Raw genomic sequence first — 71,695 nt, 5'->3', positions numbered from 1 at the left:
AAGATATGTTTATTGATTTGAGAGAGTAACATCCATGTGCCTTCAGTATGTGCCCCAGCCTCTACATATGTACCCGGAGTGAGGATTGAACCAGCACCCTTCGGTGTATGGGAGGGTGCTCCAACCACTGAGCCACCAGGCCTCCTGCCCTGCTCTGACCACCGGCTTTAATTTCCATTGTCACAGGGCAAACCACACACTCTGATCTGCAAGACACTTCTTTGCTTTGTTAATCCTCACCCGGGGGGCTTTTCCCCTGGGTTTTTAGAGAGGGCGGAGAGGGGGCCCTTTGCTGGTGCAGTGTGCTCACAGGGCCGGGTGGAGCCGGGGGTTGCTGGTGCAGTGTGCTCACAGGGCCGGGTGGAGCCGGGGGTTGCTGGTGCAGTGTGCTCACAGGGCCGGGTGGAGCCGGGGGTTGTTGGTGCAGTGTGCTCACAGGGGCCGGGTGGAGCCGGGGTTCTGGTGCAGTGTCTCACAGGTCAGGGTTGAGCCGGGGGTTGTGGTTGCAGTTGTTGCTCCCAACAGGGCAGGGTGGAGCCGGGGGGTGCTGTGCAGTGTGCTCACGGGCCGGGCGGGGAGCCGGGTGGCGCGGGGGTTGCTGGTGCAGTTTGCTCAAGGGGCCGGGTGAGCGGGGGTTGCTTGTGCCAGTGGCTCACCGGGGCCCGGGGTTTGAGCCGAGGGTGTTGTTGCAGTGTGCTCACAGGGCCGGGGGGTGGAGCCGGGGGTGCTGTGCAGTGTGCTCACAGGGCCGGGTGGAGGCCGGGGGTTGTCTGGTGCAGTGTGCTCAAGGTGCTCACAGGGCCGGGTGAGCCGGGGGTTGCTGGTGCAGTGTGCTCACAGGGCCGGGCGGAGCCGGGTGGAGCCGGGGGTTGCTGGTGCAGTGTGCTCACAGGGCCGGGTGGAGCCGGGGGTTGCTGGTGCAGTGTGCTCACAGGGCCGGGTGGAGCCGCGGGTGTTGGTGCAGTGTGCTCACAGGGCCGGGTGGAGCCGGGGGTTGCTGGTGCAGTGTGCTCACAGGGCCGGGTGGAGCCGGGGGGTTGCTGGTGCAGTGTGCTCACAGGGCCGGGTGGAGCCGGGGGTTGCTGGTGCAGTGTGCTCACAGGGCCGGGTGGAGCCGGGGGTTGCTGGTGCAGTGTGCTCACAGGGCCGGGTGGAGCCGGGGGTTGCTGGTGCAGTGTGCTCACAGGGCCGGGTGGAGCCGGGGGTTGCTGGTGCAGTGTGCTCACAGGGCCGGGTGGAGCCACCTCAGGCCGCCCACAGGCAGGGCTGAGGCAGAAGCCGGGGGAGGTTACCGTCGGCAGGAGGAAGCCCTGCCATTTGCGACGTCGCAGACGGACCTCCAGACACAGACAAACCCCACACGATGCCTCTGGCTAGAACATGGATCTGAAGAACCAAACAAACCGGCAAGCAAAGCAGCAACAGACTCAGAGCCCGGGAAGCTCACTGTGGGCGGCCAGATGGCGGTGGGGGTGGAGGACCAGGGGGAAAGGTGCCGGGATTAAGTGCGAATTGGGGGCTTTTACGTGGGTCCAGCAGGTCCCTCATTGGGGCGGAGGAGGAGGGAGGACCAGACAGAGACTGTGGCCTGTGACCGCCTGGGCCCAGCCCGCCTTCCGTCTCACTCCCTTCTTCGCGTTCCCAGCCGGCGGGTCTGCTCACGTCTGTGAGGGAAAGAAGGGGTCCCGGCACCGCCCTGGCAGGGGCCGCCGTCCATTCCGGGGACTGTTTCCTGCACAGTAACCACATAGTAAACACTGAGCATCTCAGTATCAACCAACTAAAAATAGGAACCAATTCTGCTATGTGGAATGGAGAATTATAAGACCCTACTGGCCTGGTGCACGGATTCATGCACATTGAAAGGAAAATAATTAGAAGAAATATTTTAATATTGCTAATCACCCTTTCTCTATAATAGAAGTGTCAACAAAATTCACAATCGACAATGACAGATCGAAACACACGCATGTGACTGGTGCCAGCGAGAGCTTTATATGTATTGCTCATGTGCGAATCAACTTAGCCTTTTATAGATATAGATGATACTTGCCTTCAAAGAGCTTCCAATCGAATAGAAGACATATAACCAAAAGAAAACAAACAAGTACACAACAACAATAACAAAATAAAAGCAAACCAGCTAGGGCAGAGGTCGGAAAACTCATTAGTCAACAGAGCCAAATATCAACAGTACAACGATTGAAGTTTCTTTTGAGAGCCACATTTTTTAAATGTAAACTTCTTCTAGTTTAGTTGAGCTAGTTTGGCTCAAATAAACTCACAAAGTTCGTTCCAGGTTTGAATGATTTTTTTCGTTAACATTATTGGACGTAGTCACGCAGGATTCCAAAGAGGCTCCCTCAGGACCATCCAACAGCCCTGCACCCAGTGCCAGGATCCAGCAGAGGGCCTGGGGCCCGCCGTTCTCCGCCCATCGGGCGGACGGGGTGGGTTGTCTCTTGGATCCAGGACCTTCCCTGGCTTTGGCAGAGGGTCTGACTTTATTTGAGCTGTGTTTTAAAATCCTTAAGGTAAGGCTTGACAGAACCCAGGCTCAGGCAGAACTGGAGGGAAAAAGGGTGGCTGGTTTTGATTTTGGCTTTTCAATTGGAATTGCTTTCTGAGAGTCTAAGTGAAAAAAACCTATGCCTTATAAATGAGCTGAAGCCATTCAGCTCCAAAAGAAAGGGGCACATCCTCCCTCCAGTTTGATTCTGGGGTGTTCTTCGGTGACAAAGAATCTTTGTGGAGGTGTCAGTTCAGGAGCCCCACAGGGGAGTCCCAGCTCTGCAGTCATTAACTCACTGACTCACCCAGGGGACCCATAAGCCTTGGTCTGCCTGGGCCCAAGCCTTCCCTGTGGTGCAGACAGCGGGAGAGAAAGGAGGCTATGCTTGACCCACTGCATAGCCTGCCCAGAAAACTTGCTCAGACTACAGATATAAAAAAATCACCGTGCCGAAGCCGGTGTGGCTCAGTGGTAGAGCGTCGGTCTGCGGACTGAAGGGTCCCGGGTTCGATTCCGGTCAAGGGCATGTACCTGGGTTTTGGACACATCCCCAGTCGGGGGTGTGCAAGAGGCAGCTGGTCGATGTTTCTCTGTCATTGACGTTTCTAGCTCTCTATCTCTCTCCCTTCCTCTCTGTAAAAAAATTAATAAAATATATTTTAAAAAGAAAAAAGAAAAAAAAAATCACTGTGGGAAACTGCTGCCACGGCCCGAAGCTCCCAAACCCACCCTTTGACACTCCTGACAGGAAGCCTGGACTTGCAGGTGCTTCACAGAAATGGGACGATTTGACCAGAAAAATACCAACTTAGCAATGACCAAAATGCAGTTGACTTTGGGTACCTACATTAATATTTTGCCTGCAGAAATTAGAAAAATGCCGGCTCTGAAATTAAACTGAATGACTATATGGGAAGCATATCTTGATTTGGAAATTAGAAGCTTCGAAGGAGAAGCATAGAAAAAAAATATTCTTAAAAAAAAAAAAGCATGGAAATTAATAAGGAACGCTAGAGACTGTCTCAGAACTAGTATTCTGAAGCTAAAATGCCTCCCCACCCCCCTGCTTTCTGAGCTTCCTTGTCCAGACTCGCCTTTCCCCTCCCTTCTTCCTGCCCTTCCGCCTCCTCTGCTCCTGCTCACTGAGGGAGAAGGGCAGAGGGGTCCAGCAGCTCCCTCTGGGAAAAGCTGGGCTCGGCAGAGAGGAGCCAGCAATTGTTCCCGACTTCACCCGGGACCCTGATGGGCTCACAATCGCAACTGTCAGAGCCCACAGCCCCGCTCTTCCGGCCTGTCCCAGGGAACGCCACTGGCTCCCGCGGGCAAGGCCACAGGGACAGGCAGGCCTGTGGGAGCTGCAGAGGAGCCTTCTGCTGAAGAGCCAGGTCACCGTGAGGAAGACGGAAAGAAAGCCTGACGGGCGATTGACTAAGAGAAACAGGAGCGAGCACAGGGCTGCTCAGGGCGATGAGCGGGTACTCCCCTTCTCCTTCCTAACTCTTCAGGAGAAACTGAAATCACGGTAACAGGGAAGTCACTGAGGGCCTTGTGGATACTGGGGCCCTTATCGTTACTAACCTGCCCCTGTCAGTCTCCCGCTGCCTCGGAGGAAGGCTTCTGTACATGGGGTGGGGCACCTAAGCCACCACGGCTGTTTTAAAGCCAGAACTGTCCCCTTTCAAAGAGGGCACATTAAGGGCAACATATTTTACTAGTCAATTCGGTCCCAATTCACCTGACAGGGCTTTTTATTTTTTTAAATTTTTTTTAAATTTTTTTTTTTATAAAAAAATATTTTTATTGATTTTTCAGAGAGGAAGAGAAAGGGATAGAGAGCTAGAAACATCGATGAGAGAGAATCATCGATCAGCTGCCTCCTGCACACCCCCCACTGGGGATGTGCCCGCAACCAAGGAACATGCCCTTGCCCGGAATCGAACCCGGGACCCTTCAGTCCCCAAGCCGATGCTCTATCCACTGAGCCAAACCAGTCCCGGCCTGACAGGGCTTTGTAAATCAGCGATGGCCACTCCACAGTGACGGGGGAGAGGTCTGGCAGGTACTGTAGGTGCAGGGCCACCGCAGACGAGCCTGCTCTCCCGTTCCCAGGGGAGGAGTGGAGAACGGGCCTCTGAGGTCCATGTCTTCTCCAGGCACACAGCCCTCAGCAGTCAGACACAGCGGCAGCTATAAGCTCCCTGGAAACCTGACCTCTGTGGTGGCATTTTTCCCCGGAGAAAAATGTCCTCGAATAGAAAGAAACATTCCAGGGAGGCGACAAGATGGCGACCGAACAGACGGACTTGTTCTGACCCAGGTCCCAGAACAGATAAAGGCAGTGTCTGGGTTGCTCAGGGAATGTTGATTGGCAGCTAAGGGGCAGTGGAATTCTCAAGGAAGGTAAGGAAAGATCCGCTGGACAGGATTTCCTGGCCAAGCAGCCAGCACTGCGGCCGCCGCGGCGAGCTCTCCAGGGAAGGCTGCGCCATCTTACCAGGAAAGGGGGAGCTTCTCTGAGGCCTGGGAAGCCCACTGCAGAGGAGACCATCGAGCAGCTGAGACTCCCCAGTCGGCGCAAACGCGCGGATTCAAGGGAGTTCTTCAATCACCCACGGAAAGGTCAGAGTTTGCGGGGACAGCGTGAGGGATCCGGGCCCCGCTGCGCCGGCAGCAACTGCAGCTGCTGCGCCCGCGCCAAGCGGCGCCGAAAAGGCTCGGCTGCAGCGAGTGTCCTGCCTGGGAGACCCAGTGCCGGGTCTGGGTCTGGTGTAATCTACCCCAGAAGCGGGACTCTTTTAGAACGCCAAGGGACACGGCACAGATTGTTAAGAATCGGGGCAGTCCGACCTGCGCAGACAGGCGGATTCCACAGAAAGGTTGGTTTTTGCAGGGATAACTCGGGGTGTCTGTGTCGCGAAAGCAAAAGTGAAAACAGCAGCAGCTGCAGCCGCAACAGCGGCGGCCACTGGGGCGGCAGAGGGAAAAAAAGAAAGAAAGAAAAAAGCGCGCGCTGGGACCCCGGAAATCTGCGTCCACAGAAGCCCCCACTGTTGGGGCCGGCGTGATTCGAGAGAGTGGACGGGGGTCCCCAAGGTTGCTACTAGTGGGGTTCTCTAGGGAGCAACCCATTCTGATCCCACACGGAGGGAGAACATAGGAGTTGGAAAGCAGTCTGTTTGTAAGTGCGCGCAGACTCACCCATCGCGCACTGGGGCTGGTTCCCCTGCAACACTTTGCTTCTGATTACAAAGGAGAGATCACCCAGATTGGCTGACCCTAAGAGACAGCAGGGGGAAACTGCTTTTTTGGAAACTGAGAAGCAGAACAGGGAGAAATCATCCAGGATTCAGCTCCGAGGCAAAAAAAAAATAAATATATATATATATATATATATATATATATATATATATATATATATGTATATAAAATAAAAAAACTGGTATTGAGGGCCACAGAAAAAGAAGGCTAAAGCAACCAAAAAGAAGGGACATCAATCCACATACACTGCCACCTAGGGTCTGTAGTACAATCTGACTGTGTTTATTATTAGTTTTATTTGATCAAAAACCAAGAAACTAAGGAATCGCCACTGAGGTGCAGCAGAACGCAGGGAACTGCAATACGGGCTGGACTAAGAAAGGGGCGTGTCAAATAGAATAACAGAAGTGAATGGCCTTCACAACTGGATATTTTTTATTTTTTATTTTTATTTTTTGCTATTTTTTTTTCATTTTTTGCATCTTTTACTTAAGAAATTTTTTTTCCTTTTTTCCTCACTATCAATAGATTTTAACTTTTTAATTATTACATTTTTAGGTTCAATAAGCATTTTTAACACTGCTATTTTAATTTTTTTAAGTGCCATTTTATTTTCTCCTTATTTTACAGTTGGAATTAGCGTTCTTCATTTTATTTTCATTTCTCCTTTAACATTGTTTAACCCTAACTCAACACGACCTTTACACCATCATTCTCTTTCTACCCCTCCCCCTTTTTGCTATCCTGTTTATCTTCACCCTTTCCTGCTTTAGATTTCTTTACTCTCTCTGTATCCCCACTGCTAAAATTTCTACCCTACTTATATATCTAATCTCCAATCCCTAGTGTCAAGTGCATACACACCCCTCTCTGAGCTATATTAACTGGCAAAAAAAAAAAAAAAAAATGTTTTCCTCATGGTTCTTTCGATGCTGTTTGGGGGAATGATGATTATATTGTATTTTTAAGCTTTTTAAGTGAGAATATTTTGCTTAATCTTTTGTTGTTGCTGTTGCTCAGTATTTTCTTATTTGATTGGTTTTTGTTAGTTGTTATTTTATTACTTCTGTTTTCCCTTACTGTGCTGGAAATTAGGGGATGTTGTATATTGTATTATTCTCCAGGTACTGCTGACACCATTTGTTGGGGTTAGTGGTTGTTCAATTGAAATTATCTCCCCATATATATAGTTTGTTCCCCTTTTCTCTCTCTCTCCTCTCTCTCTCTCTCTCTCTCTCTCTCTCTCTCTCTCTCTCTCTCTCTCTCTCTCTTTCCTCCCTGTTTCCCAAATTCATTTTGACACACTTTTTCCTATCTTTTTCTTTTTCTCCCTTCCTCCTTTTTACTCTTTCTCTTTCTCCTCTATTCCCTAATTTGCCTTTCCCTAGTGGTTACCTTTATTGGAAGTTATTAATATTGCAAACACATTTCTGTTCGGTGCCTTGTGTATTGTACCTGGTTGTGTTGTATTTTGTGCCTTTAAATCAATGCAGGAGAGATAAATCAACCAGGAGAGAGACATCCTGAAGAGAGACCATGGGGAGACAAAGAAACAGCCCACAAATGAAAGAAAAGCAGGCATCACCAGAAAAGGAAGTAAACGAGTTAGAGGCAAGCAACCTACCAGAGCAAGAATCCAGAGTAACGATCTTAAGATGGCTAAAAAGAATGGAAGACAAATTTGACAATATAAGTAAGACCCAAGAGGAAATGAAAAACAACCAAGAGGAAATGAAGATGACTCAAGATGAAATGAAAAATGACATCGCTACTAAGAACTCAATAGAAAGCATCAAGAGCAGACTAGAAGAAGCAGAGGATCGCATCAGTGAGCTAGAAGACAAGATGGAAAAAAATACCCAATTAGAGCAGCTCCTAGAAAAAAAAAATTAAAAAGCAGGAGGAGAGCCTACGGGAGCTTTGGGACAATGCAAAACAAAACAATATTCGAATAATAGGGGTTCCGGAAGGAAAGAAAACCGAGGTAGACATGGAAAACGTATTTCAAGAAATAATGACAGAAAACTTTCCTGAGATAGAGAAGAAAAAACCCACACAAATCCAAGATGCTCGCAGAGTCCCAAGCAAAATGGATCCCAGAAGATCGACGCCAAGACATATTATAATTAAACTGGCAAACACCAATGACAAAGTAAGAATCTTAAAAGCAGCCAGAGAGAGACAGAAAGTTACATGTAAAGGAACCCCCATCAGACTAACAACTGATTTCTCAACAGAAACTTATCAGGCCAGAAGGAAATGGGATGAAATATACAAAGTCATGCAAAGAAAGGGTCTGAATCCAAGAATACTGTACCCAGCAAGGCTATCAATCAAAATTGAAGGGGAAATCAGGAGCTTCACAGACAAAAAAAGACTAAAGGAATTTATCTCCACCAAACCAGCAATGCAAGAAATGCTAAAGGGTCTACTATAAAAATAAAGAAATAGGAAGTGAAGAAGGAACACGGGTATAGAATAAAACTGGCGTCAAATGAGTACCTATCATTAATAACATTAAATGTAAATGGTTTTAATGCTCCAATCAAAAGATATCGGGTAACAGATTGGATAAGAAAACAAGACCCATGCATCTGTTGTCTACAAGAAACCCACCTCAGAAAAAGAGATGCACACAGACTGAGGGTGAAGGGATGGAAAAAGGTTTTCCAGGCAAATGTAAATGAAAAGAAAGCTGGGGTAGCAATACTTATATCTGACAAATTAGATCTCAGAGTGAAGGACATAACAAGAGATAATGAAGGCCACTTCATAATACTAAAGGGAGCAATCCAACAAGAAGAAATAACCCTGGTAAATATATATGCACCCAATACGGGAGCACCCAAATACATAAAAAAACTGCTGGAGGACATTAAGGGAGAGATTAATAGCAATACAATCATAGTAGGAGATTTTAATACCCCACTGTCACCCTTTGACAAATCATCTAAACAAAAAATTAGCAAAGAAATATCAATCCTAAATGACTCACTAGACCAGATGGAATTAATTGACATCTTCAGAACATTCCACCCCAAAGCCACAAAATATACATTCTTCTCAAATGAACATGGGACATTCTCAAAGATAGACCACATTTTGGGACATAGGCAAAGTCTCTTCAAATTCAAGAAGATAGAAATCATATCAAGCATCTTCTCAGACCATAATGGCATAAAACTGGAAATTAACTAGAATAAAAATAATCCAAAGAAATCAAACACATGGAGACTAAACAGCATGCTATTAAACAAGGACTGGGTTACCAGAGAAATCAAGGAAGAAATTAAAAACATCCTGGAAACAAATGACAATGAAAACACAACAATCCAAAATCTATGGGACACAGCAAAAGCAGTTTTGAGAGGGAAGTTTATATGCTTACAAGCCTATTGCAAAAATCTAGAAAAAAAGGGTAACAAATTATCTAACTCTACAACTCAAAGAGTTAGAAAAAGAGCAACAAGAAAAGCCCAGTGTAAGCAGAAGGAAGGAAATAACAAAAATCAGAGCACAGATAAACGACATAGAGATCAAAGAAACAATATATAAGATCAACAAAACCAAGAGCTGGTTCTTTGAAAGGATAAACAAGATAGATGAACCTCTAGCCAGGCTAAACAAGAAACAAAGAGAGAGGACCCAAATAAACAAAATCAGAAATGAAAGAGGTGAAATAACAACAGACCCCACCAAAATACAACGGATTGTTACAAAATACTATGAACAACTCTACTCCAACAAACTGAACAACCTGGAAGAAATGGACATATTCCTAGAAAAATACAAACTTCCAAAACTCAATCAGGAAGAATCTAAAAATCTCAATAAACCAGTGACTTGGGAAGAAATTGAAACAGTCATCAAAAAGCTTCCAGCAAACAAAAGCCCAGGGCCAGATGGCTTCACAGGAGAGTTTTACCAAACATTCAAGGAAGAACTAAAAACTATCCTCCTCAGACTATTCCAAAAAATCCAAGAGGAAGGAACACTTCCAAACTCCTTCTATGAATCCAGCATCACCCTAATACCAAAACCAGATAAAGACAACTCAATGAAAGAGAATTACAGGCCAATATCCCTCATGAACATAGATGCCAAAATCCTCAACAAAATTCTAGCAAATCGACTCCAGAAGAACATCACAAAGATCATACACCACGACCAAGTAGGATTTATTCCAGGAATGCAAGGATGGTACAATATCCGCAAATCAATAAACGTGATACATCACATAAACAAATTGAGAGATAAAAATCATATAGTCATATCAATTGATGCAGAAAAAGCATTCTAAAAAATCCAACACCCTTTTCTGATAAAAACTCTCAACAAGGTGGGAGTACAAGGATCATACCTCAACATAATAAAAGCTATATATGATAAACCCACAGCCAACATTATACTCAATGGGCAAAAACTAAAACCATTCCCTCTAAGAACAGGAACAAGACAGGGATGCCCACTCTCACCACTCCTGTTTGACATAGTACTGGAAGTACTAGCCATTGCAATTAGACAAGAGGAGGAAATAAAAGGCATCCAAATTGGAAAAGAAGAAGTAAAGTTATCCTTATTTGCAGATGACATGATATTGTATATAAAAAACCTAAAAGACTCCATTAAAAAACTAATTGACTTAATAAATGAATTTGGCAATGTAGCAGGATACAAAATTAATGCCAAGAAATCCATGGCATTTCTATACACCAACAGTGAAACTGCAGAAACAGAGACTAAAAAAGCAATTCCATTTACCATCGCACCAAAAAAATTAAGATACCTAGGAATAAATTTAACTAAGGAAGTAAAGGACCTATATGCGGAAAACTACACGACACTGAAAAAAGAGATAGAGGAAGATGTAAGGAGATGGAAGAACATACCATGTTCATGGATTGGTAGAATCAACATCATCAAAATGTCCATAATTCCTAAAGCAATCTATAGGTTCAATGCACTCCCCATTAAAATACCAACGACATATTTCACTGACCTAGAAAGAGCTCTCCAAAAGTTCATTTGGAACAATAAAAGACCCCGAATAGCCACAGCAATACTGAGAAAGAAGAGTAAAGTAGGAGGGATCTCAATACCAGACTTCAAACTATATTACAAAGCCACTGTTCTCAAAACAGCCTGGTACTGGCACAAGAACAGACATATAGATCAATGGAATTGAATCGAGAACCCAGATATCAACCCAAATCACTATGCTCAATTAATATTTGACAAAGGAGGCACGAATATACAATGGAGTCAAGACAGTTTCTTCAATAAATGGTGTGGGAAAATTGGACAGACACATGCAAAGGAATGAAACTAGATCACCAACTTACACCATTCACAAAAATAAACTCAAAATGGATACAGGACTTAAACATCAGACGGGAAACCATAAAAATACTAGAAGCATCCACAGGCAACAAAATCTCAGATGTATTCCAAAAGAACTTCTTCACTGATACTACCCCTAGGGCAATGGAAGCTAAAGAGAAAATAAACAAATGGGACTACATCAAAATAAAAAGCTTTTTTACAGCAAAAGAAACCAACAACAAAACAACAAGAAAGCCCACTGTGTGGGAGAACATATTTGCAAATGATACCACTGATAAAGGTTTAATCTCCAACATCTACAAACAGTTTATACAACTAAATAAAAGGAAGATGAATAATCCAATTAAAAAATGGGCAATGGACCTAAATAGAACATTTTCAAAAGAAGACAGAAGGAAGGCCAAAAGGCACATGAAAACATGCTCAAAGTCACTAATTGTCCGAGAGATGCAAATCAAAACAACAATGCAGTACCATCTCACACCTGTCAGAATGGCCAACATCAACAAATCAACAAACGACAAGTGTTGGCAAGGTTGGGGAGAAAAAGGAACCCTCGTGCACTGCTGGTGGGAATGCAGACTGGTGCAACCACTGTGAACAGTGTGGAGTTTCCTCAAAAAACTGAAAATGGAACTCCCATTTGACCCAGTAATCCCACTTCTAGGAATATATCCCAAGAAACTAGAAACACCAATCAGAAAGGATATTTGCACCCCTATGTTCATAGCAGCACAATCTACAATAGCCAGAATATGGAAACAGCCTAGGTGCCCATCAGCAGATGATTGGATCCAAAAACTATGGTACATCTACACAATGGAGTACTATGCTGCCATAAAAAAGAAGGAATTCTCATCATTTGTAGCAACCTGGATGGAATTGGAGAACATCATGCTGGGTGAAATAAGCCAATCAATGAAAGAGAAACACCACATGACCTCACTCATTTGTGGATAATAAAGAACATTATAAACTGATGAACCAAAAGATAGATATAGAGACAGTATTATCAACAAGCAGACTGTCAAATTACAGCAGGGAGTGGAGGAAGATCTGGGGGAGATAATAGATCAACCGAAGGACTTTTATACATGCATATATGTACAACCAATGGACATAAAACTCTGGGGAGGGAGGGGATGTGTGGGAGGGAGAGGGGGGCAAAAAAAAAATCAATAAAATATATTTTAAAAAAAGAAAGAAAGAAAGAAAGAAAGAAAGAAAGAAAGAAAGAAAGAAAGAAAGAAAAAAGGTTCCAAATGGGTTACTTAGTCCTTTTGCCACCATTTGCCAGTCTTGAGGAATCAAAGCACCGTCCTGCCTTCCTCTGCAGTCTCTGCAGGCAGGGATGGCTCAGTGTCAGAGCCGCTGAATCCTTTCCTCTCCGACCTCCCGGTCTGCTCACCACGCCCCGTAACTGGCTTCCAACGCCGAACTCCAGGGCCTCGGAGCTGCAAACACCTGGAGCTCTGATCAGGGCCGTTTTATTTATTTATTTATTTATTTTTTAAATATATATTTTATTGATTTTTTATAGGGAGGAAGGGAGAGAGATGAGAGTTAGAAACATAGATGAGAGAAACATCGATCAGCTGCCTCTTACACATTCCTTACTGGGGATGTGCCCACAACCAAGGTATATGCCCTTGACCGGAATTGAACCCGGGACCCTTCAGTCCGCAGGCTGTTGCTCTATCCACTGAGCCACACCGGTTTTGGCTGGTCAGGGCCGTTTTAAATTTCAGAGCCGCCCAAACAAGTCACCTTTAACTTATCTCATTTCTTTTTTTTTTTTAATCAATCTTTATTGTTCATATTATTACAAAGGTTCCTCATTTCTTCCCCTCTCCACCAGGTTCCCACCCCACCCTCTGCCCCCTCCCCATCCCCCATTGTCCTCATCCATAGGTGCACAGTTTATGTTCAGTCTCTTCCCACACACCCCTCTCCCCTTTTCCCCAAGAATCGTCAGTTCACTCCCCTTCCATACCTCTGATTCTATTATATTCAACAGTTAATACTGTTCATCAGATTTTTTTTTTAATTTCCTTGGTTTTTAGATTCACTTGTTGATAGTTACATATTTGTTGTTCATAATTTTTATCTTTATTTACTTTCTCTTCTGAAAGAACCCCCTTCAGCAATTCATATAATTCTGTTTTGGTGGTGATGAACTCCTTTAGCTTTTTTTTTATTGCTCTTTATCTGACCTTCGATTCTGAGTGATAGCTTTGCTGGGTAGATTATCTTTGGCTGTAGGTTCTTACTATTCATCACCTTGAATATTTCTTGCCATTTCCGTCTAGCCTGCATGGTTTCTGTTGAGAAGTCAGCTGACAATCGTATAGGTGCTCCTTTATAGGTAACTACCTGCTTTGCTCTTGCTGCTTTTAATATTCTCTGTCTTTTGCTCTTGGAATTTTAATTATGATGTGTCTTGGTGTGGTCCTCTTTGGATTCCTTTTGTTTGGAGTTCTGTGCACTGCCTGGACTTGTAAGTCTAATTCTTTCACCAGGTGGGGGAAGTTTTCTGTCACTATTTCTTTCAGTATGTTTTCGATATCTTGCTCTCTCTCATCTTCTGGGACCCCCATCATTCTGATGTTGGTTCGCTTGAAGTTGTCTCAGAGGTTTCTTACATTATCTTCAATTTTCTGAATTCTCTTGCCTTCTAGCTTCTGCAGAGGAATGTCTTCTGGCTCTTTATGTCCCAAATCTTTGACTTGATTCTTGTGATCTTCCATTCTGTTTTTAGGACTCTGTATAATATTTTTTATTTCAGACAATGTATTCTTCATTTCTTGTTGATCCCTTATCATTTCTTGTTGATTCCTTATTAATTCTAGTTGATCCCTTTTCATATCCTCATAGGTCTTATTAACCTTTTCTAGGAAATTCTTGAAAAACCTTATAAGTGTAGATTTGAACTCTATATCCATTAGCTTTTTGTCCTCCATTTCTTTCATTTGTGATCTATTTTGTTGTCGCATTTCGCAGCTTCCTTGATGGGGCGGGGTTTCAGGGTGGAGCCTACAGCCTTGGCTTCTGTCAGCCCTGCCTTATACAGCTCCTGAGTCTCAGGGTCCTTCAGTACTCGCTGCAAGCGCCTCTGAGAGAAAGGTGCCCTCGATTTTCGCCTGCTACCAAACAGTCTAGGCTCTCCCCCAATGAGCCCGGAACTGGGGTTCAGTTCAGTTGGAAGTGGAGTTGGAGGTGGCGTTCAGAGCAGCCTGGAGCCCATCTCCTTCCCTCCAGGGCAATCCCGCAGCACAGCCAACCGTCCCTTATCTGCACGCAATGTGCACGCCTCCGGGACCTCCTTTTGCTGCTCCCCGGGGTTCCGCCTTACATCCCAGCTCCCTCTGTTTGAGCCCTGGTCCCCGGGGTCTGGCCTAGAACTGGGGTTCAGAGCAGTCGGAACTGGGGCCCAGCACAGTCGGAGCTTTTATCTCCTTCCAACTAGGGAACGCCAGCCAGGCACTCAGTCGCCCCTCCTCTCCAGCTCCGTCCTCTCTGCGCGCCTCATGTCTCCGTACCTTAGGCTTTCACAGCTCCTCCGCTCTTCCTTCTGGTTTTCTCCTTGCTTCTCGTTGTAGAATTTCCAGTCAGTTGACTTTCCTCTAGTCTGTAGTTCTGGGTAATGTCCATTTTATATTTTAGTTGTATTTTATTGAAATTGTTGTGTGTGAATGCGGCTAGGTGTTTACCTGTGCAGCCATCTTGGATTCTCTTGAATTTAAGCTTTTGATCGAACGTCTAGTGCTTGAAGGTGTTTCTTGAAAGTGAAAGTGTGTTTAAAATGTGTCAATCTAAGGAATGCTGGTCACTTATTTTATTTTGATTATAATTGGAAATTGAGGCTTCTAAGAGTTAAAAGTTCAAATTAAGTTAGGAGAAATTATATGGTTGTGATAATAGAATGCATGAGGTATGGAGATTCATTTCAAGGAAAAAATCCTTGTGCTTTCTCTGCAAGAAGTAATAGTTCAAATTATGTTAAGCCACCGACTACGGAGGAGGTAGACAGCCATCCCAAGACATCAACAAGGCCTGTGTGCTCATAAATTGATGCTGCTCAAACCTTGTTCTTATATCACCTAATTGTTATTGACTGAATTAATGTAAAACAATATCTATCTCCCTAGACCCCTTTCCCTATTAGACATAAAAATTTAACTTGGATACCTGCTAATCTTTCCCACCTACTGGACAGTGATATTCTGATTATCAGTACGATAATGAAGTTAATGTTTTGTTGGCCACACTGGAGGTCTTCTCCTACCAATATAAGCTTTGGTGCACTTTTTAGGCTAATCTATTATGAAGGACCTACCTCGGACAAACCTCTCTAAGGACACCTCCCTAATAATTCCCCTGGTAGAATTATATACAGATCTAATCTAGATGAGTGTTTTAGATGAATATTGTCTAAATATAGGAATAGATTAAATTAAGTGCCCAGAAGAAAAATTAGAGCTTCTGGATAATAGATGTTTGTTCTCCCTCAGATCCTTCTTTCTACTTTTGTTCCTTGTATGTAAATGTTATATTAGATGAAAAAAAAAAAAAACCCATAAAAAACAACTTAAGACAAACAGCAAAGAAGACTCAATCATGGTGACTTAAAATTTATAAATGATCCAGAATACTTTTTAACAAAGATATATAGGATGTGACTGCCTCCCACTTACCTGCCTTTTATTTTAAATAATAATAATTCGACCTTGAATGACATCTAAAGTTATGGTCTTATCCCATCCCCAGTGGTCCAACCTATTCAGCAAGACAAATGCTGACACAGAGACATCCTAGGAAAGAGCCTCCCGAGCACTGGGGGACCCCGGACTCCATTATCCACCAACACACCCACCACCAATCATCCTTGGGATTGACTTATGACCAAAAGGGGGCTGTGTGGACGAAAGGGGCCACATGCCGACCTGACAAGCTCAGGGAAGGCCTGCATGACTGTACTGCAAGCTGAGAGACCTAAAGTCACCACAAAGGGTGGTCTGAAATGACACTTTAAAAGCAGTTGTGGTGGGTAGTCACCTCCCAAACGGGTATCCTCCCCGACCAGGGCAATCTTTACCTTAGCTGAGCCCATTGCCTTTCTGCATCTTCTGCGATAACATACCCATGAAATGTCAGGGCAACTTGTAATTCCTCATCACCCCAACCTCTGGGGCACAACCAAATGCGCCTGGGTGCCAGGACAGAGACTGCAAATTCCTTCACAGTCACTGTTGACCATTAGCTATCCCGCACCCACCTGCGTAAAAGAAGCATGTGTCTGTCATTTCCTTTTTTTTTTTTTTTTTTTTGAATTTTTAAAAATATTGTTTATTTCAGAAATAGAAATGTCAATGAGAATCATTGGTGCCCCCTCCCCCCCCCCCGTCATTTCCTTTTTATCCAATCCCAGAGTTCTCCCCACCCTCTCTGCTTTCTCCTGCCGCCCTAATTTATCACCAATGGATTTCATGTAACCCTTCTCTCTTCTCTTTTGATTGTAATGTAAAAATAGGTGAAAACAAAACAAAAAGGCAATTCTCTGGAGCATGATCCCAATCCACTGAGATTCTGCTTCCTGCAGTTGACAACAGTGTGGCTCAAATAAACTCACAAAAATTCCTCCCACGTTTGAATGTTTCTATGGTAACAGTAACAAAGAACCATTAAAGGCTGCGGGCCTCACCCCAACCATGCCTCTGCTTTGGTCTGTCCCAGAGCTTTGCCTGGGGGTCAGCAGCTGCCGGCTTGTGGCTTGGCGCCCGTGTGGCAGAGACATGGAGGCATTCGACTCCAAAGACTTCTCCTCAGAGGACGACGCACACGGCGTGCCCTCGGGTGGAGTGGAGTGAAGATGATGTAAACATGAAGGACGATGAAGTGGATGGTGAAGAGCAAACACAGAAAACCAAAGGGAACGAAGAGAGGCTCGGAGCATGCCTGCCCTCCCGTTAGAAGAGGGAGAGGAGGAACCAGCGGGGAACCTGGAGGAACCGCAATAAGGAGGAAGGCACAGCTGCAGAGCAAGAAGAAGGCAGCAGGTCGGAGGATCCAGGGAAAAGGAGGATGAACTGTGGGCCAGCTTCCTCAACGATGTGGGGCCAAAATGAGAAGTGCCCTCGAGCCCTAGCCAGTTTGGCTCAGAGCATAGAGAGTCAGTCTGTAATTCCTCATACCGGAGCTCACCTGGAAATGCAGCCCATTCTCCCCTGCAGGGAGCTGCCTATGTATACTAATAAAAGAGTAATATGCTAATTAGGGCAGTCCTTCCAGTTCAATTCTGGTCAAGGGCACATGGCCACGTTTTGGGCTCCAACCCCAGTGGAGGGTGCAGGAGGCAGCCAATCAGTGATTCTCTCTCATCATTGATATTTCTATCTCTCTCTCCCTCTCCCCTCCTCTCTGACATCAAAAAAGAAAAAGGAAAAAAAAAAGTGCCCTCAAGCCCACAAGTTAAAAAAAGAGAAGAGACTGAAGAGACTCGTTCAAACAAACTGTAGGTCAAAGCAGAAGAGCTAGAGAAACCTAGAGAGAGAGAGAAAGTTAACCTCACCAAGGTGTTTGATTTTGCTGGTGAAGAAGTCAGGGTGACTAAGGAAGTGGATCCTGCATCTAAAGAGGCCAAATCCTTCTTCAAACAAAATGAGAAAGGAAAACCTCAGACTGATGTCCCTTCCACTCTGGTGCCACTCCCTGCTGGGTCAGGATTAAAAAGATGCAGCGGAATGAGCAGCCTTTTGGGAAGATTGGAGCCAAGAAGCAGAAGATGCACCTCGAGAAGTCCACGTTAAACTGGGAGAGCTTCCGGGAGGAAGAGGCACAGGTGAGAGCAGCGACCACAGGGGGAAGAAAGGGCACATTGGACGGAGAGCCCTTCTAGGCCGAGCCGGTCACAGGCAGTTTGAATTGAGCGAGATCTCAGGCTGAGCAAAATGAAACCCTGAAGGTGTGGGGATTTCTGTAGATGACCCGCTGCTCTCCTGTGCTGCCGGCAGGATCAGAAATTAGCGGCTTCCTCCTGTTCACAAGGTGAGCTTGCTGTGGGTCAGTGAAATGTCTCTGGCGTTTCTCCTCGACTGTGTCCCAGCAAGACCTTTTTTCTACATTGAATTTTTGTCTTTGTATCTTCATCTCACATGGTTTCATTCATTTTTACTTTTAAAAGTTTGTTCTTAAATAAAAGTTGGTCACACACACACACACACACACACACACACAAAAGAACTCTTGAGCAGGACAGTGATGTGATTGTGTGATTGGTAGGGGCAGAAATAAGATATTGGGGACCAACTATAATTGTAAGAAATATGAATCCTGCTCTGTTAACTGTAATTGTTAGTTCTGATTGAAGAAGGCACATGCTAACCTGGTGAAACCTGGGAGCTCACCTGGAAATGCAGCCCATTCTCCCCTTCAGGGAGCTGCCTATGTAAACTAATAAAAGAGTAATATGCTAATTAGGGCAGATGTCTTCTGGACAACCTTCCATATGTCCTTCCAGACAAAGCGGCAGAGGCTGCAAGGGCCATGATGCAGCTGCAAAGGGCCCAGGCTCAAGCTGGCAGTGGCAGCAGCAGCAGGGCAATGGGGGGGCTCCTTCCCCTGATCCACAGGTCCCCTCCCGCAGAGGGAGTCCAGACTGCAGCTTAGGCCAGGGCCGAGGCAGAGCCAGTTAGTGTGATCAGGCCAACAGGGGAGCAAGATAGGGGCAATCAGGCCAGCAGGGGGGCAAGATAGGGGCAATCAGGCTAGCAGGGGGGCAAGTTAGTGGCGATCAGGCTGGCAGGCAGAGGCAGTTAGCTTAAACTGGCAGTTGGACATCCTTCAAGGGGTCCCAGAGTGGAGAGGGTGCAGGCTGGGCTGAGAGACACTCCCTCTGTGCACAAATTTCATGCACAAGCCCTCTAGTCTATATAGAAAGGCTAATATGCTACGTGTCTGTCCCAGTAATGACAAGAGCAATGCCCTGCTTCCTCTCCCTAGCACTAGCCTCCTCCTTTCCAGTCCAGGAAAACACCACTTGCTTCATAGCCAGGTGGAAACATTTCACACTGTAACCAAATGTCTGTGAAACATTTCCCCATGCCTCATCTCATCTGATCCTCACAGAAATCCTGTGTAGGTAGATAGGAGACTTGGTGGAATCCTATTTTCTTTTCATTAGCTGGAAAACAGATTTAGAAAGCTTAGAAATGTGACCCAACTAAAAAAAGTACAAGAAATGGTGGACCTTGAAAATGACTTCCAGTTTTCTCACTGCACAGAATATAGTCAGACACTGCTGCAGTTAAATATTTTACCCTTTGTTTCTCCTTGCATGATCTACAATAATAATCTGCTTCGTGTTGATATTTACTGCTGTGTTGCTGACAATTACCTGAAAGAGAAGTTGGGGTGCTTCAGTGGGCTGGGAAAAGTGTAGCTGCATCAGAAAGCAGGTCTAATGAAGCAGTTCATTCTCTGTCTATAAAAGGCCAAGTTGACTCGCATACACGCTATACATATAAAACTCTCGCTGGTGCCAACCGCAAGTGTATGTTTTGATCTGTCATTCATTATTGTGAATTTGGTTGACACTCCTATTATAGAAAAAGGGCGAATAGCAATATTAATATATTTCTTCTAATTAATTTCCTTTCAATGTGCACAAATTCATGCACCGGGCCACTAGGTAACATTATAAACAACATTGGAAAGATTAACAACCTTGTTACAGAAACCAGAGCTACCAGCTCTTTGAAGACACCCATCCCTTTGCATATCTCTAGGCCCTTTGAAGACCCCCAGTCTTTGCAAAGCTGTAGACCTACATATAAACTGCCCATCTGGCATACCCTCTGCCTACTTTTCCCCATGTAATCTTTGTCCTTTGATCATAAGCAGCTTGTTTGGGGGGCGGGGGCAGAGCAGATTTCTGTGGGTGACCTGCTGCTCTCCCATGCTGCCGGCAGGATTAGCAAAAACACTCACAGGTGATTCAACCTGCGTCTGCTGAACTGGCTCAGGCAGTGACAGGAGTGCGAACCGACCGGCGGGTCCGCTGGCAGAAGTATGCTGGTGCTAATATGCAGAGAGGGGAAGAGGCGGGAAGTCCGGAATCTCACCAGCAGGGAGAAAACAGATTACTTTTGTTTGCTGTTTAGAAGGGAGGGAAAATTGGGCTTGAATCTAGATTAAGGGGAAGAATAGCAGAGAGGAAGACTTTAAAAAATATAAGGGAGCCCACAGATGTGGTTCAGTGGTTAAGCATTGACCAATGAACTAGAAAGTCAGGGTTTTATTCCATGTCAGGGCACATGCCCAGATTTCGGGTTCAATCCCCAGTTGGGGGTGTGCAGGAGGCAACCAACCAATTGATGATTCTCTCCCATCATCTCTCTCTCTCTCTCTCTCTCTCTCTCTCTCTCTCTCTCTCTCTCTCCCCCTCTCCGTTTCTCTCTCTCTCTCTCTCTCTCTCTCTGAAATCAATAAAAACATATTTTTTAAAAATAAGAATGTAAGGGAAATGTAGTAGCTGATAGAATATTTTATTTAAAGAGAAGTCTGTGAGGGCTAGGTTAACTTTATAGCTAAAGTGTGATGTCATTCTCTAAGACGGTAACAGAGTCTGGCTTGGGGAGGAGGAGAGCTGATAAAGCTTCTATGGATGGCTTTGATCTGACTGTGGACTTATAAATAAGAGGAAAGATTTGGAATGCTGCTATAGGAGCTAAGTGTCCTTTAAGAACAGTGGTTCTTACCCTTGGCTGCACGTGAGGATCTTCTTGGAAGCCTTAAAACAAAAAATGCTGGACCCCCACCCCAAATGTTAGAGGCAGAAATAGAATATTGGGGACTAGCTATAGTTATAAGAAATATTAATCATACTTATTTTTGTTCTGATTAGTTGTTTTGTTCTGATTAAAGAAAACACATTCTAACCTGCCTGGGAGTTGTATGCCCGCCCACTTCCCCCTTCCCCCTCCCCGGGGGCCTGGGAGTCAGCCTTGAACCTGGGAGTCAATCCTAGCATTTAGTCCATTCTCATCTGAGAACTGCCTGTTATCACGGAATGATTAACAAACAACAGAGTCCCAGCTCACACTGCCCGCTTCCCCACGCCTATAAAACACACTCTGCACTCATTTTTATTCCCTTTGCCTACTTCCTCACATGACCTTTCTCCTTCCACCCCACACAAGCAGCTGGCTTCTGGTGGGTGCGGGCAGTTTTCCCGGAGGACCTGCCGCTCTCCATACTCAGCAGGATCGGGATAAACACTCATTTATGATTCAGCCCTGTCTCTGCCGCACTGGCTGGAGTAGTGGCGGGCAGCCGGACCCTGGCTCCGTCTGTTTTCACCAGGATGCTCATTTCATCCTCTGGGACGTGCCCTGGCACCAGGGTTTCTAAAGTGCCCGTGTTGGTGCTAATGAGCAGCGCTGCCCGAGAGGCAGAGTGCAAAGCTCGCAGCACCACGGGGCTCAGCGGGGGGCAGGGCCTGCTGTCCAGCGCTCAGTCTGGTCACGGCTCTCCAGCACCCACACCGCTGGGCAGGAGCAGTGCCATCTGCCTGCCCTGTTCCCTGAGGTTGGGGAGGCGCTGGACTGAAGAGGTGAGAGACGCAGAGGCTGGGGAAAAGGAACTGAGTTTGCCACCACAGGCTCTACCTGAGAGATTAAGAGGCTCAGATGAAAGTCGATAATTAGAGCAACACCAAGTAAAAAAATCTTAGTGCGATCTGCCAGCCACTAACGAAGTGATTTATACAAGCTCTCATTTACGCTTACCGCAGCACTAGGCCCTATTATTCCCACTTTGTAAGCACAGGGCCTGCAGTTCCGAATGAAGAGAGCTTCCCCGTTTGTGGCATTAACCAGCGGCAGAACTAGGGTCTGAACCCAGACCTGACTGATCCTTCACACGGTGTGGAGCAGCTGGATACTCACTCTCCGCCTCAGTGTTAACTTTTTCTTTGTTTGCTTTCTTCTGTGAGTCTACCTGAGTCCTAGCCTGCATTCTCTGTGAGTCTACCTGAGCCCTAGCCTGCATTTCTCGTGGCCCTCATGCTCATTGTTAGAGGAATTCTGCTTGAGGCATAAGTTTTTGGAAGAACAGCTCCTTGCCAGAAGGTACCTCTTGGAAGAGGTGAGGAAGTATGTACAAAATAAATGACTGTTTATCAAAGATTTGAAGGACTTAGATCAGCAGAGGTCAATGGATAGGGAACAAAGAGATGCAGAGATTTCAGACTCCTCCTGTGACCCCTGTTGGTGCCTAGATGTCTGCAATTGTCAGTCACCTTTACCCCTCCCATCCTCCCTCACCTTGACATAAAAGAAGCCTGAAGTCTGGACCCTAGGAAGATGGATTGGAGGGAATGCTATGTCCTTCATCTCAATTGGACACATCTTCAATCAACCCCCCTTCCTCACTTCACACTCTGATGTTCGGAATACTGGCCTTCGCACCTGTGGCAGTTGGCCAAGAGCAAGTAGGAGGAGGTGGGAGGATGGGAGCTTCTGGGAATCTCTGGGTTCTGAATGGACGCCGAGGGAAGGCAATGAGAGGTCTCCAAGGGAGAAGGCAGCCGAGGGAACAGGCCCTGTCCAGTGCCAGCGTCACAAGCACACTGGATGCGAGGGGGAAAGCAGATTGGCCGGCACCTTGGCAGTTCCAGTGTGTCATGAAGTGTAAACTCCACGTGGTAAAAAGAAACTGAGAGACACTAAAGGTTTATTGGGGGTAGCTGACATGATAAAGACTAATCTTTAAAATTCATCAAGCAGCCCAGCTGATGTGGCTCAGTGGGTGAGTGACCCAGGAACCAAGAAGTTGGTGGTTCAATTCCCAGTCAGGACACAAGCCCATGTTGCGGGCTCCATCCCCAGAAGGGGGCGTGCAGGAGATACCCAATGGATGTTGACATTATTCTCTCTTCCTCTCTCTAAAAATATTAGTAAAAACCTATTTTTTTTAAAATAAAAAAATCTATGCTAATAAGAGCCTCGGTGGCCCTTGTGCATGACATTATCACAGTATGGCCACCACAAGATGGCCACACACAGCGGAGGAGGGCCTGGCAGCTGCTCTGCACAGGGAGGCCTGGACGTCCCGCGGCTCCAAGCAGCGTGCAGAAGGCTGCCCCGCACAGAGGAGGCGCATCCCCGCAGAGGAGGCGGGTCGTGGCAGGGGAGGGCAGTGGAGGGCAGTCAGGCCGGCAGGGGAGGGCAGTGGAGGGCAGTCAGGCCGGCAGGGGAAGGCAGTTGGGGGCAATCAGGCTGACAGGCAGAAGCAATTAGGGGCAATCCGGCAGGCAAGCAGTTAGGAGCCAGCGGTCCTGGATTGTGAGAGGGATGTCCGACTGCAGGTTTAGGCCTGATCCTACATGCCCTGAGGTGTCCCAGATTTGAGAGGGTGCAGGCTGGGCTGAGGGACACCCCCTACTCTCCCCCACGCCCCTAATTTCGTGCACCGGGCCACTAGTATGAAATAAAATTCATCACGCAGATGAAGAGTTAGGAAAGTCACTAAGGAGCCTCTGCACTGCACTTTTCCCCTTGTTCACTGTCTTGTTCTGGTAATCCAACCATGGTGTCAGGACTGAAGAGACTGCCTACCTTTTAGCTATCAACTGCCTTTCCAGGGCGCATACCTAAGATTACAGTTCTATTTTCCAGGACCAATAAAAGGCTCTACAAATTGACTGGGGGCAGGAGACCAGAACTAGGCACTTTTTTAAATATATATATATATAATGGTTGCTATCCCTGTAGAGAAGGTTATTCAGAAATATAACCTTGTTGCAAAGTCCTGGGCCAAATGAGGCGAGGCACACACTGAGCCATGGCAATCCCAGTGTCCTGATTGTGTGATCCGTCAGCAACTGCCCGGCTCACTCGCGGGGACAGCAGCAGCTCTTTGTTGCTCTAAGTTGACTAAAGTAAATTTATGCCTAAAAAGTTAGTTTCCAGATGTCAGTGTCTTCCCAGCCACACATTATTTTTTATAATTAATTTATTTTTTAATCCTCACCCAAGGATTTTTAAATAAAAAGGATTTTTATTTTTCCATTGATTTTTAGAGAGAGGGAAAGAGAGAGGGTAAGACAGAGAGAAACATCAATGTGAGAAACATCGATTGGTTGCCTCCTGCATGCACCCTGACCAGGGCCTGGGTCGAGAAGGAGCCTGCAACCGAGGTACATGGCCTTGACTGGAATTGAACTTGGGACCCTTTGGTCATTGAACCAAATCAGCTTGGACACACATGTTGTTTTTATTATTTTATTTGTAATGCTGTGCATTTAGATTTTTTTTTCTTTTCTTTTTGTTTTAAGTACATTTTTATTGATTTCAGAAAGGAAGGGAGAGGGAGAAAGAGAAACATCAATGATGAAAATCATTGATCGGCTGCCTTCTGCATGCCTCCTACTGGGGATTGAGCCCACAACCTGGGCATGTGCCCTTAACTGGAAGTGAACCTGGGACCCTTCAGTCAGCAGGCTAACGCTCTAGCCACTGAGCCAAACCAGCCAGGGCCACACATTATTTTTAAATTAATAAGTTAAAATTGCTGGTGAGCAGTAATTTTAGTAAAACTGAAGAGGAAAAATGAAAAGCTAGAATTCTCTGGGTGGTTACCAGAAGCCAAACAATGCTGGGACTTTATGAGGCCAAAAGCCACCTGGTGAACTGAGCTAGCTGGTTGTGGTGCCTTAGGAATGGAGAAATGTTATCTGTCAAAGGAATATCAATTCTGCAAATTAACCTGGTAGCTTGGGGGATATGTGTTTAACCCATTTTAACTCTCCCTGCTTGTAATATTGCTTTCCTACTTTTCAACTTGTTTAACTACAGAAGTGGAATCAATATATTTTTATTGATTTCAGAGAGGAAGGGAGGAAGGGAGAGGGAGATAGAAACTTCAATGATGATAACCACTGATTGGCTGCCTCCTGCGCGTTTCCTACTGGGGATCAAGCCCGCAACCCGGCATGTACTCTGACTATTAGTCAAACAGAGGCCTCCTGGCTGGTAGGTCAGTGTGCAACAGCCGAACAACTCCAGCCAGGCAGAATGGAACATTCATTCCAACAAAACGTGCCTGGTGAGGCCTCCCAGTGATTAAAAACATTGCTCAGTTCGCATTAGCTTCAGTTTAGTACTTGTACCTCTCTAAGAAGACCTGTACACAGCCTTCAGCAGGCAATTTTTTACCTATGAAACCAAAGAGAAATGGTATTTGGCTCCTTGGGCTTATTAGCCTTTAATCTCAGTGACTACCAGATGTTGCTAAAGCACATTTGGGAAAGAGCTTTACCTGCTTAAACTTGTTTTGGAAATCAGATATTATAATGCAAGTCATGAAAGAGGGAAATGCTGACCTATGAAGCTCAGCCAGGGGTAAATCCTTTTATTGAGGACTAGATGCCTGGTGCACAAAATTCGTGCACGGGCAGGGGAGAGGGGGTCCCTCAGCCGACCCTCTCCAATTTGGGACCCCTTGGGGGATGTCCAGTTGCCAGTTTAGGCCCCACTGCCTCTGCTTTGGCACCCACTACCATGGCTTTGTCCGGAAGGAAATTGGACATCCGGAAGATGTCTGGTCACCTGGTCTTATTAGCATATTACTCTTTTGTTAGTATAGATCCTAGAGGCCTGCTGGCACCAGCCTTGTCTGGCCTGGGACTTGGGGATAGCTCCTGTGTTGAGTGCCTGCCCCCTGGTGGTCAGTGCGTGTTATAGCACCGGTCATTCTACTGTTTGGTCAATTTGTATATTAGGCTTTTATTACATAGGATGGTATAGGCAAATCTTTTTTCTTAATGAACATATTTGCTTATTCAGTTTGAAAAAAAAAAGCTATTATGTTTCCTTAAAAAAGTTTTATAGAAAGTGAAAGGTGTGAAATCCATGTTAGCATGTTAAAAACATTTGAGGCCCTAGCTGGTTGGGCTCAGTGGATAGAGTGTCAGTTTGTGGACTGAAGGGTCCCAGGTTTAATTCCAGTCAAGGACACATACCCGAGTTGTGGGGCTTTGTCTCCAGGAGAGGACACGTAGGAGGAGCCGATCAATGATTCTCTCTCATTATTGATGTTTCTCTCTCCCTCTCCCTTCCTCTCTGCAATCAATAATATATATATTTAGAAATAAATAAATAAAAATAAAAAAGTAAAAAGATATATATTTAAGAAAATGAAGAGGAAAATGTATGAAATAAATGTTATGTATCCTGTGATCTAGAATGTGAAAAAATTTTTTGAGTTTTAAGAGTATCATAGCCCTAGCCTGTTTGGCTCAGTGAATAGAGTGTCAGCCTGCTGATTGAAGGGTCCCAGGTTCGATTCTGGTCAAGGGCACATGTGCGGGTTACAGACTTGACCCCTGTCTCTCATCTATGATGTTTCTCTCTCCCTCTCCCTTCCTCTCTGAAATAAATAAAAAATATATTTTTAAATAGTATCTTCGCTATAAATATATCCAACTTCAAATTACTTGGAATTCTAGATTCTAAATATTTTCAATTGAAGTTAAAATAAAATCAAGTGATTTAAAATTAATGTAATTTTTTTTTCTGGTTATTTTTGGTAAATAGGATGTGAGACTGGCAAATAATGCTTGCTAGGAGGACCCATTATTGTAACTGAATTCCAAGTAGCATTTTTTAAAAATATATTTTATTGATTTTACACAGAGAGGAATTGAGAGGGACAGAGAGTTAGAAACGTCGATGAGAGAGAAACATCGACCAGCTGCCTCTTGCACACCCCCCCACTGGGGATGTGCCCACAACTAAGGTACATGCCCTTGACCGAAATCGAACCTGGGACCTTTCAGTCCACAGGCCAACGCTCTATCCATTGAGCCAAACAGGTCCCGGCCCAAGTAGCATTTTTTAGTTGCATCTCATTCTTTCAAAAAAAATGAATCCTATTGTGTTATAAATAAAGATACTGAAAACCTCAATTTTATTTTTGAATCTTTTATTTTTTAAACATCTTTTCTACAGACAGATTCTTTAGAAGCCAGCTAACAATCCAGGCCTAACATTTTAGCTAACAGCTTTATACTTCAAAATTCAAATTGTAGGGTAGGAGGAAAGTGAGAGTGACTACAAATCAAATAAACACAGCTAATGCATCTTGGGAAGCATTATGTTAAAATAAATAAATGACTCACTGGGTATAGAACACCCTCCAGAAACCATATTTACCACAGACCACCCAAACAATTATATTCAATATTAAGTAAAAGGCCAAAGGATTGGATTTACATAGTATTTTTAAAACATTAATTTTACTATATTATCATTCATCTATATTCCTACTGTCATATTTTCTACGGTTCTTGAAGTATTGATATATAATAGTTGAATCAGACCTATTGACTACTTAAATTGAACTCTGCTAACCCAAGGGGTTCATAGCTTAATTTTATACTGTCTATGCTTCTCATCAGGAAACTGAAAAGAGCTGACATCCTATATAATAAAAGGGTAATATGCAAATTGACCCTAACAACGACCTGAACGACATCACTATGACACACACTGACCACCAGGGGGCGGACACTCAACGCAGGAGCTGCCCCCGGTGGTCAGTACGCTTCCACAGGGGGGTGGAGCGCCACTCAGCCACAAGCCAGGCTCACAGCTCTGAGCACAGCGCAGCGGCGGCCTCTCCTGTCCCCGGGGCAGTGCTAAGGCTGTCCGGCTGCAGCCGAGCCCCAGTGGACGTCCCCCAGGGGCTCCCGGGCGGCCAGACAATGTCTGACTGGAGCCACCTAAGCTGGCAGGCAGACATCCCCGAGGGCTCCGCACTGCGAGAGGGTGCAGGCCTGGCTGAGGGGACACCCCCTCCATCCAGTGCACATATTCTCGAGCACCAGGCCTCTAGTCAAGTTTATGTTTTAGCCGTGACAGGATTCCCAGGTAAAAATGGGCAGTTATTTCATATCTTACTTCTGGCTGCTTCCTCACGTTTGTTTTTCTGTCAGGACTTCAGCCAAGTCCCCGAGGAAGGTAAGTTCATTTATGAGGCAAACCCCTTTCCGCCCCCTGGCCTGTTCTGGGCTGTGCAGGGAGAAACCCCACAGGCTGTTTCAGACCTTCAGGCTCCTCTCCCCTAACATTCATGCTCCTGGGAAATCAGGAGGCAAACAAAGGCCTCCCTTTTTAACGTTTTATTAGGCAGCCATTCGCCCCCCCTCTCCAGGATGGGCACAAGGTGCAGGTTATTTCCTCACAGGAGTGTTTTAAAATCTGGGTGGCAGATGACATGCTACAAATGAAGCATTTTAAAAACTGTAAGGGGAACCTTTTTTATCTCAACAACAGCCTTTGCACACCTCTTTATCACCTTCCCATTGGTTGTGTGCTAAAGACCAACAGAGAACGGTTGGAGGGTGTTGGAGGATAAGCTGGAGGCGGGCTATTCGAGGGACACCTTGTGTGACTGATCTGGGGAACATGTTTAACTTTATCTGATGGGTTGGAAGCAGCAGCAAAAATGAGGGAAGCTGGTGGTCAGACCATGGAGACCCATCAGACTGATTCCTGCAGGGGCGGTGGATTCACTTCCCCTGCTGGGCACTGCAGATGTGGACAGAGCTGTGCCCTCACCGGGCCTGGCCGCTGTCCTGGGCATCGGGTCTCAGCTGGGTGAGGGCACTGTCGTGGGCTTTTCTTCCCCCGACCTAGCTTTCCAGCTTCCATTTTGTTTCACCTGGAACAACCTCGCTTTCCTGTTGCTGTTAAGGATTGACGGGACATTAAAAGTGTTTCTGGGGACACACAATACCTTTCCGGTGAGGGTCAGGCCGGCCGGAACCCCTTGTCCTTCAGAACCTATTCCCAGGGCGGGGGGCTCCCCGCAGCTTCCCGGCCTTTCTCCGGCGCCGCGGGCCGCGTCCGCTCTCCGTCCCGAGCTGTGGCCTGGGAGGCCCGGCTCAGGCGCCTCCCGGGGCAAGAGGTGCAGGTCGGCCTCGGTCACCACCGGGCCCCCAGCCCTCCCTCCCGCTGGGGGGCAGCCGCCCCTCTCCCAGCCCGGCGTCCGCGGCCTCCGCAGGGCATCCTGCCCCGCCGACCCCTGCCGGGAGCTGGGGAACCGGGAGCCGGGAGCCGGCGGCGCCGCCGGAGAGCTCGCCATCTTGCGCGGAGGAGAGCCGCCGCCACGCGGGGGGCACAGGAGTAAGGCGGGAGCGGCGGGCCAGGGCGGGCGCCGGAGGGAGGCGGCCAGTGGCCAGCGGCGACTTCGGCGGCGGCCTGAGTGCGGGCAGCGGCGGGATTAGGGCCGCAGACCTGGGGCGCGGTTACCACGCGGGGCCCGGCCGGGGGACGGGATGGGGGTGCGGGGCGGGGCTGAGACTAGGCCGGGCCGACAGGGCCGGGGGCGGGCCCCGGGGCTTAGGGGGCGGGGCGGGCGGCGCGGGGCGGGGCGCGCGGGGAGGGGCGCGCGGGGCGGGGCGGGGCAGGGCGGGCGGCGCGGCGCGGGGCGGGGCGGCGCGGGCGGCGCGGGGCGGGGCCGGCGGCGCGGCGGGCGGGGCGGCGCTGGAGCCGAGGAGGAAGGAGCGCCGCCATTTTGGGAGCTTCGAGTCAACAATAAAGGGCCGAGGGTGCGAGCGGAGCGGCCTCGGCGGTAGGGCTCGGGCCAAGCCGGGGAGTTGGGCGAAGGGCGGGGGTGGGGTCGGCGGCGCAGTCGGGGCTGCGGGGAGCCCGACGACAGCGTGGGCGCCCAGAGGCGGCGCTGAGGCCTGGACGGGCCGGGGAGGAAGGCCGGCGGCAGCTGGGGTCGGGCGCTGAGGTGTCGGATACGGATGCGGTGCGCGGCGGGGTCCGCGGAGAGCGGGCCTCGGGCTCGGAGGACCTTTCTAGAAGCGGGAATGAGGGCTGGGCGCCAGGACCCCGGGCCACGATGGCGGTGACCGGGTACGAGGCAGCCTCGGGGGCGGCGGGGGCAGCCGCCGAGGGCCCGGGCCAGGGGCGCAGCTGCTGGGCGGAACTGGGCCGGTGGCGAGAGGGTGTCGCTGGCGCCCGGGCCGTGGAGGACAGGACAGGAGGGCTTTGGGGTCAGGGCTCCTCGGTGGGGCCTTAAGAGGAAACTCCATATTGTTTCCTCCTCTCGGAGCGGGTTCGGTCCCTGCTCTTGTTGCGCAGATAGGATTGCAGGCCCGGCCCTGGGTGTTTATGATCGCGGAGCGGACTTGGACTGAGGGTGTCTTTTTTGGGGGGAGGAAGGAGAGGGGAGAGGGCGGGGAGAGCAAGAAATAATTGAATTATTACCTTACGATTACGAGGCTCAAACCCTCGGCTTGTGCCTTTCCTTATTGCTGCTTACTCCCCTTTCTCCTCCCCCTTTTCCTCTTCACCGGAAAGCCAGCCCAGCCCCAGGCCCGCGGGGTGACGGCCTGTTCGGGAGGAAAACTGTCAATTGCTCCCTGAGCCGGGGAAACGCTGTGATCCACTCGGCGTGGGGTCCTCCCCGCGGGGCTGCGTTTCCTTCCAACTTTTAAAAACGTAGAGATAGAAGTTGCACGTCTGAGTTGGGAAGGGGTGGGAGGAACGTTTCCCTTTCGGAGACTGCTGCAGTGCAGTTTCGTTTTTAATTAAGAGGGACGCAGTCTCACTCTGGGGATCTGAATCTGTCTCCGCACAAGATGGATGGTAATGACACTTAATCTTCGGAGGTTGCCCTCTTCATCCTTTCCTACTTAGCAAACAACTTTTCTGGTGCGAACTACTGATGTTGTTGATCATAATATAAACCTGTCACTATAGGATACCATTCACTGCCTTGAAACTAGGTAACTGTTAACCACGATCTGCCTAAGAAGTTAATCAGATTTTGGGAGACTTTGAAATAATATCTCTTTGTCTTTGAGATCATCAGGATTTGCTTGTGAGCAACTTTCTTTTTTTAAGGCATAAGTATTTTAGAAAAAAATTTGTTTGAGAAGCCGTGGAGTACGACAAAAACGCTAATTAATAAGCTTGTGTATTTTGGGTAAGGAGGTAAAAAGGAACAAACCCAACAGAGTAGGCATTTATTTCCTGTCTGGCCTTTGTAAATTTTTTATTCACTTCATTTTAATATATGAATTCGGTTTTGGGAATAATTAAAAATGGAGGAAGTTAACCACCTTAATATATATAAAATAGATTTCAGAGAGGAAGGGAGAGGGAGAGAAACATCGATGAAAACCATCAAAAGGCTGCCTCCAGCACGCCCCCTACTGGGGATCAGCCCCAACGCTGGCATGTGCCTGGGCCAGGAATGATCTTGACTTTCTTCTGGGTTCTGATGCCTCTTCTCAACAGCCACACCAGCCCAGCTAACAGTTTTTTTTAGTATTCCAATTCCTGGCTGTTTTCAAGCAAAATATTGTGACATGTAGGCATGTCTATATTCCTGCTTCAGTTACTGTTTTAAAGGACAAGAACTTAAGGAAAAAAGGAAAATGCATTTTTCTTCATAAAGTTTAATTTTTGCACTTGAAATTCATAAGGTTACAAATGGGTTTTATATTTCTAAAAGCATAAGTTAAGTCAAAAGCTTATCTAACTCTTGGAGGACTCTCAGTTGCTGTCAGAAATAGAAATTTGTCTTGCCTTGTTCATATGTAGATTTACTCTTAAGCTGTGAGGTACTTTTTTGAGTTGTGACGCAATTAAGTGGAATGAATCATTGACTTAGAAAATTCAGGGAGGAAGAGAAGATATTGTCACTTGAGAACTATTGCTAATTACAGTATCTTTATACTAATAATTCTCTGGGTTGTTTTGAGCTGACAATTTAAAAGTTTGAGATTGATTTCATTGTGGGTTTGATTTTGTGTACAGGCCATCTTTTTGTCTCCATTAGCCTGGCTAATGATGTGATCTAAGTGCAGTTGTATTCTTAATTTTTTAATTTAAAAATAGTGTTAGGGGAAACAGTTTTTTCTAACCTTCGTGTGTTTGCTAACTTAACTTTTTCTTTGTTTCAGATTGAAGTGAGTGAATTCAGTTATATAACCAAACTTCGTTAGAGAACCTTTAAAAAATAAAAAGTTGATTCGGTGCATGAGAGCAAGTTACTGCTGCTTACTGTTCACAGACTTACAGGTGCTTGCCTGCATTGCAATAAAGGACTCAATATTGAGCAAGACTTATATTTATCTCTTCATTTTGGAGAGCCTAATAAACTGTATTACAGTTTCTCTACTGATTTTCAAAAGTTTTGAAGTTTGGAAGAGACATCTGTACATTTAATACAGCATGAGCACGGCCAGAACAGAGAACCCTGTTATAATGGGTCTGTCCAGTCAAAATGGTCAGCTGAGGGGCCCTGTGAAGCCCAGTGGTGGCCCCGGAGGAGGGGGCACACCGACACAGCAACAGATGAACCAACTGAAAAACACCAACACAATCAATAACGGCACTCAGCAGCAGGCACAGAGTATGACCACCACTATTAAGTAAGTGTTAGAAGAAATAAACATACTTGGGGGACCAAGGAGATTTCTTTTTATTACTTTGTTAATGACTACTCTTTGTATTCTTTAACTGTTTTGATTGTGGAGGACAGATGACTTTGTTTTATGGCCATTAGGTATTTGCAGTAGAATAATGTATTTCTGTCATAATTCAGGTTTATTAAGTAATGAATATAGGTACAGATATATATTAATTTTGTATAGGTTATATTTTAAACATCGCTGGCTTTCATAATTAGCTCAGATTCATCTTGTTTTTGTCAATATGATTTTTCCCTAGTATAACGGCACCATGTCCTAGTTTAAATGACATTTAAAGTCAATTTCAAGTTTCAAATGTAAGGACTTGCCCAGCCTTCTTACCTCCAAATGTACTCAAAATTTATCCATAGCTTTTTTTTTTTTTTTCAGTTTTTGCAACTTAGCTTAAAATTTTTTGGTTTATAAGCTTCCTCCTATTACACACACATACAGAATAACATACCGTAAAATATAGGATCTCAGGATTTTGAACTCTGGGAAACACATCTTTGAATAGCCCCAATTCCCCTAGTTTCTTGGTCTGCAAACTGCGGCTCTCAAGCCACATGCGGCTCTTTGGCCCCTTGAGTGTGGCTTTTCCACAAAATGCCACGGCCTGGACGAGTTTATTTCTAAGAAGTGGCATTAGAAGAAGTTTAAGTTTAAAAATTTTGGCTCTCAAAAGAAATTTCAATCGTACTGTTGATATTTGGCTCTGCTGACTAATGAGTTTGCCGACCACTGCTCTAGTTGACTAAAAAGAGCCTCATCTGATTACAGAATTTTTTTTTCAAATCTGGAAGATTGTAGGCTGCCATTTTTTAAATGTTCACTATACATTATTTGAATGGTAAATATCGCTCTAAAGATTCTGTTAATAGAAAATTAACATTTAAACTTGACCCATTTGAGGTTTGGCTTTGTTAAGAATCTAGCCATGTAATTGATTTAACATCTAGAAATTTTCTAAGATGATGAAAAGGATCACTGAACTAAAATGTTTTGTGTTAACAATCTGGATACTTTCCTGCTTCGGAAGCACTTCCTAAAGAAAAATGGCTTTTATAATAAGACAACAGGATATCTTATAAATGGTCACTGGGAGATCATTAATGCATATTCTATTATTTTTAAGGTGAATGCTTTAATTAGAATATTTTCTGAATTGTAGTTTGTCTTGATAGACTATGAATAGGCTAGCAAAATTTAGGCTATTTTTATTCCTTAAAAATAGGAACATAAATCTATGTTATTCTAATTTGAGACACCAGTGGGCTTTACTTCCGTTTTCTGGGGATTACAGGACTCTTCAATACTACTGCTATCACTTACTTTCTTGTTTTAGTAGTTTGGTTTCTAAATTCCTTGTGGACAGATTTTGCATTGTATCCTCTGTACTTTTATTCATTGTTGAATTTGACATGTGGCCTAGTAGGATGTTCAGCTGATATTTTTGTGCTTAGAAACTTGGCTGTGCTATAGGTTGAGGTAGAAGGCTTTAATACCCTTGGAAGTGGAAGCAAATAGGTACCTTTCTTAGAGTGTCTTTGATTATATAGAACCTAGCTTTAAGTAAAATAAGTGTTCATCTTTCTAAATCAAGACTTCCAATGCTTTGGAAGCTCTGATTATGAGTGGCTATAATGAAATCAATGTAAACATATTATATATCTTCTCTGCCCCCCACCCCCATATTGCTATTAGAGAGTGGAAAGGAGGGAGGGGGGGGGGGAAGAGAGAGAAACATCAATTGATTGGTTGCCTCCAGTACACACCCCCACCAGAGATGGGGAGCGAACTTCTAAATCAGTATGTGCCCTGGACCGGGAATCAAACCAGAGACACTTTGGTTCCCCAGGGTGAAGCACTGACCACTGAACAATACCAGCCAGGGCAAAAAACTTATTTTTTAAAATATATTTTCTTATTTTTATTGATTTTAGAGAGGAAGGGAGATGGAGAGATACAAACATCAATGATGAGAGAGAATCGTTGATCAGCTGCCTCCTGCACACCCCTTACTGAGGATCGAGCCTGCAACCCAGGCCTGTGCCCTTGACCGGAATCGAACCTAGGACCCTTCAGTCTGCAGTCCGATGCTCTAGCCACTGAGCCAAACCATCCAGGGCAAAACTTATTTATTTTAAAGGCAACACTGTTGAAAAGCATGTTTGCCTTATTGCCAATTTTTTCCCCCCTATTAGATGCTTTGGGTTTATAGTAGAGGTTTTTGTCTGGCCTAAAAGAGATTTTAAAAATTGTATTTTTCTTGTTTTTTAACTGTATTCATAGTTTAAAGTAGTGGTTGCCAACCAGTGGTCTGTGAGGTCCGAAAGGTTGGCGACCACTGGTTTAAGGAAACCTTTGGAGCAGCAGTCGCCAGCCGGTGGCTCGCCAGGTTGAAAGGTTGGCAGCCGCTGGTTTACAGCATACCTGGTAACAAAGATTGAGAGAGATGTTCATTAACAGATCATATGGAGTTCATTTTTTAAAGGAGTTGGTTTTTTTTGTTTTTCTTTTCTTTTTAATATTTTTATTGATTTCAGAGAGGAAGGGAGAGGGAGAGAGACAGAGAAACATCAATGATAAGAATCACCAATTGGCCGTCCAGTCTCTGCCTCTCCCCCGCCCCTCCCCACAGGCTGCCCCCATTGGGGACCACACCCAACTCTGTGCTAATTGCCTTCTGTAAATTATCTGATATAATTCTTAACTCGTTGTATATATGAGAATGGAAACTTGGAAAAGTACCTGCTGCATGGTCAAAAAATAAATGATAGAGTCAGGGGTGAAACTGGAGTCTGGTGTTTTGTTTTGTTTTGTTTTGTTTTGTTTTAATTCAAGAGAGAGGTAGAAATATCAATGATGAGAGAGAATCGTTGATCGGCTGCCTCCTGCACGCCATATGCTAGGAATTGAGCCCACATCGAGGCATGTTCCCTGACTGGTTATCAAACCGTGACTTCCTGGTTCATAGGTGGATGCTCAACCACTGAGCCACTGCTGGAGTCCTTGGTTTTAACTAGTATCCAGAAGTTACCAACTCAGATGGCTGTTCCAGATGAGAGGATACTTGCCCTCTAAAGGGTTAGCTGCTTGATTTTAAACTCAGTTACTATGCTCTGTCAAACTATTGCCATGCAGAAGTTTGGAAACAATGTTGCTAAAGCTTCCAGTTTTACAGGAAAAGCCAGAATCTGGACATTTACACAAAATCTTCTAATTTTTAATATTGGTAACTAGCTTAAATTAAAACACATACATAATATGTTTATCTCTGTTAACCATATTCTTTACATATTAGATTTTTTTAGATTGATTCTAGAGAGGAGGATAGGAAAGAAATATTGATACAAGAGAGACATTGATCTGTTGCTTCCCATGGGTAATCAACCAGGTGAACCTTTTGGTGTGTGAGAGCCACACAGGCCAGGGCTGTTAACTATGTTCCTAAGTAAATGGCAATATATTAAACTTATTCTGCTTTTTATAACTTAATTAGAGGCCCAGTGCATGAAAATGGTGCACTGGAAAGGGGGAAGCCTAGCTTGGCCTGTGTCCTGTCACAGTGCAGGAGCCCTGCAATCAGTTGCCCCAAAAAGGTAAGCCGGAACCTCGGGACGTGCCTCGTGGAGCCACAAGAACCGCCTCCACGCCACCCACACAGCGTCAAGCTCCTATCTACCCGTGTGCACCCACTGCACACGCAGCCTCCTGGTGATGCTCGGTGTCGACCGCATAGGCTTTTATTAATAGGATTGTAATTGAGATGAATTATCTTTGTATTAGAATATGATGCTATGAATTCTCATACTTCAGTTTTACTACATTCTCTCTAGACCTGGTGATGACTGGAAAAAGACTTTAAAACTCCCTCCAAAGGATCTAAGAATCAAAACTTCGGTAAGTGATTGTAAAATTTAACTTAAGATGGTGTGGAAACTCTAAAAGTGAAGTAATCCTATATAATAAAAGGCTAATATGCAAATTGTCCCCTTGACTGGCAATTTGACCAGGGGACGGGCCAGCAGGCGGACCTCCCACATCCCTGCCCCCTGGCTCGATTGGGCTGGACCCAGTTCATGCATGAATTCGTGCACTGGGCCTCTAATTAATCCTACATAATAAAAGACTAATGTGCTAAGTATCCAGTTGTCCAGTTGGCTGTTCAGTCAAAGCGTAATATGCTAATGATATACTAAGGCCATTCAACTGCTTGCTATGACCTGCACTGACCACCAGGGAGCATATGCTCTAACCGGTAGGTTAGCTTGCTGCTGGGATCTGGCCAATCGGGACTGAGTGAGATGGGCTGGACACACCCTGGAGCCCTCCCATATCCCTTCCCAGTTCTGATTGTGCACCAGTGGGGTCCTTCGGCTTGGCCTGCACCCTCTCACAATCTGAGACCCTCAGGGATGTCGGAGAACCAGTTTCGGCCTGAGGGAGGAGTGACTGGTCACTATGATGTACACTGACCACCAGGGGGCAGACAATGTAGAATATGTCTCCTGGTGGTTAGTGCACTCCCACAAGAGGCGAGCTGCTCAGCCAGAAGCCAGACACACAGCTGGCGAGCGCAGCAGTGGTGGTGGGAGCCTTCCCCGCCTCAACGGCAGTGCTAAGGATGCCGACTGATGGCTTAGGCCCGCTCCCCTGCAAGTTGAAAAGGGCTAGTTCTCTTAGCCCAGCATTTTTAACCAAGAGATATTTAGCAACAGCTACAAATATTTCTGGTTATCACAGTTAGGGAAAGGCTACAAGACAGCCCCTTACAGCAGAGAATTTTCTGGCCCAAATGTCCATATTGCTGAGCTTGAGAAGCCCTGATTTTGACTAGGCAGTGAGGGTTTGTAGGCAGTGAGGGTTTGATTTCATATCTGGGGTTTTAATTTCACAGCATGATTCTTACAGTGTTCCACCTGTTCCTTAGAAGAATATGATCACAGAGTGGCCTTTTCTCCAAACACAGTTTTTAAATGGCCTGGAAATACAGATCAGGACAGCTAATCTGCATATATTTACATCTTAAAAGGGGTAGATAAAGAAGTAGTTTCTCAGACAAATTTGCTTAAGCATGCTAGCTAACAAAAGAACACAGTTGTACTTTATTCTTTTATTATTGTTTTGCTTGGTTGACTAGGATGTAACCTCCACAAAAGGAAATGAGTTTGAAGATTACTGTTTAAAGCGGGAGTTACTGATGGGAATTTTTGAAATGGGCTGGGAAAAGCCATCTCCTATTCAGGTATGTTTCCACTTTTTATCACATGTGTAATGTTATGAGTGAATAATTATGTACTTATCTATGGGAATGATAAAATGAATCAATATTTCTCTTGTGCATACCACACCCACACATATATGCACTCTTTCTCTCTTCCCCAAACCTCTTAAGGTTAAGTTATAAAATTATGGCCATCATCTCTAAATATTTCAGTGTTTCCTAAGAAAGAGATACTCTGTTATATAACCTGTGGTCAAATCAATGTTAATACTTTTTTTTTTTCTGTGTCTCTTTTAAGTCCCCCTTTAGAAAAAAATGTTCTTTATTAATACAATATTTCTATCTTATCATTTGTATTATAATTTTTAATTGACCTAAAAAATGCCTTTTTAGCATTTTTTTCTCCTTGGTATAGAATCTATCCTAGGATTGGGTATTGCATATAGTTATGTCTCTTTAACCTCCTTTCAGCATTTTCCTGGTCTGTTTTAGTCTTTTATGATACTGATACATTAACCCTTTGCACTCCGAACCATTCTGGACATTGGCTACCAGCTACTCGACGCTAACGGCGGAAATGTGCGTTGAATTAACTCAATTACCCGTAATCACTAATAAACTGCAATGTCACCTGAGAGGGGACATCCGAGTGATATGCTAGAATTCAGATGTCCCCTGAGAGGGGACAGCGGAGTGCAAAGGGTTAAAAATATAGCCCCGTTTTTAAAATAGGACACTCCTCATTCTGGGTTTGTCTCATGTTTCTATGTGATTAAAGTTAATACATTTTTAGCCAAAATACTGTAGAAATCATGCTATGGCCTTCTCAATGTATCACATTTGGAGGGTATACAGTGTGTTTCTCATTGGTGATTTTAATTTTGATTACCCTGCCAAAGTGGCCTCTAATTTTTCTACTGTATAATTGCAGCTTTTTTCCTTCTTTGAAATTTATAAGCAGTCTGTAGAGATCACTTTAAGACCATGCAGAGATCCTACTCTTTATCGAAGTTTCTCCTAGTTTTAGCATCCATTGGTGATCCTGTCTGTGTTGAATTATGCTGAGTTTCCAACTCTAGGACTCTGTTGGCTTTTTAAAGAACCTTCCCTATCTTTACCCTTGTTTTTTCTGTGTGTGTGTGTGTGTGTGTGTGTGTGTGATGAATTCTTTTTCCAATGATATTTTTGTGCTCAAATTCCCAGATTTGAGCTCCTTTGTGATTGTTTTGTTATGTACCCCCTTTTCTTTTTCAGATAGACCATTTTTATTTTTTTAATTAATTATCAGGTTTCTTTTTTTTTTTTTTTTTTTTTTTTAGTTTTTAGTATGAAAGGATTACATATACCCCCTTTTCCCCCCATCTACCTCCTCTAGCCCATCCCCACTCCTATCGTAGACTATTTTTAGAGCAGTTTTAAGCTCACAGCAGTTGAACTGAAAGAGAGATTCCCCATATGCCCCAACCCCACTTATGCATAGCTCAAGTATTCTCTGTAAGAGTTATACATTGTGATACATTTGTTACAACTGATGACTTACATTGACATGTATAGTCCAAAGTCCATAGTTTACCTTAGGGTTCACTCTTGGTGGGGTGCATTCTATGAGTTTGAACAAATGTATAATGACATATCCACCATATGGTATCATACGGAGTTGTTTCGCTGCCCTAAAAAATCCTCTGTGCTCCACCTCTTCACCCTTTCCTCCCTCCATTTTTAAAAAAATATATATTTTATTGATTTTTCACAGAGAGGAAGAGAGAGATAGAGAGCCAGAAACATCGATGAGAGAGAATCATCGATCAGCTGCCTCCTGCACACCCCCCACCGGGGATGTGCCCGCAACCAAGGCACATGCCCTTGCCCGGAATCGAACCCGGGACCTTTCAGTCCGCAGGCCGACGCTCTATCCACTGAGCCAAACCGGTCCCAGCTCCATTTTTCTTGAGTACTTCGTTTTTGGCATAGCATGAAGCTTATCTGTACCTACCCTGTCCAGCCTTGGAATCAGCATTTCTCCAAGGAACCCCAGTCCCAATTAGTGGGGAATAGGGTTAGAGGTCAACATCTGAACACTAGGTGCACTTTTTGTTCCTTGGCCCTTTCAGTAGAAATAGCTAGGGAATATACAGTATGTGTGCATACATGTACATGCATATATGTAGACAAACATGCAGTGTGCATATGCAGATTTGATAAACATGACTGTTGTCTTTATGTAACTTAAAACTGTTGTACCCACTTTTTCATTAAGCAAACATTGAGTGGCCTAGAAAGTGTTAGATACAGGATGTTATGTTGAACAAGGCAGAGAGGGTTCCTGCCTTCACAGTCTGTGAAGCTAATTGTACAGATAATTTAGTGTAATACTATTTTCTACTCAAAATTGCATAAATATGTAGCCATTTGAGGAAGATGAGACAGCCTGGAAGAAGAATTGATCCATGTTCTAAGCACAGAACACTAAGCTAGTGATTGCCTACGGGTGACAGTATGCCTTTGTGGACAAAATGAAAGAAGTTTATTATGGCTAGAGAAAGTGTCAAGATAATGTTATACATAATCTGATAGGCCAGTGGTCAGCAAACTCATTAGTCAACAGAGCCAAATATCAACAGTACAACGATTAAAATTTCTTTTGAGAGCCAAATTTTTTAAACTTAAACTTCTTTTAACACCACTTCTTCAAAATAAACTCGCCCAGGCCGTGGTATTTTGTGGAAGAGCCACACTCACGGGGCCAAAGAGCCGCGTGTGGCTCGCGAGCTGCAGTTTGGCAATGAGATAGGCAATGTGAATGTGGAAATTAAAAATATGTAGACTACTTTTCTATAATGTAGTTCATGTTAGTGTGTTTTATCTGTAAGGATAAAAGTTCTAAGAGCTCTCCTGTGGGGTCTGTCCTTCCACTTTGGATTTCTGGTACTTAGCAAGGTACATGCAGGAAACTGCGTTCAAAAAGCCAGTTGCATTTAGAAAGCTTTGAAATTATGATTAACATGTCGGCAGGTGAACTTGATCTACCCTGCTTAGAGAACTGCCTAAGAGCACTATAGAATTTGCAAGTAGGCTGCCCAGGTTGAATCGCAACTCCATTGCTTTCTTAGTTGATTGAGTTATCTTCTTAAGCCCTAGTTTGCTGGCCTGTAAAGTTGATATAGCATATACCATAGGGCTATTGTGAAGGTTCAGTGAGGGGATGAATGTTAGTATGCTTAATACAGTGCTGGGGGGCGGGGGGCATGGAAAGATATGTACACATATAATAGCTTAATAAAACAACAAATACAGTGCCTAGTACATGATTAATGTGTAAGAAATGTCATGGGTTATTGTTCCATATAATAGTTTTTTTATTTATTGATTCATTTAGCAAATCCTTGCTGGCTTCTATTTTCCACCTTTGTATTAAATTTTAAAATGACTTAGTTATTTGCACTCTCAGTGTTGTAAAGTATATAGGCATTAATTCTCCAGCCACTTAGCCAAAGTGTTAGATACCTGAGACTACCGTCCACATTGCCTTTTTCTTCACTGTTATTTTACCTGAGAATTTGTGGAAAACACAGCAATGCCAGAATCTATCATGTGGCTGAGGAAGTTGGCTAGACTATTGATACATTGGCGGTGGGGAAGATGGACTACCTCAGAAGGAAGCTAGGGTTCTACTAAGAAAGGGAAATGGATACCAATGTAACAAAAATACATCATGTATATATACTCGAGGCCCAGTGCAGGGGCCCATGGCTGGGGCAAGGGCTTTTGGCTGCGGGAGCGCACTGACCACAGCTCCTGCGTTGTGTCTGCCTCCTCGTGATCAATATGTGTCATAGTGACTGGTCGACAGGTCATTCGGTCATAACAGTCGCTTGGGCTTTTATAGAGAGAGAGATTGGATCAGTCCCTAGACCCTAGATCACGGACTTGGAGAGCTAAGGTGGCATGATTCTGCCATCAGACTAAGGTTGTGGGATTGTTGGGCTAAATTCAGATATAACTCGAATAGCTTACAATTCACACATTTAAACTATACAATGGTTTTTAGTATAGTCACAGTTATGCAATCAATACTACAATCACTTTTAGAACGTTTTCATCACCCTAAACGGAAACTCCTTTAGCAGTCTCTCATTTTCCCCTAGCCATAAGCAGCCCCTACTCTATTTTCTGTCTCTATAGACTTAACTATTCTATCCATTTTCTATAACTAGAATTATACAATATATGATCTCCTCTTATATTTCCTTAGGGAGTCATCCATGTTGTAACATATATCAAAACTTCATTCCTTTCTGTTGAGTAATGTTCCATGGTATGGCACTGTTAGCTATTATAAATAACTAGAGGCCTGGTGCACGGATTCATGCAGAGTGGGGTCCGTTCTTGCCAGGCCACTGGGGGTAGGGGCCGCCAGCCCCACCCCCAATCAGGGGAGAGGGAGGGGCTGGAGAAGACCCATTGAACTGGAGCTGAGCGTGGGCCCCGAGTTTCCCTGGGAGGAAAGCTCTGCAAACAGGCCCTGAGCTCCCTTTGGCCTCAGGGACTCAGAGCTGGGGCTCTGTGTATATTAGACTCAGCCCGCCACTCTCCTTTGTCTTGGTCAAATCCATTGCATTGAAAACTTGTTCCCCTTCTTCTCTTTGGGCCCTTCAACAAATACAGGCCAATTGGAAGGCACAGGCCCCACAATCGCCCGGAATTTAGGCCTAAGACAACGGGGTAGCAATCTCCACGGAACAGAGCACACTGCTTTAGTCTTAATTCTCCCCTAAAATGTGCCCAGCGCTCCTCTTTAGCCGGGATAGACTGAGCTAAGGAACCAAAGACCCAGTTTCCTTGGAAGTGGATCCACCAGGAGCTGTTGGTGGGAAGGCCCCTCCCAGGGGGCTGCCTTCCCCCCAGCTCAGTGTGCTCTGAGCCGGTCCATTTCTGATGGTGCCGGGTCCTGGGCTGCTGGTCAGGTGGCAGGTTCACAGGTTTCTCTGGCCTCCTGAGCAGTACTTCCGGCCCGGAGCACCAGGCGCCTTTCACTAGAGCCGGGACTCGGAGAGCAAAGGAGCTGGCGTGCGGAGAGGGACCCACAGGTGGCCAGGCCGTGCCCCCATCCCGCTTCTCACTCTCGCTCACGTGGATTGGGCCAAAGCCCGCTGCCGGAGACAGGTGCCACATGGGGAGGGTTGTAGCAGGGAGAGGGGTGCCCTGACCTGCCAGCCTTGGTGACGGCCATCTCAGTGCCCAGCTGATTTAATTTGTCCCACCGAGCCTCATCTCAAGCTGCATGCTCACACTGGCCACCTTCGCGTTTTTGTTTTTGTTTTTATTTATTTTTACAGAGAGGAAGGGAAAGAGAGAGAGAGCCAGAAACGTCGATGAGAGAGAAACATCGACCAGCTGCCTCCTGCACATCCCCTACTGGGAATGTGCCCACAGCCAACATACATACCCTTGACCGGAATTGAACCTGGGACCTTTCAGTCCGCAGACCGACGCTCTACCACTGAGCCAAACCGGTATTGGCCACCTTCGCGTTCTTAACCGGGGCCTTGGCAGCGGCGGTGGCACAACTGACCCTGGGGCCCTTGGGCTCGGCAGTGGCCCTGGTGGCCCCTGTGCCTGGTGTATCATGCGACCGGTCGTTCTGCCATAACAGCCTCTGGGCTTTTGTTATATAGATGCTGCTGTGAACATTAATGTACAAGTTTTGTGTGGAGAAGTTTTCACTCTGGGGTTATATATCTGGGAGTGGAATTGTGGGTTCATATGCTAATGCTCTTTAACCTTTTGAGGAGTTGCCAGACTTCCAAAGTGGCTATAAATTCCCAGTAACTGTATGAGGGTTTTGATTTTTCCACATCCTCACTTACATGTTGTTATTTGCAGACCTAAGTTTAAGTCCTGGTTCTGGCATTTCTTGCTTCATGACCTTGGGCAAAAAATTAATCTCTGAGGATCCATCTTATAAATTGTAAAACAAAAAGTACCAAGCTTGAAAGGACGTAGATATCACAAGATATCTACCTTGCAGAGTGCCTAGCACACAGTGTTTTAAGAATTTTAGGCTTGCTTTTCTCCTTTCTTGGCAGCTTCACATTATTCCCTCTTGGTTTCAGAGCTGTCTGAATCTGTTTTCTTGCTTCGTATTACCTGGTCTTCCTAGGAAACAGTAGTAAGAGACTGTGGATGTGCTGAATTAGCAAACTAATCATATGGCCAGCATTCAGGCACAGTATCAGTACATCCTAACTTACAGACCAGCTTACTGACTTTGTGACAAAGTCTTACCCTTCAACAGTTTCCGTAGAGCGTGAGCCCCATCAAAGAAAGTAGAGGAATTTAGAAGTTAGTAGCCTCCATCTAAACCAAAGACATATTGTATTAGGGTACCCCCAAATTAATTCTACCTGCATGCCTTCATTGAAAATTTTCATAGTTTTAAAGGACCTGGCTCAGAAAACCATTGGAAACCCCTTGGAGACCATTTAGCCCCATCTCCCCCTCCCTCCCCCCCCCTTTTTTTTTTTTTTTGCTATGGTGTGCAGGTGGCCTGTTTAAACACCATAGTAGAGGCCATGGCTGGGTTGCTCAGTGGGTTAAAGTGTTGTCCTGATAGGCCAAGGTTGCAGGTTTGATCTCCAGGCATTTTCTTCCTTGGCCTGCTTTACCACAATGAGCAGACTATTTACTGTTGGTTATAGGAACAAGATAACAGAATTGTCACGGACCGTTTTCTCAGTTCTGGCATCTGTGCTAGTTATTTTGACCATACGGAACCCATCTGACCCGTGATTGGGTTCTGGGTAGAATGAATGTCATGGTGGGAAATAGAATTATGCTTATGACTTAGATATTTCTACAATAAAAATATATTTTTAAAATGTTTAAGCCAAAACCGGTTTGGCTCAGTGGATAGAGTGTCGGCCTGCGGATTGAAAGGTCCCAGGTTTGATTCCGGTCAAGGGCATGTACCTTGGTTGCGGGCACATCCCCAGTAGGGGGTGTGCAGGAGGCAGCTGATCGATGTTTCTCTCTCATCGATGTTTCTAACTCTCCCTCTCCCTCCCTCTCTGTAAAAAAAAACCAATAAAATATATATATTTTAAAATTTTGCTTATGTCCTGGGTTTTTTTGTTTGTTTGTTTGTTTGTTTTTAATATATATATATTTTTATTGATTTCAGAGAGGAAGGGAGAGTGAAAGAGAGATAGAAACATCAGTGATGAGAGAATCATTGACTGGCTGCCTCCTGCATGCCCCCCATTGGGGAATGAGCCTGCAACCCGGCATGAGTCCTGACTGGGAATCGAACATGGGACCACCTGGTTCATAGGTTGACGCTCAAAACACTGAGCCATACCGGCCAGACTGTGCTATTTTTATTCACAAGTAATTTGTATTGTCTTGTCTCTTTTAGGAGGAGAGCATTCCCATCGCTTTATCTGGTAGGGATATTTTAGCTAGAGCAAAAAATGGAACGGGCAAGAGTGGTGCCTACCTCATTCCCTTACTTGAACGGCTAGACCTGAAGAAGGACAATATACAAGGTTAGTTGTTTGTTTAAACTGAAAATAACAATTTAGACCTTGGAGCTATGTAGAAGATAATTTTTTTAAGCTAGAACTAGTCTGGAATTAGTATTTATCCTTTTTTCCCCCACAACTCTTTAAAGAGATTTGTAGTTTTCAAAAAAAAGTTTTATATTATGCAGTTTTGATAATATTTCAGTGATACAGGCAAAGTAAGCTATTGCCTTATAGATAGGAGCACTAAGATCATGAGAAGTTAAATTGTTGGATATTATTACTTAAAAACTATGGAACTGTGATTTCTCTTATATGTTGGAGTCTAATGAACAAAGATAAACAAAATAGAAAAAAACTGTGGAACTGAATTGTTTCTGTGGCAGCTGTGTGTCTGCAAGTTTCCTATAGAAACATGAATCTTTTCTCTTTTATATATATAATTTTTTTACAGAGAGGAAGGGAGAGGGATAGAGCGTTAAAAACATTGATGAGAGAGAAACATCGACCAGCTGCCTCCTGCACACCTCTGCTGGGGATGTGCCTGCAACCAGGGTACATGCCCTTGACTGGAACCGAACCTGGGACCTTTCAGTCCGCAGGCTGACGCTCTATCCGCTGAGCCAAACCAGTTATGGCGAATTTTTTCTCTTTAAAGCCACATGTTTTTGGAATTTTAAGAGCTGAGGCAGTAGGAAAGAAATATTTTCATGCTTGTACCCAAAGTAAGCTAAGAGAGTTAAGTTTTTACTTCTAAAGCAGTTTTTTCTCCCCAGCTGTTGTGACCTATAAATATCATTTCTGCCATCTTTCATTTACCTACTTTCATACCTGGGGCAAGAGTTCCCTATTTGGGGGTGTAGACTAGTGAGTCTCTTACTGAAATATTAAATTAATAATCTTTAAGCAGCTGCCAACTTATAGGGAACCCTTTAAAGGTTTGTAATTGAGAACAGAACAAGACTTCTAGCAACATTGTTTAGGAAAAGTTTATAGTTGGATTACTAAGCGGGGGTTTGTGTGTGTGTGTGTGTGTGGTTTTATTTTATTTATTTATTTATTTAAGATTTGTTCATTTGACGTTTTGGAATTGGTTAGGCCTATTATGATTTAACTTTTTAATATACTGAGGATCTAGATTGCAAGGAGCAGTATTTCTGTAGCTTCTTAAACTCTTAAAATCTATGTTATTTTTCCTATTTTCTCTGTGCTTGCTATTTTTCAGCAATGGTGATTGTTCCTACAAGAGAACTTGCTCTACAGGTCAGTCAAATCTGCATCCAGGTCAGCAAACACATGGGAGGGGCCAAAGTGATGGCAACCACAGGAGGAACCAATTTACGTGATGACATAATGAGGCTCGATGACACAGGTAGGAAATCACTGACCCAGGTCACCTCACTCTCTGAGTTAACTGCATACATGGTGCTTCCTTTCAATAGCTTATGAAAATTGTTCTTAATTAATAAGGGTCCTGGCCAGGTGGTTCAGTTGGTTGGAGTGTTTTATCCTGCACCAAAGGATTGCAGGCTTGAATCCCGGTCAGGGCACATACCTAGGTTGTGGGTTTGAACCCTGAATATTTGTTTATCTATCTATCTATCTATCTATCTATCTGTCTATCTATCTCTTCTTCTCTCTCTCCCTCACCCCCTTCTGTGTCTGAAAAATCAAAGAGATAGTAATAGAATTGAAAAATGTAAATAAGAACAGCAAATTGATATTGTGCCTTTCTGATTGGCAAGACCAAAAAAAATTAATAACCAATAACATGAGTTTGTGGCAAAATAGGCTACCTTATAATATAGGCATATAAATTGATACAGTCTCTATGGTGGGCAAGTTGGCATGTTTCAAAATTATAAATGTATATTTTCAAGTATCTTTCCTAAAGAAAGAATTGGCCAAATGCGAGGTTGTTGTGGTTTGGTAGAACTGAAAAATTGGAAAAACCTGAACATTAGAGGATAGTCTGAATGGAATTCCACACAGCCATAAAGCATGAAGCTCATCTGTATTAATTTTTATGAAGGGTTCTCCATGATACATTACTGTGTGGGGGGAAAGATAAAACAATGAAATCTTATGTATAAAGTTATGCATAGATTATTAGATTTTCTTTTTTTTTTTTTTTTTAAGTATATTTTATTGATTTTCCACAGAGAGGAAGGGAGAGGGATAGAGAGTTAGAAACATCAATGAGAGAGAAACATGGACCATCTGTCTCCTGTACATCCCCCAACGCGGATGTGACCACAACCAATGTACATGCCCTTGACTGGAATCAAGCCTGGGACCCTCCAGTCCGCAGACTGAGCCAAACCAGCTTTGGCTAGAATATTAGATTTTCATATGGTTGTCATTAGATCAGTTATTGTAGTCTTCATACTGCACAGTTATTTTAAATGATTATCTCATTTGATCCTTATAACTCTAGTTGAAAAAGTCCACTATATTAGAAGCCTGATATGCCTTTTGTTATTCACTAGGGATTGTCCTAAGAAGGAAATAGGCCCCTTATTTGGAGCAAGGGATTTGGGAACCTTGAGCCCATCCCATGTAGAGGTGAAACAAATAAGTATATCTTAGTCAACCTAAGATGAAGTAGAAACCCCTATCCTAAAATACAAATTTTGTCTCTTTGTACTATAGTAGTCCCCCCTTACCTGCATGGGATATGTTCTCAGACCTCCCCTCCCCCAGTGGGTGCCTGAAACTTAGGGGAGTGCCACATCCTACACACATGCTTGTGCGCACACATACATACACATTATAAATTAGGTAAGGTATTAACAGTAGCATAATAAAATGGAACAATTACAGCAATGCCTATACTAATAAAAGGGCAGTATGATAATTAGAACGGAGGTCCATCCGGACAAAGCTATAGCGGCTGTGAGGACCTAGGTTGCGTGGGAGGGGCGGGCCAGTCTGGCACCGCAGCCCCTTTTGAATGGGCGGTGAGAAGGCAAAGGTGGCATGGGACACGCTGCGGCTGCCCGGTCCCAGGGCTGCCCCTTCCGCACAGGCAGCCACAGAGGCAGTAGCGCGGGCCAGTTCAAGTGCCACGCCTCTGCAGAGGCTGGACCGAGTGCAAGCTGCTCAGCCTCGGCCTCTCACAGCCCCTTCCCCCAGCCAGCCCGGCCCCAGATCGCCCCGCCCACCAGAGGGCAGGGAGTGGGGCCAGCGCTAAGAAGCTAGGGCTGAGAGCCGGAAGCATTAGTGGGGTGATGGGGACAGTGACCGGGGGCTCCTGGAGTGAGGGGGGCAGGCTAGGTTGAGAGAGACACCCTCATCCACCCACCCACCCTCCCCAGCACGAATTTTTGTGCGTGGGGCCTCTAGTACTGTAATAAAAGTTAGGTGAATTTGGCCTTTTTTAGTTCACATCTACCACTCATAAATTTAATACATTTTCCATCTTAACTAAGCACTTATATTTACAGTGATCATCATAAGTTTCCCAGTTTGAGGTATGACAGCAAAACTAGCACAAATTTCTTTTCACAATTTCATGGGTAGAAGATTGATTCTTATCATACACCTTAACAAACTCGGCATACATTTTTTTCCTTATGTAGAGAACATTCACATTTTCACTTAAAGGATGCATGTTCCAACTTCTCTTTGGCACTTGAGGCCATTTAATTAAATAAATATTTCTTGAACACAAGCACTGAGGTACAACCATCTGACAACCTAGATGACTCCTAAGTGACTTGACAGGTGGTTAGCAGAATACTAGACAAAAGGATGCTTTGCATCCTGGGCAGGACTGAGTGGAAAGGAGCAAGTTTTCATCACATTTTTCAAAATGGCTCAAAATGTAAAGCCTATGAATTGTTTATTTCTGGAATTTTTTATTTAATGTTTCCAGACTGCACTTGACTATGGAAAGTGAAACTGGATAAGGAGGGACTACTAAATTTCTACCTCTACCAACAATGCAAATCAACCGACCGGCAGAATGTCTGGTCACTGTGATGCGCACTGACCACCAGGGGGCAGACGCTCAACACAGGAGCTGCCCACAGGGGGCCTCCTGATTACCCCACCGGGTTTCCCACAGGTTGGCCCTACCCATGCATGAATTTCATGCATCGGGCCTCTAGTTAGATATATATTTTTAAAGGTTTATATATGTATGCAAGCTTTTACTACATCCTTTATGCCCAAGCTAAACTTAATGAGAATGTTTTCTAATCTTGTGTAGTGCACGTGGTAATCGCTACCCCTGGGAGAATCCTGGATCTTATCAAGAAAGGAGTAGCAAAAGTTGATCATGTCCAGATGATAGTATTGGATGAGGTAATGTCTCTTTATTTGGAAAGATGCTATTTTGTATTATTCTGAGCAAAGGTTCTTTGTGTTTTCCTTATGATTTTCTAATAAACACACGACTTTTATCAGTTTATAATTTGCTTATAAAACATGTTTTGCCTTTTAAAGGCAATCGATGATATTTATAAGAATAGGTCAGCCTTGTGCCTTTCTTAGGGATACCAGATAGTTTGGATTTTATTTTTATTTTTCAAGATGAGAAGTTGTTGAATAACTTCAAACCAAGTTCATGCTAAGTCTCTTTCCATTTAGTGATACATCTTAAAAGGCATATAATATCTCTAACCCCTCATTTAGCGTATAATATTTTATATTTGGTTTTTTAGTCTGTTACTCGTATTATCTCACTAGGTAGTAAGTGCCTTTAAGAACTTACCGTATTTTTTGGACCATAAGACGCACTTTTTTCCCCCCAGAAGTGGGGGGGGAAAAGTCCCTGCGTCTTATGGTCCAAATATAGCCTACACATATACTTTTTAAAAAAAGTTTTTTTACTTGCCCGGCTCTAAAATGGTTCTAAATGCTGCTGTTTACAGGGTTGATTACATGTGTTTATGACTATGATGTTGGGTTTTAATGCACATAAAATATTTTAGGACACTATTTGTTTCAGAATCTTTTTTTCTTCATTTCCCTTCTCTAAAAACTGGTGCGTCTTATGGTCCGGAGCGTCTTATGGTCCGAAAAATACGGTACTCAGCTCTGTGTCCTTGGGTCCCAGTAGTGTTTTATACATACAGTACATCACTTAATATTTTGAAATAAAATTACTTTTCTATTTGGTCTGCATTTTAGCTAGCTTGCTAGATCAGGTTGGCTATGTGCTTTTACACGTTTGTTTGTTTTTTTAATTTAATTTTGCAACAGTCTTGTAAGATAGGTATCCAATGAAGTTAGTACTGTAGTGAATACACATCTTAATTTAAAATTGTGGAATGTGAATAATTGATTGGTTAACCAACCTCCCAGTGTAGTAAATTGAAGGAAACAAGATTTCAATCAAAGTAATTTGACTCTGCAGCCTATACTTTTTTTTTTTTAAATATATTTTATTGATTTTTTTACAGAGAGGAAGGGAGAGAGATAGAGAGCCAGAAATGTCGATGAGAGAGAAACATTGACCAGCCGCCTCCTGCACATCCCCTACTTGGGGATGTGCCCACAGCCAACGTACATGCCCTTGACCGGAATCGAACCCGGGACCTTTCAGTCCGCAGACCGACGCTCTACCACTGAGCCAAACCGGTATCGGCTGCAGCCTATACTTTTATTTATTTATTTGTTTTAATATATTTTATTGATTTTTCTTACAGAGAGGAAGGGAGAGGGATAGAGAGCTAGAAACGTCAATGAGAGAGAAACATCGACCAGCTGCCTCTTGCACACCCCCTACCGGGGATGTGCCTGCAACCAATGTACATGCCCTTGACCGGAATTGAACCTGGGACCTTTCATTCCGCAGACCGACGCTCTACCACTGAGCCAAGCCGGTTTCAGCTGCAGCCTATACTTTTAACCAGTATATCATACTGTGTCTTTAAAGGAAATCATATTAAAATTCTGTTATGGAATCTGCCACCATGTCCCCTTAGATGGGTTTCACACTTTCCCCGAGTCACGGGCCATGTGCCTTGGTGCTGTCGGCTTATGTGGTGGTGGAGAGAACTTCGTGTTTACCACAGGAGCATTCCATGGATGCTTTGGGGGTATGATGCCTTGGTAACCAAAGAACTTGACATTACTTGATTGTTTTTAAAATTGTCTTCTCTTGTACTGCAGGCAGATAAGTTGCTGTCACAGGATTTTGTGCAAATAATGGAGGATATTATTCTCACGCTACCTAAAAACAGACAGATTTTATTATATTCCGCTACTTTTCCTCTTAGTGTACAGAAGTTCATGGTGAGTGTGAACAGATGAACTTGGCAACAGTGCCATCCTGTTACTCATGCATATGTCTTTATTCATAATTATATCTTCTTGTCAGGCTATAGTTTTGGCTTTTTTATCAGCTAATAAGGTTTGTTGTGCATAAATTAACTGAATTTTTAAATAGTAATTTGATTAAATTCTTCATTCGCTTTTTGGTGTCAGGCTGACACAGCCATTGATGCTATATAAATAGATTACAACATAATCTAACTGTTAACCCTCACATTGTATTGTACTTTATTTCTTCATGAAGGATTGTGTATATTTGTTTTTAAGAAATCTGCATCCTTAAAGCAGTAGTTTGGTTTTTTTTTCAGACAGATGTATAAGATATATTTTTTGAGTTTAAGAGAAATATTCTGCTTTCACTTAAGAATAAGTCTTCTATTTATTTATTTTCAGAATTCCCATTTGCAGAAACCCTATGAGATTAACCTGATGGAGGAATTAACTTTGAAGGGAGTAACCCAGTACTACGCATATGTAACTGAGCGCCAAAAAGTACACTGCCTCAACACACTGTTCTCCAGGGTAAGGAACAGGGCTCCTGCACATTACCTGTTACTGATCCCAATAAAACACATTGTATCCGTTTCCCCACAACTTCAAATGGTTTTTGTTTTTTTAAGTTTTTAGCTTTTCTTGAGAGAGAGTTTCAGCTCATCTGAAGTTGGGGTATAGTTGACAAGTCTTAGGTACTTTTATTTAATTTTAAAATAGTTGACCTTGCCGAGACCGGTTTGGCTCAATGGATAGAACGTCGGCTTGGGGACTGAAGGGTCCCGGGTTCAATTCCGATCAAGGGCATGTAAGCTTGGTTGCGGGCACATCCCCAGGAGGGGGTGTGCAAGAGGCAGCTGATCGAAGACTCTCTCTCATCGATGTTTCTAACTCTCTATCTCTCTCCCTTCTTCTCTGTACAAAGTCAATAAAATATATTTTAAAAAAATAAAATAAAATAAAATAGTTGACCTTAATTAAAGTTGATTCTCGTGTTTGCAATAATTACAGTCAGTCCTCGTTTGCAGGTACTGTATTTGCAAATTCGTACTTGCCAGAATTTATAATCACAATCGGTACTTGGATGCTTTTGAGGTCATTTGTGGACATGCATAACAATTTGAGTCATTGTGTATATTCCCAACTAAGGTCATATTCATGGCCTATTTAATGCCACATCTTTTTTGCATTCTTGTGACTTTTTTGTTTAAAAGCATAGTGTTAAAGTGCTGTCTCGTGCACCAAAGTACAGAAGTCTCAGTGCCTCACAGAGGAAATGTGTATGAAATAAGCCTTGCTTGCACAGGCTTGAGTTACGATGCTGTTGACAATGAATAAATAATGTGTCTTTAAACAGTAACACAAAAACAAGGCTATTGGTTCATTGATGAAAAACTCAGGGCCAGCCCTGGCCAGGATGGCTCAGTGGAGTGTCATGCTATTATATATACCAGAGTGGCAGGTTTGATTCCAGGTCAGGGCATATACCCAGGTTTCAGGTTCCATCTCTTGTGGGGCATATGCGGGAGGCAGCCAGTTGATGTTTCTCTCTAATACCAGTTTAAAAAAAAACCTTGTGACAAGATGTTTACAGGAACTGTATTTATCCTAGGAGCAATGGTTCTTTATTCACTAATGCAGTATTTGCAGCAACTGTTGTATTTTTTGTTCTTGCTGGCAATTGTGTGCCCTTATGAAATATACTGTGCTACAATAAAACTTATAAAGTATCTGCAAATATTAAGGAAATGAATAGTATTTACAATTTTTACAGTTTTGTATCATAAAACTTTCTGTCATAGACCATGGTTTTAACATTTGTTTGCCAGTCAGTATTTTCAAGATGTGCAAAGTAAATAACGGTGTTCTCATGTCTCTCCCTCCCGCCCCCCTGTGCTCAGCTTCAGATAAATCAGTCGATCATTTTCTGTAACTCCTCTCAGCGAGTTGAATTGCTAGCCAAGAAGATTTCTCAACTGGGTTATTCCTGCTTCTATATCCATGCTAAAATGAGGCAGGTGAGTGTCAAACTAGAACATGCACAGATTTTTAAAACACTTTAAGTATTTCTTGGAATTTTGTTTTGATGCTCCTCCAAATGTCCTGAGTTTAAGAAGAAATTACTCCTTGGTGCATGAAGGACTCTTCATTTTAACCTCCTGGAGGCCCAGTTTTCTAACTATGAAATAGGGTAATGCATACTCCTATCTTGCAAGGAATATTGAGATAATGCCCAAATATCTGTCAACTGTCAAGAGTAATACAAATATCAGACTTTGTTCCTTTCTTTCCCCAGGTTATCTCTAGTTGTGCAGTATTTAATACAATAGCCTCTAGCCACATGTGGCAATTTAAATGAATTAAAATTAAATAAAAAATTTTAGATTTATTGACCACATTCAAGTGCCTCATTACATGTCACAATTACCTACGGTTCTGGACAGTACAGATATAGAACATTTCCATTAATGCTGAGGATTTTACATTTTTAATGTATTTATGAACCTCAACCCAAGTATTATTTTTTTTTTAACTATTTGCCTTAAGAAAGTGATGGAATCTCTAAATTTTTGAATTTTTTATTCAGAGAATAAATTAAAAACTATAATGACATTTGTGTGTGTATCAAGTGAAATTTCATGAAAAGCAGTTTCTGTAGACTTGTTAAGGTTAAGAACTTAAATTAGTTAACTCATATTTGGTTTTCAAAGAAGCGTAATGTCATGGATCAAATACCACTATGTAGGCGCCTAGCAGTTAGACATTATCATAGGAAATGAATGTAGTCAGCTGATGAGAATATTTTAAAATGGAAGAATTTTGTGCTCACAAGATAAGCCAGTTTGCCAGATGCTAGATTTATAACTTCTAGAATCATTTTATATGCTCTATTTTAGTTTATTAATTGGAAAGTAGTTACTTTAGCTTTTGTATATAATTACTAAAAAGGTAAAACCATAGAAGTTTGGTCAAGCCAAACTTGGCATCATCTGTGGAAAACATTTTTAAAGGGTATATATACAAAAACATGGTGAAAATTGTTACTTCAAATCCACTTCAGCAAAAAAAATCTAAATACCTTTGACTTAAATACAACATATAGAGATTATTAGTTGCTTATTAATGCCCATGGGAAACCAATTTATGGTATGTTTTTATTGAATTGGTTCACTTCTCATTTGTGTGAACAAATTTTGTGCAGGAGAAATAGTGGGGATTTGGGGCTGTGTGCATGAGTTTTGGTCAAATACAATGCATTGCTCTCTTCCTAGGAACATCGAAATCGTGTCTTTCATGATTTCCGAAATGGCTTATGCCGCAATCTTGTTTGCACTGGTAAGTATTTTTTGTTTCCTTTATCCATTGCTTTTTCCCTATTTCTGCTCTGCTTATTTGTCCATGTTCCACAGTAGGAGCCTGTGACATAGCTTAGCTCACCCTGGTACCACTTTTAGAACTTCTGAAGTGGAGAAGCAGCTGTGGTTAACTCCTGAACTCAGGGTCCATATCTGACGCTACGAAGACTGGTTCTGGCACTGATGTCTTACCTGCCTTCTAAACAAATTTTAGAATTTGTGTTTCTTCTGAATAGCATACAGGAGCGAATTACATTTAGCACACACAAAATGAATTATATTGTGAAACCATCTATGTTTTAGAAATTGCTTATTGTGGCCTTTTGATTTTTTGCCAGAAGCAAACTAGTCTGAATTTTATTATATTTTCACAACATGAAGAAAACCACTGGGGAGGCAGGTAGACAGTCAGACAATGCAATGGATTCAGTATCCTCCCATCTCTTTTGTTTATTCGTTTTTTAAATATATTTTTATTGATTTCAAAGAGGGAGTGAGATATTAGAAACGTCAATGATGATGAGAGAATAATGGATCAGCTACTTCCTAAATGCCCCCCACTGGGGATGGAGCCCACAACCCAGGCATGTGCTCTCGACTGAAATCAAACCTGGGACCTTCAGTCCACAGGCCAACGCTGTATCCACTGAGGCAAAGCAGCTAAAGCTCCACCCATCTTTACATTGGGAATATAGTCTTAATATTGGTATAAGATTAATAGACTTCTGGGTAGAGAGAAAGCCTAGAATTTTAAAAATTGAGGTAAACACATAAATAAATCACGTATATTTGAATATTTGCATGTGCATCCAAATCAAGATTTAGAATATTTCAAGATTGGTGTTTTTAAAAACGTTAACTGTAGATTAAACTTTGAAATTTTTAGCAGAATATTTCATTTACATGAATAGAAAGGACTGTCAAATACCTTGCCTACCTTCCTGTTACCTTGTTTCTCTGCCTTAACAGCTGGAGAACAGTTTAGTATAGCTGTGAATTAATACATTTATGTTCACATTTGTCATTTGCTATTAAGCATTTTTCTGTTTGAATGAGATTTTTTTTCTTAATTTTACCTGTTGATTTTAGGGAGAGCATCGAAAGTGGTCGAACAACACTTATTTATGCATTCATTGGTTGCTTCTTGCCGTGTGTATTGGGACATCACTAGCCAATTGAGCTACCCAGCCAGGGGGAGAAATATACCCCCCTCAAAAAAATGTTCTTTGTAATTATACACTGATATAAATTATTGTGATTAATGCTCTTTTCCAAAATCCTCACAGAATTTTTTTTTAAAATATATTTTATTGATTTTGTACAGAGAGGAAGGGAGAGAGATAGTTAGAAACATCAATGAGAGAGTCATAGATCAGCTGCCTCTTGCACACCCCCTACTGGGGATGTGCCCGCAACCAAGGTACATGCTCTTGACCGGAATCGAACCCGGGTCCCTTCAGTCCCCAAGCCAACGCTCTATCCACTGAGCCAAACCGGTTTCGGCAGAATATTTTTCTTAATGATTTCTAGAGAGAGAGAGAGGGAGGGAGGGAGGGAGGAAAGAATAAGGGGAAGAGAGAGGGAGCACATCGATTGGCTGTTTCCACACGTGCCCTGGACTGGGAATCAAACCCGAGATCCTTTGATGACGCTCTAACCACTGACCAAAGAGCCAGGACAATGGGTTTTACTTAATCATCACTTGCAAAGTTGCCTTCAGGTTTTTGAAGTACCAATGCCTTCTTTCTGATTTTTCAGAATAATGATGTCATTAAACTAACACTGAATAACATGTATGAACATGTATAAGTAAATACCTGCAAAGTACCACCCCTTTAAGGAGCAGTGGTGTTTTGTTTGTTTTTTGGGGGTTTTGTTTTTTTAATATATATTATTGATTTTTTACAGAGAGGAAGGGAGAGGGATAGAGAGTTAGAAACATCGATGAGAGAGAGAGATCGATCAGCTACCTCCTGCACACCCCCTATTGGGGATGTGCCCACAACCAATGTACATGCCTTTGACCAGAATCAAACCCGGGACCTTTCTGTCCACAGGCCAACGCTCTATCCACTGAGCCAAACCGGTTTCGGCAAGGAGCAATGGTTTAATGAGTGTTAAAAAGGTGAACAGCATTCAGAGTCTAGCCCTAGCTGGATTGCTCTATCTCTGTCTTTCCCCTCCCTTCAACTCCTCTCTAAAAAAAATTAATGGAGCCCCAGCTGGTTTGGCTCAGTGGAGAGAGCATCGGCCTGCGGATTGGAGAGCCCCAGGTTGGATTCCGGTCAAGGGCACATACCCGGGTTGCAGACTTGACCCCCAGTGGTGGGCATGCAGGAGGCTGCCGATCAATGATTCTCCCTCATTGATGTTTCTATCTCTCCCTCTCCCTTCCTCTCTGAAATCAATAAAAGTATCTTTTTTTTAAATAAACAAAAAATATCCTTGAGTGAGGATTCACAACAACAAAAGTCTAATGCAGGGCCTGCACACTTTATCTGTAAAGTGGTGGATAGTAAATATTTTAGACTTTGCACACCTTGTCTTGTTACAAGATATTGAGCTCTGCTATTCTAACTCCGAAGCACCCTTAGTATATGAACAAATGGGCATGGGCTCACGGGTTAGTGTTGGTTTGTGCAACAAAGGGTCAGGTCTGAGGCCCAGTCGGGTATGTGCTTGAGTTGCAGGTTCAACCCCCAACCCATCAGGAGGCAGCCAGTCAATGTGTCTCTCACATCAATGTTTTTCTTTCACACACACACGCACACTCCGATGTGTGTGTGTGTGTCCCCCCCCCCCATCTAAAAAATAAAAAAAAATCAATGGGAAAATACCCTTGGATGAGGATTAACAAAATAACCTTTATTTACAAAGACAGGCCTTGGGGACTAAAAGTAATTTGCAAATGTGAATTTTATAAATTGGTCGAACAACACAGATTTGAACTACATGGATCCAGTTATATATGGGTTATTTTTCAATAAATACAGTAAATATATTACATTTTCTTTAAAGAAAGTGTTCTTAAGAGAATAAGAAAAAATTTTTATTGTAAGAACACAATATATAAGATATCCTATATAATAAAGAGCCAGTATACTAATTAGACCGGATGGCTGAAAGGCCTGCCAGAAGATGGGGTGGGGGCGGGGACACCGGAGGCAGCCCTGGCAATGAGAGCCGTGGCAGCCAGGCTGTGAGGGCTGAGCCCCTTGCACGAATTTCGTGTATTGGGCCTCTAGTATAACATAAAATTTGTTAGTCAACTGTGATATTGGTAAGGCTTCCGGTATAGTAGGGTTATGTTAATAGTTAAATTTAGGGGGAGTTGTTACAGATTTTCAACTGTGCAGGGGTAGGTGCGTGCCTCTGACCCCCATGTTGTTCAAGAGTCAACTGCAGCAAATAATCCTAAATTTTCATAGGAGAGGGAAGTAACTAGCTGAGGTTATCTGAGAATAGATGGTATTTTAATTGCTTTGTAAGCTAGGTAAGATTAAGTTAGGGCCGTGGTTGGCAAACTGCGGTCCCTCAAGCCACATGCAGCTCTCTGGCCCCTTGAGTGTGGCTCTTCCACAAAATACCACGGCCTGGGCGAGTTTATTTTGAAGAAGTGGCATTAGAAGAAGTTTAAGTTTAAAAATTTTGGCTCTCAAAAGACATTTCAGTCGTTATACTGTTGATATTTGGTCGTGACTGATGAGTTTGCCGATCACTGAGTTAGGGGACTGGTGTCACAAGTGGTCCAGAGAGGGCTGAGGAGACGTTCAAGGGAGGGAGAGGAGAGGGTTTGGAGGAGAGGAAGTTTTGAGGAGATGTGTTAGAAAAGTATGATAAGACTCAACAGAGGAGGGCCTTGAATGTCATTTAAAGCAAGGACTTACAGATTCAGAGTAATATTTTAGAAACATTATTATGATCATCATGGATTATTATTGTATGTTGGAGTTAGGAGCCGGTAGAAGAAGGTAAGCCTAGTTATTAGACTGTTGTTACTATTTATAGTTTTCAGAGCTAAAATTAGCATAGTAATTATGGGATTAGCTTACTTCAGACATATAAATAATTCAGCAAAAAAACAGGCGAAAGAAAATAAAATTACTGGTTATTCCTAAGATTTGTTTTATGAGTTTACTAGTTACCCTGGTCTCTTCCTGTATTTGCAGTTACCTTAGACCAGTGGTTGGTGAACTCATCAGTCAACAGAGCCAAATATCAACAGTATAATGATTGAAATGTCTTTTGAGAGCCAAAATTTTTAAACTTCTTCTAACTCCACTTCTTCAAAATAGACTCGCCTAGGCCGTGGTATTTTGTGGAAGAGCCACACTCAAGGGGCCAGAGAGCCACATGTGGCTCAAGAGCTGCAGTTTGCCGACCACAGAATTAGACCATTTTCTAAAATTTCCTTGTAGAATTGGGCAAAGATAACTTGTGACAAAAAAGTTATTTGTGATAATGTGCATGAAAGATTATGCTAGTAATTTGAAAATACATTTAATTATTAAGTGAAAGAAATACATTTAAGGTATACTAGAAATATTTGTTAAGTAGCATTACAGTACTAAGACACATGTTTAAATGCTTAAAATTGCTTAAATATTAAAAGTTGTAATGGAGGTTTTTTTTTTTTTTGGTTTTTTTTTTAAGATTTGTTTACCCGAGGTATTGATATACAAGCTGTGAATGTGGTAATAAACTTTGACTTCCCAAAGCTGGCAGAGACCTATCTTCATCGTATTGGAAGATCAGGTGAGGAAGGACAGGAGGGCAATGCTCTTTGTGGACGTTTGGGGTTTTTTTTTTTGTTTTGTTTTTTTAGAACTTTAGTCACTAAATTTTGTAGGGTTTTGTGTGAAATCGTGGGAGCAATTAGAACAGCGAATTAAAACTAATATAGTTGTTCTTTGTTTAAGACTAATTTCTAGTTCTTCTAGAACATTTATTAAGAATAGTTAACCACCATATGCATAATTTGAGGTAAAATTAACAGAGGAGAAACTTCACACAATCTGTAACTACTATTTAGTATGTGTATTTTGGCAACTTTTGACAAAAATACCTATTTTGTCCTTTGAAAAGGGTAAAATAGAGTACTACTTTGGGGAAGTAATGTGAATATGAGGAGAGTAGAATTCCTGTACCCGGAGTGGCACTGGAAGAAACATTAACTCTTTACGGTTTTGATGCTTACAGGTTTACACATGCACATTCTCACATTCACTCATTTTTTAATTTAAAAAATTTTTTTTGTTAGGTCGCTTTGGTCATCTTGGCTTAGCTATCAACTTGATCACATATGATGATCGCTTCAACCTGAAAAGTATTGAGGAGCAGCTGGGAACAGAAATTAAACCTATCCCGAGCAACATTGACAAGAGCCTGTATGTGGCGGAATACCACAGCGAGCCTGTAGAAGATGACAAACCGTAACAAGCATGTGTGTACCTACAGAACAAACCGTAACAAGCACGTGTGTGCCTACAGAACATTAAACCGTAACAAATACGTATGTGCCTACAGAACATAAACCGTAGCAAGCACGTGTGTGCCTACGTAACATAAGCCGTAATAAGCACATGTGTGCCTATGGAACAGCTCAGTGGGCATATGTTTAAAGAAAGGAAAGAAATCAAAACCATCTTTCGTGGGGGCAGTTTGATGTCCTGGCATCCGTAACAGCAACAAAGAGTGGTAAAACACTTGTCGGCACAGATGCCTGTAAAGTAGCTATCTCTGGGGTGAAGTTGTGGTTCGTCTTATTAGAAAATCTGTAAATGTGGTTCTTGAATGCAGTCTTCCTAAGTAATGTGATACTGGGAGCAGTGCCAAGGTAAATTCCGACTTCAGAAATAAAGCAAAGAGAATATTTTTCAGCAATTTTAAAAAATATATATTTTATTGATTTTTTTACAGAGAGGAAGGGAGAGAGATAGAGAGCCGGAAACGTGGATGAGAGAGAAACATCGACCAGCCGCCTCCTGCACACCCCCCACCGGTGATGTGCCTGCAGCCAATGTACATGCCCTTGACCGGAATCGAACCCGGGACCTTTCAATCCGCAGACTGATGCTCTACCACTGAGTCAAACCAGTTTCAGCTTTTTCAGCAATTTTGAGTGTGAAAATATTTTCTGTTATCTTTTCCTTTATCATTCAGTAATCTTTTGGCATTCACTCTTCCTTTCAAATGGATGCCTCAGTAAGTCAAGTTAAATGACTTACAGTGCCTTATTGCCAAATGTGTAATTGGGTTATGAGGATGACTATGTCTTTTTAAATTTTTGTATATTTAAAAAATTTGTTTTTCTGATTTTAGAGAGAGAGGAAGGGAGAGGAGTTGTAGAGATAAACATCAGTTGGCTGCCTCCTGCACGCACTCCTACTGGGGATCAAGCTGGCAACCTGGGCATGTGCCCTGACCCAGAATTTAACCATGACCTCTTGGTTCCTAGTTTGACACTCAGCCACTGAGTCATACCCTCTAGATCAATGGTCGGCAAGCTCATCAGTCAACAGTGCCAAATACCAACAGTACGACGATTGAAATTTCTTTTGAGAGCCAAATTTTTTAAACCTCTTGTAAAGCCACTTCTTCAAAATAGATTCGCCCAGGCTGTGGTGTTTTGTGGAAGAGCCACACTCAAGGAGCCTGAGAGCCGCATGTGGATTGAGAGCCGCAGTTTGCTGACCACGGCCCTAAGCAATTACCTCTTTTTAAATGCCCACTCTGGTTTTCTGCACCACCCTCTCACTTAATCTCTTTGTGACTATTGGGCTCTGATAGAAATGCCCAAAACAAAGCTCAACATAGAGGAAAGTAGACTTGTGGAATTTTTTATAAGGAAAATATGATTAATTGAGAGCTGATGAATTCCAAATTAGCAATGAACATTTTACCTGTTATTTTTAGATTTTTCAAATTACTTTCACTTTTTAAAATTTTTTAATGTCAAACCTTAAACATAAAACTAGCCACTGTTAGTATATTGGCAAGCTATTTATTATGTTTGTGTAAGGTTGCTTTATGTGTTGTGAATGATTGCTGGCTGAGGCCAAAATTATCAGGCTCTCATTCTGCCTCTGGAATGCCTGGCAGACATTCCTTAATCCTGCAAGGACTCTGCAGTAGCTAAGAGCTGAGTAGATGCTATTACAGAGAGAGTATTTGGAATGGGATGTAAAAACCTGTACACCCTAGTTCATATTGTTTTCACAGATGTTAATTTTAGGTTTCTTCTTTCTTAGGCTTTAACAAACTGAAGAAGGCTTGCTTGGATCTGTGACACATCATTTGGGGGGGATGCTCTTCTCTTTGTGGGTTTTTCATCTTTTATTTTGGAACTATGAAGACTTAAAAGAACTCAGACATTTTTTTCTTTTTTAACTGGTGAAGAGAAAAAAGCTGAAAAGAAGGAATTTGCCTTTTTTGTTCCACTTGTTTGCACTGTGTGCTGACTGAACATTAGTTGCACTAACTGCTGGATTTTTAAAAATGTTTTCTGGGGAAAGGGGGACAAGGAAGGAGGAGAAAGAAGAGAAGGGAGAAACCCTAAAAAGAGAAGAATCTTGATGAACACACAAGCTTGTCTATTATTTCCGAATTCTCCAACAGCTGACTCTTGTGCATTTCAACTTCTCCCTGATGACTCATCCGTTTTTTAAGCCTGAAGAGCTTATTACTTATTTGTGCGAAGTGCCTTATGCTATGAGACCATTCAGAATATCATCTTCTAGACACAGCCCAAGGAATCAACAATAGTAATTCTTTCCTTTTTTTCTTTTTCTTTTTCTTTTAAAACGTTTTATTTCATTTTGGTTTCACTTTGGAGTCTCTTTTCCCTTTCGACCCAGTACTCAAGCCCAGGGCTGAAGGATGAAGCCTATTAGTAATGTTAAGCACCATTTTTTTTCTTTAAGTGGAGGAGTTGATATGCAACTGCAGTTCATCCGCACTGTAAATACATGTATTTAAGAAACAACCACACAATCCCAAGCAAAAGTTTCTTCTGGGCTGAGTAGATGCAACATCACTGCTCCCAAAGGAAAGAGCGTCTGTCGCCGCAGGAGCCATACAGCTAGCCTCTGTGCTCTGGAACCCTGAGACTGGTCACGTGCTCTCCATGCGCAGCTAGGGCACTGAGGCGTAGCCTGTCGGCCTTGACCTCTTTCCTCTGTGGCAGAGCGTGTCCCATAGAAAACTGGGTGTGTACACTTGTATAAACTTTGTAAATACGTTTTTTTCTGCGTTCATATATATGTGTATATATATATATACATACATATATATATACATACATATATATATATCTTTTTTTTTTATGAAGGTTGCTGGGATTAAGGGGATTAGAGTGATTATGGGAGCAGCTAAGATGAGAGGGGCTCAGTTTTCCGCAACACTAAATTCTAGAAAGTACTTTGACCTCTTACTGTAGCGAGCAGACTCCTGTGGGGACCCTGTGCTGAGAAAGGGCCCCGGAGTCTTCACTGCGGCTGCCACACTGTCTCTGGCGTCTTTAGAGGAGGCCTGCCGAGGGAGCAAGGAAACTTCAAACACCCGTCCAGCTTTGAAAGACTCTGATTGTGCTTTTTTCCCCCTTTTTAAAAGTTTGAGAAACTTTTTAAGCTCTGCAAAAGGGGACAAAGAATGTGCATCGCAGTGCAGGAACTCCCTTGAGCGGCAGTGATTGAGCAATGGATGTATAAAGCGTGGGTTTGCCTTGCACAATATTAGCCATTACCAGCTCCGGGGAGGTTAGCAGTTCTGGGCTCCGTTTCCGTGGGTCACTTCCTGTGCTGTTGCCCTCTGCCCACTTGGACACGTAAACTTGCAGGGATGGCAACCCTGAGAGCTGCTGCCTGCCCTCCGCTAGCTTTGTGACGAGAACTGTCCTGTTCGCAGTGTAAATCGCTGGCAGTGCTTTACAGTCAATAGTGTTGCATTAAATTGTGCCCCTCCCAACATGCTTGATGTTTGGCCTGATCTCCAGGCAAAAGGAGTGGGATGAATCAAAACCAGTGAACTTTTTTTAAAAAAACATTTTTAATTCCCCTTTAACCCAGTGTACTAGGTCAATCAGGAGGCATCTAGGGTTAAAAAAAAAAAAAGGCAAAATAATTTTTCCCCCCCATATTCCATTGTTTTTCAAAGCCCTAAAATAGTACAAGTCCTTCCTATGTTTTCATGCTTAACTCATCTGGATAAAGAAATCAGTTATTCAAAGTTGCTTTGTTGACTCTGTGTAGTTCTAAACAAAAATGATTTGTGACTCACCCAAAATTCCTTGAAGATCAAAATCCTACAGATGCCTCCTGATGAGACAGCCCTAATCTCTTCACAACTAGCAAGAGCTGCACAGTACAAGCCCCAACAAGCTCGTTCATTGGGTGTCCACGCCACGGGCTCTTCTGCAGCCAGTGTTGGCAACTAAGTACAAGCCCTGCTTAAGGGAGTAACTTTCCAGGGAGGAGAAAAGGGAGGGAATTTTAAAAGGCATCAACTTTTGACCAAAAAAATATATCTTACTGTGTACTGATGCAGCACTCTCTCCCCCATCTCTGGCAAGATAAGAGGGATCATTCTAGAAGAAAAGCAAGAAAGCTAATAAATGCAGTTTTATATCTCGCTAGAGTGCGAGTGATTATAAACAGCACAGTCCTCTCTGCCATCCTCAGACTGTCTGCTTGGTGCCACGTGCCTGTGGGTCCCTCTTAAAGCACAGACTTTAAGTTGAAAGTATTACTGAGTACAGCCTCGGATGAGGGGTGGCACTTAACTGTCTGGGACACCAGGACTGGACGCGGTCTTGTACAGGCGCTGTCCAGTTTTGGTGCTTGACTCTTGAATAGGAATTGTAAAATGGAAAGATGCTCTAAGACAGCGGTCGCCAGCCGGTGGCCCGCGGACCGCTGGTGGTCCGTGAGGTCCGAAAGTTGGCGACCGCTGCTCTAAGGACTAGGTGAAATCCTAGTCTCTCTTTTTAAATCCCCTTCACAATAAGGAGCATTTGTTACTATTGGGAATCGTTTTCGTGTTCTTCCTGTGTAGGGTGTTTAAGTAATGGTGATATTTTTCCAGTGGTTCATTCACTTGGATGAAAACTATTCCCTCTAAATATTTACATAACCTCAGCCCATTGTCCAGCCTGCGGTTATGGCTGCCTCTGGGCCGTTTTGTCTCTCCCCATACATGGAGAGACTTGCCTTTCCTTTAGGATCGGACTAAATTCCAAAATGATCTTCCGTGGGAAGAAGTACAGGAGAGAGAAAAACCTAAATTCGTCTCTAAATTTTCAAGTTTGCCCTGCACCATAGTAAGGGTTGGCCCCAAAGGGGGGGGTGGGGGGAGGGTGGTTATCAATACTTGTTTTCAGAATGAGATGGGAGCATCTTTCCTTTGCCGTGTGCTTTGTGTTCGATACCATCATGCTTGGGTTAGAACCAGACGACTCAGCACAAAGCCGGGAGTGTCCTTTGTTGGAATCAAACATCTCATTCTGATCACTTGGCTTAATTTTTTTTCTTTTTTTTTTATAGGGGTGGGAGGGAGGTGACTGCCCCAAGGGGAGGGTGTCCGCAAGGAGGATTTAGAAACACTTTGAAGCTCATAGCCACAGACATTGCCTTTAGCCACACTCTGCCCTTCTAGATGAGTAACACGAAGATGAAATAAATTCTTGGGAATTAAGCCATGTTATTTTAATTTGCCACTTTGTTCAGCATTGTATGTATCTTAAAAATTGTTACTGTGGAATCATTTTCTGGCAATTATCTTTGTCAAACAATAATTGGCCTCGTGGGAGTTGACATTAGTCAACTTGGTGAACTTGAGTGAGCTTGTGGTTCTGTATATCCTTAAAGATAGTTTTTAAAAATCAAAAAAAAAAAAAAGTCTCCTGATCTAAAAACTCATCTCTGGGGTAAAGAGTTAAGGGTTCAAAGGCCGTGACAGCTGATGAGGTCCGCAGGAGCCAGCCTGCACTGGACTCTGCCCCTCCGCAGCTGACAGGCTCCAACAGGAAATGTGTTTAAGTTCTCGCAGGCAATGCTGGGCAGGGGAGGGGAGGGGTGGGATATGAGGATACAAGCTACTGTGTTTAACCAGTGGTTGTGGGGGAGGGGTGCCTGGAGGAAACAAAGTCACTATTCCCTTTTTGAAACAAAAGTAAAACCTGAAAATTTTTGTTCAATGAAAATGGGGTATAATTTCACTGTCCCTAGCCACAAGGGACCAGTTCCACTGAGAAGTGAACAGTGGGGACTCAAAACTTTGCAAACATTTGGGGGAAGGGACGATTGGCTTTCTGTTAATTGGCAAATGTTCCAGTGGGGCTTCCTTTTTGTTGGGCGTTACATTGTAGATGCACATGTGGACCAGAGTCTCTGTTGAGGTTATAAAGTTCAGAAAAGATGGTTGATAAAAATCTTTGCTTTTGTTAATTTATCTCAATAAAGCCCACTGGAACTCCAGCTGTGTGTGTGTGTGTGTGTGTGTGCATTCTTCAGCAGGAACCTGCGTTGCAATGATTCCTGTCCAGCTGAGGCAGGGTGGAGCCTGTTGAGTAAAATCTGATGCCTTCATCCAGCCCAGCTAGACACTGCAGCACCCACTTCTCACTTGGTCAATTTTTATTATTTATTTTTAAATATATTTTATTTTATTTTATTTTATTTTATTTTGAGAGGAAGGGATAGGGATAGAAAGTAAGAAACATTGATCAGCTGCCTCCTCAAACCCACTGGGGATTGAGCCTGCAACCAAGATTCATGCCCTTGACTGGAATTGAACCCAGGACCCTTCAGTCTGCAAGCTGAGCCAAACAAGCGAGAGCACTTGGTCAATTTTTATAGCCTAAACCAACCCAAGAATCATTTGGAAAGAAAATATGTCTACAAGGTGTCATCACTTCCCAGAACTTATCAGGTGTTTCAGTAACACAAACATGCCCACAAAACTTACTTAGGAGTAAACCTAGTGAGTGTCATTTGTGTGCTAAGAACTACAAAACACTGAGGAAGAACTAAGTGAGAAATGCAAGACAGAACTAAATAAGATAACCCTGCCCCCAAAGAAATACTTAGGTACAGTGAGGGGGAAAGTAGTTTTACAGTTGTGAGTACACAAAACTTCCATTTTTTTATTAAGGTATATGTGTACATATCTTACCATTGCCCCTCCCCACACTCCCATACATGCCCACCCTCCCCAGAGTTTTGCGTCTGCTGGTTATGCTTATCTGCATGCATACAAATCCTTTGGTTGATCTCTTATCTCCCTACCCTACCGCTATAATTGGACAGTCTGTTGCTCTATCTTTTTGGTTATCAGTTTATAATCTTTATTATCCATGAGTAAGGTCATGTGGTGTTTCTCTTTCATTGACTGGCTTATTTCACTCACCATGATGTTCTCCAATTCCATCCAGGTTGCTGCAAATGATGAGAATTCCTTTTTTATGGCAGCATAGTATTCCATTGTGTAGATGTACCATGGTTTTTGGATCCAATCATCTTCTGATGGGCACCTAGGCTGTTTCCAAATCCTAGCTATTGTAGATTGTGCTGCTATGAACATAGGGGTGCATATATCCTTTCTGATTGGTGTTTCTAGTTTCTTAGGATATATTCCTAGGAGTGGGATTACTGGGTCAGTTGGAAACTCCATATTGTTCCTAGGAGTGGGATTACTGGGTCAATTGGAAACTTCATATTGTTCTCCACAGTGGTTGCACCAGCCTGCATTCCCACCAGCAGTGCACGAGGGTTCCTTTTTCTCCGTATCCTTGCCAGCACGTGTAGGTTGATTTGTTGATGATAGCCATTTTAACAGGTGTGAGATGATACTGCATTGTTGTTTTGATTTGCATCTCTTGGATAATTAGTGACTTTGAGCATGTTTTCATGTGCCTCTTGGCCTTCCTTCTGTCTTCTTTTGAAAAGATTCAATTTAGGTCCGTTGCCCATTTTTTTAATTGGATTAGTTATCTTCCTTTTATTAAATTGTATAAGCTGTCTGTTGATGTTGGAGATTAAAACTATCAGTGATAACATGCAAATATGTTCTTCCATGCAGTGGGCTTTCTTGTTTTGTTGATGGTTTCTTTTGCTGTAAAAAAGCTTTTTATTTTGATGTAGTCCCATTTGTTTATTTTCTCTTTAGCTTCCATTGCCCTAGGGGCAGTATCAGTGAAGAAGTTCTTTTGGCATATGTCTGAGATTTTGCTGCCTGTGGATTCCTCTAGTATTTTTATTGTTTCCTGTCTTATGTTTATGTCCTGTATCCATTTTGAGTTTATTTTTGTGTATGGTGTAAGTTGGTGATCTAGTTTCATTTTTTTTGCATGTATCTGTCCAATTTTCCCAGTATCATTTATTGAAGAGATTGTCTTGACTCCATTGTATGTTCATGCCTCCTTTGTCAAATATTATTGTAATTGAGTGTAGAGGTTTGAGTAGATATCTGGATTCCCTATTCTATTCCATTGATCTATATGTCTGTTCTTGTGCCAGTACCAGGCTGTTTTGAGAACAGTGGCTTTGTAATACAGCTTGAAATCTGGTATTGAGATCCCTCCTACTTTACCCTTCTTTCTCAGGATTGCTGTGGCTATACAGGGTCTTTTTTTGTTCCAGATGAATTTTTGGAGAGTTCTTTCTAGGTCTGTGAAGTATGCCGTTGGTATTTTAATGGGGAGTGCATTGAATCTATAAATAGCTTTGGGAAGTATGGCCATTTTGATTATGTTGATTCTACCAATCCATGAACATGGTATGTTCTTTCATCTGTTTACATCTTCCTCTCTTTTTTCAGTGTCATGTAGTTTTCTGCGTATAGGTCTTTTACCTCCTTAGTTAAGTTTATTCCTAGGTATCTTAATTTTTTTGGTGCTATGGTAAATGGGATTGCTTTTTTGGTCTCTGTTTCTGTAAGTTCACTATTGATGTATAGAAATACCATAGATTTATTGGCGTTAATTTTGTGTCCTGCTACATTGCCAAATTCATTTATTAAGTCAATTAGTTTTTTGATGGAGTCTTTAGAGTTTTTAGTATCATGTCATCTGCAAATAAGGACAGTTTTACTTTTCCAATTTGGATGCCTTTTATTTCTTCTTGTCTAATCACAATGGCTAGTATTATATTTCCAGTACTATGTCAAACAGGATTGGTGAGACTGGGCATCCCTGTCTTGTTCCTGTTCTTAGAGGGAATGGTTTTAGTTTTTGCTGATTGAGTATGATGTTTGCTGTGGGTTTATCATATATAGCTTTTATTATGTTGAGGTATGATCCTTCTATTCCCACCTTGAGAGTTTTTATCAGGAAAGAGTGTTGGATTTTATCAAATGTTTTTTCTGCATCGATTGATATGACTAAATGATTTTTATCTCTCAATTTGTTTATGTGATGTATCACATTTATTGATTTGTGGATATTGTACCATCCTTGCATTCCCGGAATAAATCCTACTTGGTCGTGGTGTATGATCTTTCTGATGTGCTGCTGCAGCCGATTTGCTAGAATTTTGTTGAGGATTTTAGCATCTATGTTCATGAGGGATATTGGCCTGTAATTCTCTTTCATTGTGTTATCTTTATCTGGTTTTGTTATTAGGGTAATGCTGGCTTCAAAAAAAAAGCTTGGAAGTGTTCCTTACTCTTGGATTTTTTGGAATAGTTTGAGGAGGATAGGTTTTAGTTCTTCCTTGAATGTTTGGTAAAACTCTCTTGTGAAGCCATCTGGCCCTGGGCTTTTGTTGGCTGGAAGCTTTTTGATGACTGCTTCAATTTCTTCCAAAGTTACTGGCCCATTGAGATTTTTAGATTCTTCCTGATTGAGTTTTGGAAGGTTACATTTTTTTAGGAATATGTCCTTTTCCTCAGGTTGTCCAGTTTGTTGGAATAGAGTTGTTTGTAGTATTTTGTAACAATCCTTTGTATTTCAGCTGGGTCTGTTGTTATTTCACCTCTTCCATTTCTGATTTTGTTTATTTGGGTCCTCTCTCTTTGTTTCTTGGTTAGCCTGGCTAGAGGTCCATCAATCTTGTTTATTCTTTCAAAGAACCAGCTCTTGGTTTTGTTGATCTTTTGTATTGTTTCTTTGGTCTCTATGTCATTTATCTCTGCTCTGATTTTTATTATTTCCTTCCTTCTGCTTACACAGGGCTTTTCTTGTTGCTCTTTTTCTAACTCTTTGAGTTGTAGAGTTAAATAATTTATTACCTTTTTTTTTTTTTTTTTTTTGCAGTAGGCTTGTAGAGTTATGAATTTCCCTCTCAAGACTGCTTTTGATGTGTCCCATAGATTTTGGATTGTTGTGTTTTCATTGTTGTTTGTTGCCAGGATGTTTTTTATTTTTTCCTTGATTTCTCTGGCAACCCAGTCATTGTTTAATAGCATGCTGTTTAGTCTCCATGTGTTTGATTTCTTTGGATTATTTTTATTAGTTGATTTCCAGTTTTATGCCACAATGATCTGAGAAGATGCTTGATATGATTTCTATCTTCTTGAGACTGCCTGTGTGGTCTATCTTTGAAAATGACCCATGTGCACTTCAGAAGAATGTATATTCTGTGGCTTTGGGATGAAATGTTCTAAAGATGTCAATTAATTCCATCTGGTCTAGTGAGTCATTTAGGATTGATGTTTCTTTGCTGATTTTTTGTTTAGATGATTTGTCCAAAGGTGACAGTGGGGTATTACAATAAAATCTCCTACTATGATTGTATTGCTATTAATCTCTCCCTTAATGTCCTCCAGCAATTTTTTTTTATGTATTTGGGTGCTCCTGTATTAGGTGCATATATGTTTACCAGCATTATTTCTTGTTGGATTGCTCCCTTTAGTATTATATTATGAAGTGGCCTTCATTATCTCTTATGTCCTTCACTCTGAGTTCTAATTTGTCAGATATAAGTATTACTACCCCAGCTTCTTTTTCATTTCCATTTGCCTGGAAAACCTTTTTTCATCCCTTCACCTCAGTCTGTGTGCATCTTTTTTTCTGAAATGGGTTTCTTGTAGACAGCAGATATATAGGTCTTGTTTTCTTATCCAATCCATTACCTATGTCTTTTGATTGGAGCATTTAATCCATTTACATTTAAGGTTATTATTGATAGGTACTTATTTGTCGCCATTTTTATTCTATAACGCTGTGTTCCTTCTTTGCTTCCTGTTTCTTTTTTATTTTTACAGCAGACCCTTTAGCATTTCTTGCATTGCTGGTTTGGTAGTGATAAATTCCCTTAGTCTTTTTTTTTTTTTTTTTTTTTTTGTCTGTGAAGCTCCTGATTTCACCTTCAATTTTGATTGATAGTCTTGCTGAGTATAGTATTCTTGGATTCAGACCCTTCCTATGCATGACTTTGTATATTACATTACATTCCCTTCTGACCTGATGAGTTTCTGTTGAGAAATCAGTTGCTAGTCTGATGGGGGTTGCTTTATTTGTAACTTTCTGTCTCTGGCTGCTTTTAAGATTTTTTATCATTGCCAATTTGATTATAATGTGCCTTGGCCTCAGTCTTTTCGGATTCATTTTGTTTGGGACTCTGTGAGCTTCTTGGATTTGTTTGGTTTTTTCTTTATCTCAGGAAAGTTTTCTGTCATTTCTTGAAATAAGTTTTCTATGTCTTCCTCAGTTCCCTTTCCTTCTGGAACCCCTTATTACTCTAATATTGTTTTGTTTTGTATTGTCCCAAAGTTCACTTAGGC

The 71,695-nt window shown here is 43.0% G+C and overlaps 1 protein-coding gene, 1 long non-coding RNA gene and 1 pseudogene across 5 annotated transcripts; 2 read left to right on the top strand and 1 right to left on the bottom strand.

The window, feature by feature from the left end:
• Positions 1–16,905: 16,905 nt before the first annotated feature.
• Positions 16,906–18,312, top strand: LOC118710565 (annotated as a pseudogene).
• Positions 18,313–29,620: 11,308 nt separating this feature from the next.
• Positions 29,621–66,450, top strand: DDX6 (DEAD-box helicase 6). Of its 4 annotated transcripts, none has more exons than XM_036423100.2 (14): positions 29,621–29,746; positions 32,094–32,564; positions 36,443–36,506; positions 37,747–37,851; positions 45,245–45,374; positions 46,576–46,722; positions 49,564–49,658; positions 51,471–51,593; positions 52,026–52,154; positions 53,525–53,641; positions 54,896–54,959; positions 59,633–59,734; positions 60,240–60,422; positions 62,230–66,450. In XM_036423100.2, the coding sequence occupies exons 2-13, from the start codon at positions 32,365–32,367 to the stop codon at positions 60,413–60,415; spliced, it is 1,452 nt and encodes a 483-aa protein (XP_036278993.1). In that variant the 5' UTR covers positions 29,621–29,746; positions 32,094–32,364; the 3' UTR covers positions 60,416–60,422; positions 62,230–66,450. The 4 variants fall into 4 exon arrangements, with proteins under 4 accessions (XP_036278993.1, XP_045432170.1, XP_036278994.1 ...); XM_036423101.2 differs by lacking the exon at positions 29,621–29,746 and adding an exon at positions 62,111–62,117 and having other exon boundaries at positions 60,240–60,438; XM_045576214.1 differs by lacking the exons at positions 29,621–29,746; positions 51,471–51,593 and adding an exon at positions 30,986–31,006.
• LOC123651731 lies at positions 66,294–67,084 on the bottom strand. Its single transcript, XR_006740605.1, has 2 exons — positions 66,815–67,084; positions 66,294–66,593 (listed from the first exon to the last, which is right to left on the bottom strand). It is a non-coding gene; the product is annotated as an uncharacterized LOC123651731 (long non-coding RNA).
• Positions 67,085–71,695: the final 4,611 nt, after the last annotated feature.

Source organism: Pipistrellus kuhlii, unplaced genomic scaffold, assembly GCF_014108245.1.
Source record: "Pipistrellus kuhlii isolate mPipKuh1 unplaced genomic scaffold, mPipKuh1.p scaffold_m20_p_77, whole genome shotgun sequence".
Classification (NCBI taxonomy): domain Eukaryota; kingdom Metazoa; phylum Chordata; class Mammalia; order Chiroptera; family Vespertilionidae; genus Pipistrellus; species Pipistrellus kuhlii.
Note: the sequence above shows the minus strand (reverse complement) of the source record. Positions and strands in the feature narration are given on the sequence as shown.

Excerpts from the sequence above, each read along its gene's own strand:
- DDX6 (XM_036423100.2), top strand. The coding sequence starts at position 32,365 with ATGAGCACGGCCAGAACAGAGAACCCTGTTATAATGGGTCTGTCCAGT. Across the intron at positions 36,507-37,746 it reads ATCTAAGAATCAAAACTTCG|GATGTAACCTCCACAAAAGG; the intron begins GTAAGTGATTGT and ends TTGGTTGACTAG. Across the intron at positions 49,659-51,470 it reads AGATGATAGTATTGGATGAG|GCAGATAAGTTGCTGTCACA; the intron begins GTAATGTCTCTT and ends CTTGTACTGCAG.